Source organism: Daucus carota, chromosome 7 (assembly GCF_001625215.2).
Source record: "Daucus carota subsp. sativus chromosome 7, DH1 v3.0, whole genome shotgun sequence".
Taxonomy (NCBI): domain Eukaryota; kingdom Viridiplantae; phylum Streptophyta; class Magnoliopsida; order Apiales; family Apiaceae; genus Daucus; species Daucus carota.
Genome location: NC_030387.2, coordinates 2,173,549 through 2,230,524, shown reverse-complemented (window position 1 = coordinate 2,230,524; position 56,976 = coordinate 2,173,549). Strand labels below are relative to the sequence as shown.

Below are 56,976 nucleotides of genomic sequence, written 5' to 3'. Positions count from 1 at the left end.
CCAGTGCATCGCCATCGATGCTTCCATCCACCGACACGCGAAGGCATCCTGCTTGCATAGGCTTTCCATGTATATTGTTATTCATGTCTTCACCTTCAAAAGCCATGCCGAATGCAACTTTGTTGTCGACGCTTCCCACAGCAAGCTCACACGACCGGGCACCCTAAACTCATAATATTAAGCAAAATTACAGGTGCAGATTAAGCTCATAAGATTAAGCTGACATGAGAGACAGAGTTTGTTTTACCTTTTTCTCAGATGGTGGTGGAGGATCAATAGCAACACAATCCTCACCCTCATCGACCACCAATTCCTTCGCAGCTGCTGGTTTCATCTTCATGCCTAAACCTTCACCTTCAACCTGCGCCTGGAAACTACCTTTGTCCGACAAATTTGGTGAGTGCAGAGTGTTTGCAGTAATTAGCGCCCTTAGCTCAGCAAGTTCTTTCTTTGTTTTATCCATCTCCTCATCCCTTTTCCGATCACGAGCCATTAATTCAGCTTTGGTGACTCGATTCCTTGTCTTTGGCAAATTGAAAAATGCTTTTGGGGTGACAGAACCCCCCACCCCTCGAACCCTTCCTGTGTGCTCTGGAGTTTCCAAAGCCAGAGACAACACATCCCAGCTCCCACTCATTTCTAATTCACCCATTTTTTTCTTTTCTAGCAAATTATCCTGTCAACATATTATAATATATATATCAACAATTTGTTTATAATTTTAATTACAATGTTAATTACAATTTACAATGTTTATTATAATTTGCATTTAATTATATTTTCCTCGACCCCCAGTTATACTAAATAATGAGGATATTAATCTTACAATTTTTTTGTTTATCTCAGTCACATCTTTATCGACTTGAAGATCCTTCCGAACTCGAGCCTTTTTCCACAGAATCGCACGATCAGGAATTTCTCCGGGCTCAAAATTGCCTTTCTTTACCTGTTTAAAATATGTGGAGTATTTAATTACAGAATATTGATCAATTCTAAAAAAAATTAAGAAGGTGAAATCTTACTTCTTCTTCATGAAGGCCGATGTAGCCCTTCCTTGAAAGGCGATGCTGATATTTTCGCTTCTTGACTCTATCACTTTGCTTATTATGAATAGACTACAACCAAAAACATAAAACATAACAAATTATGATAAAATTCATTAAAAGTGAAATTAAGGTGAAATTAAAGGTGAAATTAAGGTGAAATTAAGGTGAAATTCATACCATCCATTCCTTACTAGTCCGCTGGGCAACAAACTCTCTCCAAGAATCTTTACCGACAAATGCATACTTCTTTGGAGGCTTGCTAAGTTTTTTCTTCTTGCCAACATATGGCATCACATGGTTAGCAGTTAATGTAGCCTTGAACTGTCTCCATTTTGCCCCTGCAGACTTCAGCACTAAAGATCGACTTTCTGGTGCCACTTTAAAGGCTGCCTGCAACAGATAGGCAACTACTATAAAATTCAAAAGAAATAAAAATGAGATAAAGAAGGTAATATTTAGCGGTAGATATAATTTACCTGAACATCATTCCATAACCTCTCTTTCATTTCTGCATCTACTTTTGGCCAGCTAGGGATGTCAATTGGCACCATAGTCCTACCCAACATACCTATGTAGGACTGCAAGGTGTGCCTAGTTTCTCCAACTGGATCCCCGCGCTCATTGTATCTAATTTTAATTTTTTTCCCTTGGGCCTTTTTAACAACAACTTTGTGCATAGCACATATGCTACGCTTACCTCCGGACGTCCTTAATTTTGCTGTTTCAGTACTAGTAACCGTCCCCTCTGGAACCTCTGCACTTTTAGGCTCTGTACCTTGAGAGTCTGCAGCTTTCAACACTTTATCTTGATGGTCTGAAGCTTCAAATTCTGGCACCTCATTTGCACCTAACAATTGCTTCTCCACTTCACCATTGTTTTTATCCTTTTTAGACGCTTTAACAACTTTTTGCTTCTTCATTGTCATTCTTGAATCTGTAATATACACATTAGCACATGTATACAATTATAAGTTGCAATTACAATTACAATTAGGATTACAATGAAGAAGCAAATTCAAATTACAATTAAATGAAGAAGCTACAATATTAACTAGGAATGCAGATTAAAACAAATCACAAAATGGGAAAAACAAAATTCAAATTACAATTACAATGAAGAAGCATCCAGATTAAAACAAATCACAAAATGGGAATGCAAATTAGTTCTAAATTAATATATATCATCATTTTTTAATCCAAATCCCCTCAACATTTTGCCTTTTATTGCTAACACTAGGCTCGGCAGGTTCTTCGTCATGATCACACATAGGAATATCTATGCAGAATGGAGGATTTTCAAGAGTCGTGTCTCCCAAATCATCATCATTGTACAACTCTTGATAGTCTGCCTTTGTAGAGTTCAATGCAACAGACCACCTAGCATCGACAGGGTCTTCAATATAGAAGACTTGTTTCACGTGGTCAACAGACACATACTTATCGTTCTTGTGACCAAGCCGACTGAAATCTACAAGAGTGAAGCCTAAATCATCAACTTTGATACCTCTCTCACTGTCTGCCCATTTACATAAGAAAAGTGGAGCTTTAAAAGCATAGTAATCTAATTCCCAAATCTCTTCGATCATCCCGTAGAATGTCATATCACACTCCACGGGATTCATGTCCTTAGCACTGGACACTTGTACTGTACTGGCAACTAAAGAAACCCCGCTATTCTGAACAACTCTTGCATCATCACGTTCCTTTGTGAAGTATCGTACCCCATCAATCAAATAACCATCATAGCTTAAAACCGAAAACGATGGTTTGCCTGCCAACCATCTAATCGTTTCGGAAATATTTTCAGGATTCTCTACCATTTCAGTACTAACCTGCGCGCATATTTTAAAACCAATCAATAACTAGACACGTATATCTAACGATGCAGCAAAATAAGTAAAAGGGAAACTAACCCTTTTCTGAAACCAATTAGCAAATAAACGGTTGTGCTCTCCAATTAGCCATTGAACACTCTTTTTTTTGCCTTGGTATTGCTGTTCTAGTAACTCCTTATGCTTCCTGAGATAATGCATATGTTATGTAATCGAAAAAATTGTTTATCAAGACTTGAATTGACAACAGAAAAAAGATAAGCTTACATGATATAAGGATACACTTCAGAGTTGTTCTGCAGGACATGTAAATGTGCCTCGTCTCTTTCTTTCTCATCCACAGACTTTACCATTACACCCGATAATGGCCCAGAAAGTTTGCCCTTATCCTTTGGAAGACCAGCAGTCATGAAGCTTTGCCTAACAAATTCTGAGCAAAACTCAACCGACTCTTCTCCTAGGTAGCTTTCTGCTATACACCCCTCTGGATAGTAACGGTTCCGAACATAACTCTTTAACACTTTGTTGAACCTTTCAAACGGGAACATCCATCTATAGAATACAGGTCCACATAAGCGTAATTCTCTAACCAAGTGGACCGTTAAGTGTATCATTACATCAAAAAATGAAGGCGGGAAGATTTTTTCTAACTCACACAAAGTCAACACCAAATCTGACTGTAGCTTATCGAGTTTGGATATATCAACAACTTTATTACATAAACTGTTGAAGAAGAAACAAAGTCTGATTATGCTGACCCGAACATTTTTTGGAAGAATCGAACGAATTGAAATCGGGAGAAGCTGCTGGAGAAGGGTGTGACAATCATGGGATTTCAACCCATAAATCTTTAAATCAGACATGGAAACACAATTTTTTATGTTCGATGAATGGCCATAAGGAAGTTTCATATGCGATAATGACCCTAACATCGTTCTTTTTTCTGCTCTTGACAAAGTATAAGGGGCAGGGGGGAGGTAGGTTCGCTTTTCTCCTACTTCTGGAGCCAGGTCAGGCCTCACACCCATTTCAATCATATCACGACGAGAGTCCACGCTATCTTTACTCTTGAATGGAAGATTCAACAATGTCCCGATTAAATTATCACACACATTTTTCTCAATGTGCATAACATCGAGACAATGACGTACGTGATGAAATTTCCAATACTCCAACTCGAAGAAAATTGACTTCTTCTTCCATGGACAATCCACTTTTTTTGCTTTTTTCACCTCCTTCCCAAATGTAAATTCAATCTGCTCCTGCAGCCTTAGCACTTCTTCACCAGATTGGGGTTGACGTGCGCATCCAAAGTCTTGTTCTCCATTAAAAGCTGCCTTACTCCTCCTATAGGGATGATGCGGTGCCAAATATCTTCGATGTCCTTGGTAACACAGTTTTCTGCTATATTTTAAATGTTTAGCTACTGTGTCATCTCCACAAATTGGACACGCCATATAACCTTTATTCACACAGCCCGATAAATTCCCATACGCTGGAAAGTCGTTTATGGTCCACATTAAAACAGCTCTTAATGTGAAATAAGACTTTGTATACGCATCGTATACATTCCGTTCACCTTCTTCCCAAAGCTTTTTCAGATCGTCAATCATTGGTTGCAAATACACGTCAATGTTATTACCCGGTTCATGTGGACCTGAAACTAGTATAGTTAGCATCATAAACTTCCTCTTCATGCATAACCATGGAGGAAGGTTATAAGTTACCAAAACTACTGGCCAGCAAGTGTACCTATTGGTAAGGCCATTGTTGTGCGGGTTTATTCCATCAGCAGCTAATGCTAAGCGAATGTTTCTCGACTCACTACCAAATTCAGGCCACCTATAGTCAATATTCCTCCAAGAAGGAGAGTCGGCTGGATGACGCATTTGGCCATCTTGAATTCGCTTGTTCGAATGCCAACTCATAAGTTCAGCTGTGGCAGGAGATTTAAACATCCGTTTAAATCGAGGAATTATCGGAAAATACCACATTACATTGGCTGGAACATTAATCCTAGGTTTACCGTCCTTTCCAACCTTCCAACGAGACAGATGGCACTTGGGGCACTCTGACGCATCAATATTTAAACCCCTGTACAGTATACAATCATTTGGACACGCGTGAAACTTAATATACTCAAGTCCTAAATCAGTTAGGGTTTTTTTTGCTTCATACGCATTCTCGGGTAACACATGGTCTTTAGGCAGTAAAGACCCTACAGAAGAAAGAAGATCGGTGAAGGCACTATCGCTTATGCCAAACCTAGATTTCCAATTATGTAATTTCAACATCGACTCTAATTTGCTGTTGTCGCTACCCTCGTATAACGGTTGTTCTGCATCAGCGACAAACCTACTAAACTCACCCGAATCATCAATATATTCACTCCTCTCATACGCTGCTTCACATATGTCAACATTTTCGGATGTAGGAATTTCGACTGAATTACTACCAAAAGAAGACTTTGGTGCTGACTCGCTAGTTGGACACTTTTCTCCGTGCCATATCCAATCAACATACCCCAAACTAAATCCTTTTTCATATAAATGACCTCTAATTATTTTAACAGAATGCTTCTTAAAATTCCCACAACGTGCACAGGGGCAAGGGATTTTATTACGATTCTTAGCATTTTCTTCAGCAAATATCAAGAAAGATTCAACCCCCACTTCATATTCTAAAGAATCCCTATCTTTTGAAATCCAAGACTTGTCCATATTTCGTAAATCAACCTACCTGATTGTCATATAACATATTAGAAACAGATTTATTACAAATTTCCTAATTAATACAACTGAAGCATTACTTATCATATTTATTTAGACCCACTTACAACAACCCATCAAACACAGAGCAAAAACACTTTCTAAAACAAAGATAAATCAAGCATTAGCCATTATCATACAACTAGTTCATTTTTCTAACACCCAAACTGCAAAACTAACATCATACATATCATATTTATACTGACCCACTTACAAGAATCCGTCAAACACCAACATTTTTCAAAAATTAAAATGTAAACTACATGTTAAAGCAGACAATACCTAACATTGGCAAGAACACAGAGCTATAGGAACACAAACACTAACATGCATTTATATAAAACTACTCACTTACAATAAATCCGCAAGAACACAAAGCTCCTTGATTCAATCTGTTAAAATAGCACAGAGCTATTAAAATTTGAAAGACAAAACAAGCATATAAAGTACGAATCAACTAACACTAGGTTAAATCTTACTAATCTGGGAGAGAACCGACTGATTTATGCTTCCACTGCAGCTACAACACGCATACAAAGTACGAATCGAGCAAAAAAATTTGACCTAGGGTTCGGGTAATTTGGAATCGGGTTTGGGTGGTTGAGAATTGGGTGAGATAAGTTAGGGTTCTAAGATTAGAGGTATATTTGGGGATATGGTAGCAAAGAGATTGTAGATAGTGAGAGAGAGTGAATGTCGAGAGTGAGACAGAGGGAGTGTCGAGAGAGAGGAGAGGGAGTGTCGAGAGGGAGGAGACAGTGTTAAAATTGGGGGGGAATGAAAATATGTTAAAGGCGGGGGAGATGTTTTGTTAAAAGAAGTAGAGATATTAGCAGCGCGTGTTTTTTTTGTTTTTAAAATTTAGTTTAGACAACGGTCATTTTGGTAACCGATGTCGTTAATTCTGTTTAACATCGTTTCTAATATTTATGATGTAATAAAAGTATTTAACATCGGTGGCTTTTGCAACCGATGTTAAATGAGTGATGTTAAATCCACTTTTTCTAGTAGTGGACACTAAGTAAATTTTGATCCAAATTTGGAACATAAAGAACATCATTAATTTGATATGTTCTTTTCTTTGTTTTCACGGCAACAGTACCTTTACCTTCAGACTTCACCATTTCTCCATTGCCCATTATTACCGGTATCTTAATAGATGAGTCTATTTTGGTGAAAACATGTGAATGTTTGGTCATATGGTTTGTGCAACCACTGTCAATGAGCCAAGCATCCTTCTGACTATTTCCATTCTGACAAGCATAGAATAGATGATTTTCATCATCAATTGTTTCGGATCTTCCTGCTTGTTGGTTTTTAAGTCTACACTCATTTTCATGATGATTGAATTTTTTGCAATAATTGCACTGGCGTTTTCCTTTGTGCCAGCAATTCTTTTCTGCATGGTTTGTCTTCTTGCATATAGAACATGGAGGAAATTTACTCTTTTTCTCAGCATTTTTGGTATAGATAGGACTACATTGATTTGATGTGCATCCTTTATTATTCCGTTTAAAAGGAGATATTTTATGCTTAGATTGGAAAGCTCCTTCTCCAGATACTTCATTTCTTCGAGACATTCTGTCTTCATGAATTTGTAGGGATACTATCAACTCGGAGATACTTAACTGTGTGAGATCTTTCGATTCTTCTATCACAGTTACAACTGTATCAAATTTTTCAGATAAACTAACCAACATTTTTTCTATAACCCGTTGGTCAGATATACTTTCTCCATTTGACTTCAGTTCATTAACCAGCTTAATTACTCTGGAAGAGTAATCTTTGATTGTTTCTCCTTCTTTCATTTTCAAGTTCTCAAATTCTCGTCTCAAATTCTGAAGCCTTATTTTTGTCGTTTTCTCGTTTCCTTCAAATTCAGCTTTCAAGATGTCCCGTGCTTGTTTTGCTGAAGTTGCATTCATGATTCTTGGAAATATTGTATCGGTGACTGCAAGATGAATTTTGGCTAGTGCTTCTGCATCTCTTTGTGGCCAATCAATCTGTGTTGATGTTGCTGTAGATGTGGTGGCAGTCTCCCCAGCTTTAGGTATGCCATTTTCCACGACATTCCATAAGTGTTGGGTTGCTTGGAGAACAACCTTCATTTTAATGTTCCAGAATTTATAGTTTTCTCCATTAAAAATGGGAATGATTTGTTGCTGATTTGAACCAGAATACGCCATTATTTTATTTTTCTGTGGAAATAAGATATTGGCCCTTTTGAACTTAGAGCTCTGATACCAAATGTTAGCTAGATATTTCAGATAATTGTGCTGATAGTGCAGAGAAGATAAAAGAGAATAAAATGTGTTTATAAAAGATATAACTCTTCTACTTAATTGATTACAAATTATACAATCCTATTTATATTGTTGGGTTGAATATAAATATAGTAAACTTATACCTATACCACCACTTATATTGGTGGCTGTTATTTATATTGGTTTACAGCCTTTATTGTTAAAGGTTTATATTTAATGAATATAAACCTGTATTTTATTTATTAACTAAAGAAGTTATTCACTGTTTAACAAGGTTTGTATTTTAATTTGGTTTGTAGTAGAGTAGGATCCTATATACATATATTATCTCCATGAAAAAATGGTGTGCGTGTCTACACTCACACCATTATTCCATGGAGATTCATCTTGTACATAGTGCAATGGAAAACCATTTGGTTCTACTGCAGACTCACTTTAGGAAAATATGATTGTACAGTAGAACGAATTGAGATATTATGATTAATTTTCATTGATTTTTTAGGATAAAAATGATGAAACCTTATTTTTTATTTATTAAATTATTTTTATAAAATCTTGTGATATTCAATCAAGATTTTAAATTATACTTAAAAATCCAATGATATTTAATTGGGATTATTTAAAATCCATTAAAATCTTGTGGTATACAAATTTTGATATATTATTTCGAACTTCATGAAATGATGGATTTTGTGGGATGTTTTGGTGTAATTTAAAATATTTTAAATCCCACCAAAATTATGAGAGTTTGAAACATTGTGTCTAAATCTTAAAGACTCTAATCAACTCTGCGACATTTTATCTAGAATCAGCATAAAATAATAATCTGATACAATTTATTAAAATTCTTAAATAATATAAAATCTATTAAAATTCGAGTTCAATACACATGAAAAAGTCTGGTGTTTAGATAAGTTCTCTACTTTCAACAAATGTTATAAAGAGAAATGTATATATGGTTGGAGATTAACATTTATAACTTTTTATTAATAATTTTGCATCATTTTTAAATTAAAAATTTCAATTATAGTACTTGATGCACTCATCTTTGAAATTTAATTACCGTTCATACTATTCTATCCGTGATAGGTCCGTAAACGGATCGGATTTGGATCGGATCTTGTTAAATCCATATCTTTATCCATTTAATTTAATCGGATTCAGATCAGATCATTAATTAGTCGGATATTCTACAAGTCAATCCATGTCCAGTCCACTTGGATCGTGGATAATCGGATCGGAGATCCGATCCACTAAAATTTATGAAATATATTTTTGCACCGTGAACAATGTATTAACCTTCCATAAAGAAACGAAGTCATATTTTTTAACTATATTAATTCATGAATTTTAACTTAACAAGTACAAAAATGAACTAATAAATCAGTAAAATAAAGTCTATAGTTTCTTGTTAGTAACAAAGATGCAACTGAAAAACTTTGTTGGATATTCTCATAAAACCTTCCCCATAGTATGTGTTAAGTAAATAGAAAAATAATAAATAAATTGTTTAACATTATACTTAGCTAGGGTTTTGTCTTGTATTTTTAGAATTTTTTTTGTATGTGATATATTAATATAATATATATAATATAATATAAAACAATACAATATAAAATATAGTTAAGCGTGGATCGGACCGGATCATTAACAGATCGGATTTGATCATATCAATATCCATCCTACCAGATTATTATCGGATCAAATTATTAACGGATCGGATTTTTTTAATAAGTGTTGTATCCATTTATTTAACCACGGATCAGATTGAATCAGATCGGATATCCGATCCAGGCTTTATCCGAGGTACATATATAAACAAAAAATCCCTTCATTAATTACGGTAAATCTCTCCTATATATACCGCATTCATTGTAACCACTTATCCCCTACCAAAATCCAGATTCATAGCAAGCAAACTACTTCTAATTAATACAACTAGCATGATCCTAAAAAGTGGTAACTGTATGCATTTACTTTTTAACGAAATGAACTCTATATATATCATTCATATTTGCATGCAAAGTTCATCATCCAATATCACATTTCCGATTCATCGCTCCACTTGAGTTTGGCTGTTCTTACTCATTTCGCAACTCAAGCGTAGTAATAAATTAAGTGGATACATAAAACAATGGCCCTTAATCTTAAAAATGATATACCTATTTCTATTCTAGTGATCAATTTATCAGTAATTTTTATGCAGATTTCCCTGAGCTTTGGGCAGGGGTTTACACCTGCTCTGGCTACATGGTATGGACCCCCTGATGGTCCTGGAAGTGGTAATAAACTCAATTTCAATAATTTTGTAATATAACTATATTTTTAAACATCGACATATTTGTGAGGCCCCTTGATTTTTATTTTTTTTTGCCACGATTATTTATTAATTATGATATGAATATAGGAGGAGCCTGCGGATTTGACACAGATGTCGCACAACCTCCATTCTCAAGCATGATATCTGCCGGAAATGCCAAGATCTTCCTCAAAGGACATGGCTGTGGTCAGTGTTTTCAGGTGCAATGTTCAGCTGAACAATGCTCGGGCCACCCAATCACTGTGACCATCACAGATGAATGTCCTGGAGCCTGTAACAATGTCCCATTCCATTTCGACTTGAGTGGCCATGCTTTCGGGGCAATGGCTAAACCTGGACAGGAAAATAATCTCCGCCAACTAGGGCAAGTTGATATCCAATTCAGAAGGTACTAAAAAGTACAATTTCCATCAATTTGTACCTGTTTCATCAGGTTTTCTGATCTTTTACTGTGTTTAATTTCCAGGGTGCCATGCAACTATCAAGGTGCAAACATTGCGTTCAAAATCGACCAACATATCAATCCAAACTATTTTGCTTGTGCAATTGAAAGCATCAATGGAGACGGTGACATTGGCTCTATGCAGCTCAAACCTGCAAACTCTGACTGGATTCCAATGCAACAATCCTGGGGTGCAACATGGAGTGCTAACATCAACCCTTCAACTCAAGGCCCACTTTCCTTCAGAATTACTACCTCATCCGGAAAATCTATTGAAGTTGTTAACGCAGTTCCAGCGAATTGGGCTGCTGGGGCAAAATATGTTTCAAATACCAATTTTTGAGTTTCTGATTAGCCTATAATCCCTTAATGGTGGCTTGTTTATCCAGTTAGGGGACCATATTTATTGCATGATTAAAACATTGTTACAACATTAAAATGCAGAGAAAAGAAGCTAATGGATCTTTCTTTTAAGTCCCATGAATTTTACTTTTCTCTGTATTTTTGTCATTTTCAACAACTCGCACTCATGCACAATAATTTATTTATGAGAAAATCGAAATTGTAAATACATGAAGTTAGCGATTCAAGCATGAAAGCTTATAAAATTCAAACGAATAATTTTTTCTAAATCATTCCTATTTCATTAAAGAAGATAATATTAATTTTATAATAATTATACATACATATACACACATATATTACGACTTCTCATTTACCATCGTTCCATAATTCATAATTTTTGCATTAGCACAACGTGGTATATTGTTAAATATTATTTTATCTAATATATTTTCTCTAATAAAATTTATATCATATGTTAAACTGAAATTGATAACTAATACTCCCTCCATCCCAAATTAGATGAGCCTTTTGGGAAAAAAATTTGTCCCAAAATAGTTGAGCTTCTCTCTTTTCAATGCATGTTTATCAACCATCTTCCATCTTTACCCTCTCATATTTATTATTCCAATATACCACTAGCTAATACTACAATAAGAAGTCAACACAATAAATATGGGCAAAGATGGAAAAAGAAACAACCATTTAATACTTCTTAAAATGTGTGAAATGAGCAAAAGGCTAATACTACAATAAGAAGTCAACACAATAAATATGTGTGAAATGATTATATTCATGGCAGAAAAGGCTCGTTCCACTGTAGCAGTTGCAACCGGCAGAAATAAAATGAACTCAATCAAAAGATATATCAGCGGAAAAATTCTATGATAACCCATTTCAACCATATTTTTTGCAAGATCTCCGATATTTTGCAACTTAGAAAATATGTCGTTCATCCTCATTTCAGAAATCTAGGTCTTTAATTCCTCCTTAAGCTCCATTAAATGGGATGATGAAAATTCCAATGGGTACAATTCTGCTAAGCGAAGTACTTTAGAAAGACTAAAGTTTGAGAACAAACTTTTAGGATCAAGACATGCTATACACATTAGCAATTATGTACTTGAATCTGAGAAGCGATTCACCATCTCTTGCCCAACACGATCAACTACCTGACAAAAAATTCCAACTCTAAAATGATGATAATATGTTGTAGCTTGTTTGGAACGAAAGCGACCAGACACATTTTCTTCCATATCAGGAAGAACAATATTGTCTCTTGAGCAAAAAACAGAAACTTCTTCAAGGAGTTCATCCCACATGTTATCTCTAAAATCTTGTAATTGTCTTTTAACATTTGCAACCAAATTCTTAGCTCCAATAATATTCTGATCTTTTTGTTACAAGAACTGTGATAAACCATTTGTTATGCCCAATACTACTTTCATCAAATGTGCAATAAAAACGAACTCATGTTTTTCCATTTTATCAAGCAGGCCAACTACCTTTCCGCTACTCTTCCTCTCACTCCCATCTTCATATATATTTGTAAGAACATTAGTAACTGAAGACCACATAGAGAGAAGACGGATTATGGTTTTATAGTGTGATCCCCAGCGAGTATCACCTGGCCGAGTTAAACTAGTCTCCTGATTCAACCCTCAACCAGTAGTAATTAACATGTCTGGTCTCTAGCTGCTCAACCATAACTTCATGTTGTTTTTGTCGAAGTTCATCCTTTCTTTTACAAGAATCACCAACTACATCAGTAACCAAAGACATGTAATCAAAAAAGTCACTCACAAATTGATTTCCTTCTGCTACAGCTACGACAACTAATTGGAGCTGATGGGCAAAGCAATGCACGTACCTAGCATATGGATTCTCATTTAAAATCAAAGTCTTTAGTTCATCAAGCTCTCCCCCCATGTTTGAAGCTCCGCCGTACCCTTGACCCCTGACTTTTGAGATTGACAGTTCTTGTTTAGAAAAGAAATCATCAATGGCACTTTTTAAAGAAACTGCAATAGTATCTTTGACATGAACAACTCCAACAAATCGCTCTAAAACTTCCCCACTATTATTTGCGTATCTTATGACAACAGCCATTTGCTCTTTAATCGAGTTATCACGTGCCTCGTCAAGTAATAAAGCAAACTACTTCTCTCCAATATCAGAAATGATAGCTTTCGTTGTCTCAGATGCACAAGCACTAATAATTTGTTTTTGAATATCAGGAGATGCAAGTTGATGATTAGCAGGTGTATTTTCTTTATTAACATTTCTAACATCAACATTATGCAAGCTATACCAGGTGAGTATTTCAAGAAAATTACCCCTCCGTATTGACATTGCAGATTCGTCATTTCCACGAAAAGCCAATCCTAATCCAAGAAGCAATCTGGCAACATCCAAACTTGTTGTTAAGCGCATACAGTAGGCAGCCCCCAATACCTCATTTCTCATTCTCAACTTTCTCGTCACACTTTGCCTCTGATCTTTGAAACCAAGATATAATGTCTTAGCATTGTTTTGTATACTTCCTTCATTTACTATATGATCTCTGAACTTTTCTATTGCCTTCTTCCAATTTCGAAATCCATTTTTTGTAAACGCCTGATTTCCGAAAAGATAACACCAAAAACAAAAGGCTCATAATCATTGATGGATTTGCGCAAAGCTGGATCACTAACAACATCATCAGATGCCACATTACTATCAATTCTGGCTCTCTTTTCACTTGATTCAACCGTAGTTCGAGCAAAATATCTATCCATTAGCAAATCAACGAACCAAAACTCCAACAACTCACATAAATTTTTTTCCCCAACTGCAGTAACAAGAAATTATACAGATTAGTGTCCTCCTAATTGATTAGGTAGTTTAATTTAGAATACCAAACCATACATACTCAGTATATCCCGCTTAGAGCAGGGTCTGAGGAGGGTAAGATGTACGCAGCCTTGCCCCTGCCATTAAAGCAGAGAGGCTGTTTCCGTGAAGACCCCCGGCTTAGTGCCCAATAAATAATATAGTGTGTGATATAATATTAATATACTTTAGCCCATGGTCTTTTTCACATGGGACTTACCTAAAAAGTTCCTGTTTGTCGATGATGGGTGACAATGATCTGAAACGGTGACAATGATCTGAAACGGAGATATCAAACTGGATAAGAATTACCACTATTTACACACTTTTTTTAATTAACTTGATTTCTTCTTGTGTAATCCATTTATGTCGATTCTGCTTCATCAAATCCTTCGATGAAACAACATCTGTGATAATCCATTAGTACGCACTAAACCTTATCAAATCCTTCGACGAACCAACATCCGTGATGATCCATTAGTATCAAATCCTTCGACAAACCAACAGCCGTGATGATCCATCTTACCAAATCCTTCGACGAACCAACATCCATGATGATCCATTAATACGCACCGGTGGATGTCCTCCATTGATGCCCCAGACAAATACTCACAACCCATTCACCCTCTTCCTCGGAACCTTTACCCTCATCTTCACCAAGAAATTCATCCCTGATTCGCCAAGTTATACAGCACCATTGACGCCACGAAGTTCACTGAATGTTTCTCCACCGCCCCGCACAAATATTCAAGATACTACAACACCCCTCAACTTCAATATGTTAAGAAATTGACTGTATTACTCAAATCCTAATATCCCTATTTGCTAAATCCATTCTCTGTTTTATCATTCCTATCTGTTTCACTCGTTAGGAAGATGAAAAAAAGGGCCACGAAATCATCCTGTAACCGCTATTCTCATATTGCTCCTTGAACAGGCAGTTGCTAACATTCGCATTTGATGCATAATCCAAAATTTATGCAGAGCGTACTGATTTACTTGCGGGAAGAAAGGATTAACACGATGTCAGGATCTCGTGAATAGTAGTACATAAATTTTTTATGTTCTATGGACCGATGCAAGTAATTATATCCACCAAACAAAATATAGACTGGTCTCTGTCTTGGCAATATTCGATCATCGATGAGTTAGCGGGAGAAAGTTTGTCACGCAAGCCATTAGTTTCAAAATGATGAGGTGCTTATAGTGTCCCGAGACAGTCAAAACAAACTTGCAAGAAAGCAAAAATGCAAAATAGTGTTACTCGAAAATTTTAGTTTAATTTAGAATGATATTCATAAAAATTCACAGAATCACAATTTATAAATACTCCAACACTCCAAATATACAGGGACTCCAATTAACTTTTCATATATATATATATATATATATATATATATATATATATATATATATATATCATTTAAAAAAATTTGAATGACATATATTATGTGGTAACGGATAAGATAACCTCTATAGTTTCAACAAATGTAGCAAAGAAAAATGTATATATAGTTGGAGGTGAACCTTATAATTTTTAATTAGTATTTTTGTATATGTTTTCAATTAAAATTTTCAATTTAGCTGGTGATGCACTAATCTTTGAAATTTAAATACCGTTCATACTATTTATCCGAGGCACGTAAACAAAAAGTCCTTTCATTAATTATGCTAAATCTCTAATTAATTATTACCGCATTGATTTGTAACCACTTATCCGGTTATCCCCTAACTAATCTAATCCAGATCTATAGCTATCTAATTTACATATGAGCTATAATTTACATATTCAACTGAGATTTTAATAAATTTTAATGACTTGTATCTGATTTTGATGTTACATAAATTCTTCATAAAATGTAGCAGAGTTGATGAGCGTTTAGGACTTAAACAAAATATTTTAAAATCTCATTGATTTCGGTGGGATTTCAAATATCTTAAAATACACTCTACAATCTCATAAAATCCATCATTTTAATTTTTGTGCAGTACTAAAAAATTCAATCAGCATTTGATAGATTTTTAATATCCATATTGAATATCACCGGATTTTATAAGATTTTGTAGTATAATTTAAAATCATAATTGAATATCTCAAGATCCTCATAAATTTTTTAAAATCCGAATTGAATACATTTGGATTTTATAAATAAAAATATAAAAATCTTTTAAAATTTCAATTGAATAATATACCTATTAATTAATATTACTAGCATTATCCTTCAATGCGTATGCATTTACTTTTTAACGAAATAAACTCTATATATGTATTCATATTTGCATACAAATGTCATCATCCAATATCACAATATCAACTCATCGCTCCACTTGAGTTTGGCTATTTTTACTCATTTTGCAACTCAAGCCTAGTTATAAGTGGATCGGATACATAAAACAATGGCCCTTAATCTTCATTATGATACACCTATTTCTATTCTAGTGATCAACTTATCAGTAATTTTTATGCAGATTTCCCTGAGCTTTGGACAGGGTTTTGCACCTGGTTTGGCTACATGGTATGGACCTCCTGATGGCCCTGGAAGTGGTAATAAATTCAGTTTCAATAATTTCGTAATAACACTATATTTTTAAACATCGACATATATTTGTGAGACCCTTTGCTAATTTATTAATTATGATATGAACATAGGAGGAGCCTGCGGATTTGACACAGATGTCGGACAACCCCCATATTCAGGCATGATATCTGCCGGAAATGCCAAGATCGATCTTCCTCTCAGGACATGGCTGTGGTCAGTGTTTTCAGGTAAACTAACATCAATTTCTTCTTCTTACATCGAATCCAACATGATTATATTGACATGAACAGAATAATTATATATGCAGGTGCAATGCTCAGCTGAACAATGCTCGGGCCAACCAATCACTGTGACTATCACAGATGAATGTCCTGGAGCCTGTAACAATGTGCCATTTCATTTTGACCTGAGTGGCCATGCTTTCGGGGCAATGGCTAAACCTGGACAAGAACATAATCTCCGCCAACGAGGACAAGTTGATATCCAATTTAGAAGGTATCGAAAACCACAATATCTTTTACTACCCCCGTCCCCCTCTTACTTGTCCATTTTGATTTTCGAGAAGTCAAATTGACCAATTTTTGACTAAACATTACAAATAACCTATTCATTTTTTTTAAAACCCGAAAATAACATATTAAAGTAGACAATCTAATGATATAATTTTTATTAGTTTTTTCAATTATATAATAAATGTAAATTTCAGTCGAAATATAGTCAATTTGACAAGTTAAAGTTAAAATGGACATATAAAAGGGGACAGAGAGAGTAATTTGCAAATATTTTTTCAGTTTTCTCTAATCTTTTAAGATTTTTCTAGGGTGCCATGCAACTATCAAGGTGCAAACATTGCGTTCAAAATCGACCAACATATCAATCCAAACTATTTTGCTTGTGCAATTGAAAGCATCAATGGAGACGGTGACATTGGCTCTATGCAGCTCAAACCTGCAAACTCTGACTGGATTCCAATGCAACAATCCTGGGGTGCAACATGGAGTGCTAACATCAACCCTGAAACTCAAGGCCCACTTTCCTTCAGAATTACTACCTCATCCGGAAAATCTATTGAAGTTGCTAACGCAGTTCCAGCGAAATGGGCTGCCGGGGCAAAATACATTTCAAATGCCAATTTTTGAGTTTCTGATTAGCCTATGATCCCCTAATGCCCAATTAGGATCCTATATTTATGGGATGATAAACACATTGTTACAACATTATTAATATTCAGAAAAAAGATGAAGCTGATTTTTTGAGTAAAAGGATGAAGCTGATTGATCCTTATTTTGAGTTTTTAGTCCCGTGAATTTACTTTTTTCGTGATTCTACAATTTTCAACAACTCGTACTCAATCACGATAATTAATTTATGACAAAATACATGAAGTTAGCATTCATGCATGAAGACAATTATATTAATTTTGAACAAATTAAATAAATTATAAATCACGCCAATATCATTAAATTTTCTTATAATGTATGTGTGCATGTAACTCAAAGGATTATATTAATTTTATTAATTAAATAATCGGTTAGGTATATACATAAACATATACATATACATACATGATATACATATATATATAGAGAGAGGGGGGGGGGGGAATTTAAGTTATTATATTTCATAATTTATAATTTTTACATTAGCACAAAATGAAATATTACTAAACATTATTTTGTCTAATGTATATTCTCTTATTAAATTTATATTATATGCTCAGCTGAAATTAATGATTAAAAATCATTAATTTTGTTAAATGCAATCTATAAGATTTTTATATAATCTATGAAGATATTTATTTATGATATGTGGATTATGCAATTAAATTATAGTTATTAAAGTCCTCAAAAAATAATGAATTTCGGATAGTATAGTTTATTCAGTTTAGATATTGAAATAAATCTGAATAATCTAGTTACTAAATTACTAGATTTGTGAGATAGTACTAACTAAATTGATAACAAATTACATAATGAATCAAGTATTTGGATTTCGTATAAATATTTCCATTATATACATAGATTAATTGTATGACCTGTTTATTCATTTTTAGAATTCTAGATATATATTTTATAGTATTAATAAATAATAAAATTCTAGTTGTTCTCCTTCAAATATAAATGAATAATTTTAACTTGATAAACAAATTATAATAAAAATTATATTAACATTAATACATCACTGAGTAATGGGTATTACACATTTTGGAGGATATTTGCTTGGGCTTAAAATTGTTGTGTTAAAAATGTCTTTAACAAGGTAGTTTCTACTTAAAATTAAAACCAAACCAGAAATAATCTAAAAATAAAAATTGATAGGATGTACCCTTTTTTTTATAAAAGTAATTATTTTACGTTTTGATTGCATGGTAGAACATAATCTGCCTCGAATGTTTACAAATATAGTAGGACAAAATAAATTAAATTTAGATGATTATATTAGATTTTTCCGAACTTCTACTTCAATACTCCAATGTTTTTGTTTACTCTATAGAACTTAACTCTCTCTCTATATATATTATTTTAAAATTTTCAAATAAAATATATTGTTTTAATATGATAAATTAAGTATGCCATGCAATTATCCTAAAAGGTAGTGACCTATTAGATAACCTCTCTAGTAGAGATGGAGGGAGGGAGGGCTGGAGGAGCCCTGACCCCTCCTAGATTTTTGGTTTTTTTTGTTTATATATTATTAGAAATATATTTGATTCACAAAATTAGGTATAAAATCAGTTAAAAGGGTTGAGTTTTGATTATAATGAATGTATATACATTAAATAGCATCAATTAAAATATTCAGTTTAATTATCATATCATTTTGTATCCTATTTTGTAAATGAGCATTACATATAATACTATATTATTTAAATTTATTTTATTTATAAAATAAAATTATATCATTTGTTATAAATTTTAATAATATAGACTTTGATGTTGGATAATATCTTTTTACTTTCTCTGTCGTATCTACGAGTCTCCCTGTTTGCAATTCGTTCTTTCAAATCTCTGTCATCGACGATTTGGTAGTTAAATAATTAAAATTTTTAATGAAATGATTAAGCTTTTTATTAATAATCTAAAATAAATAGATTTTTATCACTAATCCTACTATAAAATATGATATATAATATTTTTTAATTTAAATAACATTAATATTCCGGTCCCCTAAAAAATCTTCCTGGCTCCATTAGTGCTCTCTAGTTTCAACAAATGTATAGCAAAGAAAAATGTATATATACAATAGTTGGAGATGAACCTTTATAATATTTAATTAGTATTCTTGTATCCGTTTTTAAAAAAAAAAAATTCAATTAGTTGACTCGTCTTTGAAATTTAAATACCGTTCATACTATTTTTCCGAGGCACGTAAACAAAAAGTCCTTTCATTAATTATGCTAAATCTTTAGTTAATTAATATCGCATTCATTTGTAACCACTTATCCCCTACCTAATCCAGATCCATACCAATCATCGATCATCAATATATCAATATAAAGCAGAAGCGAGGGGCGTGTAGGTGGCGCCTCCCACATCGTTCCATTCTATTTTTCTAATTTTCTGGAATTTTTGGATGAAAAATATCAAAAATTAAAACTACCTTTTTTAGTTTCGGGTATATTAGAAAAAAGTTTTTAGAATCTGATTTTGTTTCACATTATTTATGGAATATAGTAGCTTGAAAGTTTTAATTTGATTTTGTTTCAGATTGTTTAATTATGGGAAAGAGTAGTAGACAAGTCTCTCTCCACCTATAAATACCCCTAAGATTGTAGGGTTCTGGACCATCTAAACACAAATTCCTCTCTCTTAATACCAGAAACGTACCTCTCTCTGGTGATAGTTCTCTTGCTTGATTTCTAACTCGGTGGTGTCATTCTTCTGCAACGATAAGTGAAGGCTGTTTATACAGTATTAAAAAAAATAAAGGTTGTCGAAAGCAAAGGTAGTTATAGATAACTATGTTGGAGTCGACAAATCCAAACACGGGAAAAGAATATAGTCTTGACATGATATTGATGGATGATATCAATAAATTAACTGTTAGTGATGTATGTTTGTTGGTTATTATTTTATAATATTTGAATTTGTTCTTCGGACATGTTTTTAGTTGTTAATTTTTATATGATTTACATTGTATGCAGGAAAAAAAATTATTCATGCATCATCTGTTTGTTCCGTTCAAGCAACTTTTAAGTAAAGACTGTTTATACATTATTAAAATATAAAGGTTGTTACAAGCAAGGGTAGTTATAGACCGCTATCTCACTGATTTAAGTTAGATGTTTTTGTGCACAATCAATCCAAAAAAATTTAGAGTAAGGGGACAATGTAAGAACATGATTACTTATAAAAAAAACACAAATAAAATTAAGATTCGTCGTGTTTTAAATTGTTAATTACGTGTATAAATTTATTTTCATTTTCTCACCATGAATTATAGTCCAATTTTGCAATTTTATATATTACATCAAGATTTTGATAATATAAAATTTATCTTATCCTACAAATATTAATTTTGAAACATTAATATACTTTTTATGGACAACCACAAATTATTTTATTCTAGAAATATTAATATTGAATCATTAATATAATTTTTAAAAGCCGCCGCAACGCGCGGCTTTTCAACTAGTATACTTATATAAAGGAGAAGCGAGGGGCGTGTAGGTGGCGCCTTTCACATCGTTCCGTTATATTTTTCTAATTTTCTGGAATTTTTGGATGAAATGTATCAAAAATTAGAACTACCTTTTTTAGTTTCAGGTATATGAGAAGCAAGTTTCAGAATCTGATTTTGTTTCAGATTATTTATGGAATATAGTAGCTTGAAAGTTTTAATTTGATTTTGTTTCATTTTATTTAATTATGGGAAAGAGTAGCATACAAGTCTCTATGCACATATTTCAATTACAATCTGATTTTATTTCAGATTATTTAATTATCTGGAATTTTTGGATGAAAAAAAATATCAAATTTAAAAATTACCTTTTTAGTTTCAGATATATTGGAAGAAAGTTTCAAAACTACCTTTTTTAATATATGAAAATCAAATCAAAATTTGAACATATCATCATATTTTAGGAAAAGGTGTATATCAAAAACCAAAAAAAATTTGGTAAGCCGGTCTTTTTCTCAAATCAACCGCTATAAATTGAGGTTAAACATCATAAAATTTAACACACACAATTTTTTTGAGCTTATTTGTCTTCTCCATCTAATATAATAATGAGTTACACTATGCGATAGAGATGATTGGCCAACAAAAGTAAGAGTTTGTCGGATGTTGGAGTCGACAAATCGACAAATCGAAAAACTGGAGAACAATATAGTCTGTATATGATATTGATGGATAAAAAAATCAATAAATTAACGGTTATTGATATATGTTTGTTGGTTATTTTTTATAATATTTGCTTTCTTTATCAAACATGTTTGTTGTTATTAATTTTTATATAGTTCACTTTGTATACATGAAAATATTATTCATACAACACATGATTGGTGTTCGAATTAATCACAGATATAGTCTCAGGTATATTCTTTTTCATTATACAAATATTAATTTAAGTTACCAATATAATTTCTATAGACCGCCGCAACGCGCGGTTTCTCAAATAGTTTAATTCTATGAGAGTTCAATTGAGATTTTAATAGATTTTATATAATTTAAGGATTTCGATGAATTGTATCTAGTTTTGATTTTATGTCATAAAATGTCTCAGGTTGATGATAGTCAACTTAAACACAATGTCTTAAGATCTCATAGATTTTGGTGGAATTTCAAATATTTTAAAATACACTCAACAATCTCACGAAATCATCATTTTATGAAGTCTAAAAAAAATCATTGAGCACGGTTGCATAACTCAGTGGTTAAGAACTTATCCCCTGTCGTCCCAGGTCCTGGGTTCGACCCTCGCTCACCCTGAACTGAATATCATCCAATTTTAAAATATAATTTAAAATCATGTTTAAATAGTACCAAATTTTGCAACATAATTTAAAATCATAATTGAATATCTCAAGATTGTCATAAATTTTTTCAAATCTGAATTGAATACACTTGCATTTCATAAATAATCCTAAAATTCCTAAATTGTGGTAACTGCATAAAATCCCAATTAATTAATACTACTAGCACAATCCTAAAATTTCAAAAATGTGGTGACTACATAATCCTAAAATTCCAATTACCCAATATAAAAATCCTAAAATATCCAATTTTAAAATATAATTTAAAATCATGTTTAAATAGTACCAAATTTTGCAACATACTTTAAAATCATAATTGAATATCTCAAGATTGTCATAATTTTTTTCAAATCTGAATTGAACACACTTGCATTTCATAAATAAAATATAAAATCCTAAAATTCCTAAAATGTGGTAACTGCATAATCCGAAAATTCCAATTACCCAATATAAAACCCTAAAATTCTTAAAATGTGGTAACTGCATAAAATCCCAATTAATTAATACTACTAGCACAATCCTAAAATTCCTAAAATGTGGTGACTGCAAAATCCTAAAATTCCAATTACCTAATATAAAAATCCTAAAATTCTTAAAATGTGATCACCGCATAAATTCCCAATTAATTAATACTACTAGCATAATCCTAAAATTCCTAAAATATGGTAACTGTATGCATTTACTTGTTAACCAAATAAACTCTATATATATCATTCATATTTGCATGCAAATTGCTTCATCATCCAATACCACATTATCAATTCATCGCTCCACTTGAGTTTGGCTGTTTTTACTCATTTTGCAACTCAAGCTTAGTTATAAGCGGATCAGATACATAAAACAATGGCCCTTAATCTCAAATATGATATACCCATTTCTATTCTAGTGATCAACTTATCAGTAATTTTTATGCAGATTTCCCTGAGCTTTGGACAGGGTTTTGCACCTGGTTTGGCTACATGGTATGGACCTGCTAATGGCCCTGGAAGTGGTAATAAACTGAATTTTAATAATTTCGTAATAACACTATGTTTTTAAACATCGACATATTTGTGTGAAACCCTTTGTTTTTTTATTAATTATGATATGAATATAGGAGGAGCTTGCGGATTTGACACAGATGTGGGACAACCTCCATACTCAGGCATGATATCTGCCGGCAATGCCAAGATCTTCCTCAAAGGACATGGCTGTGGTCAGTGTTTTCAGGTAAACTAACATCAATTTCTTCTTCTTATATCGAATCCAGCATTATTATTAATTATTTATATTAATTGACAAGGACATATTAATTATATATGCAGATGCAATGCTCAGCTGACCTATGCTCGGGCAAACCAATCACTGTAACCATCACAGATGAATGTCCTGGACATTGTGACGATGTACCATTTCATTTCGACTTGAGTGGACATGCTTTCGGGGCAATGGCTAAACCTGGACAAGAAAATAATCTCCGCCAACGAGCACTACAAGAAAAATGACTAAAAGCGACCAACGAAATTTGGTAGCTTTTATTTAAAAGCGACCATATATGGTCGTTTTTAAGCAAAAGCGACCGGAAATGGTTGGTAGCTTTGAAGAGGGTCGCTTTTATTGATTTCGGTCGCTTTTATATAAAAGCTACCACTTTGCTGGTCGTTTTTGTTAAAAAATAAATTACTTTAAACCAGTTCAAATTTTTGGCCTTATTTTGAATTTCCCGCCCTTTCAAAATAAATTCTACCAATATTGGTGGAATTTGAAAAGCGACCACAATTCTTTTCGGTCGCTTTTATATGGCTATTTTTGAAAAAAAAACCAGAATTTTCTCGTTGTTCCTACCCCTGTTTAGTTTAGTGCACAACTCATACAAATCATCCAACCATTCAAATAAGCCATATATCCATATACTGGGGAGGGGAAGTTGTCATAATCCGTAAATAATTCACAGTAATAACACAGTTTCCTCCTTTGCTTTATTATTAGCTTTAGACAACTTAGTCACTTGGGAAACCCACTAAGGAAAGCACACCCCCTGTCTTGAGAAGAGATAAGCACTGATCGAAAGGAATATCTCCGGATGCAGTGTTAATTATAAAGTCAAGTGAATTAAGCAGCCCCTGCAATAAGATTAATCCCAAATTAAATTCTAATACAAACAACAATACTTGTATAAAAAGTAAAAATTATCACAATTTGACCTCAAGAACTCAACATTAAACATAGACCTTCTTGTAAGGTGTAATTTTGAAATTCAAACCTTAAAAAATGAAGAAAAAAAACAGGGGATTACATACACACATACACATTCTGACACACAATCTACAAATACGAAATCCACACAAATAACAATTTGACAAACACGAAAATAAGAAATCAACAAATCGAAACATGAACATGAAACCCGTATAAAACATACGAAACCCTAATTGTAAAAACATCATAATCGAAGCCACATAACTTATAAAATCATGTAAATCGACCAATCAAAGCCTAAAATCGAAGTCATACCAGATAAAAGCGGAATAAAACCCTAATTCTGAAAACGCCCCAATTTAAACCCCTGATTCTCTGAGACAAAACATCGAACAGGTTGCAGCCTATAAATTGCTTACTGAAAACAATCTACGGCTATACCCATCTCAAACCCTACTTCTAGAAACTAAAATCGCAGCCGTGGAGGATTCATTAAAAACGGGACGGTCGATTTTGGGGATGACGATTTCGTTTTGGTGAGTTTTAAGGGCATAGGAGGAGCATAGGGAGAGAGAAGAGTTCAGATTGGAAGAGGAGGCGGAGGACGATGGGGGGTGACGTCTGCGGGTGCCATAGGCGGGATGGAGAATGTGTTTTTGTCTGAGAGGTTCTGAGACAGAGAGCGAGAGAGATATTGTAAGAGAAATTCTGAGAAATATAAGGGATATAAAAGTTGTTGTGTTTTTGAGTTGAAGATTTTTATGAATCTTAAAGTTTTCTTGAGTACTTTTAGAACCCCACTAATATAATATTTTAAAAAATGGCAAACTTTTTATATTAATATTTTAATAACTCCAACACAATGTTTATAAATAAGTTATCTTTAATAAAAAAAAGTTTAACTTCTTTTGAATACCCAAAATATTCATATATTTCATGAAATTTTAATCAATTATCACAAGATTTGATATATAATTTTTGATTTAACAATTGATTCTAACTACTGTTTAGTCCCCGGATCTAAAGATGGATGACTAGATTAATATATTTTACTTAAATTTTCAAATTTATTAAAAATGTCAACTACTGATAATTTGACTATTACATCTAAATTGTGTATACTTATATTTCTAGTTTGCTAGTTTGAATTTTAAAAAAAAATAAATTATCGATCTTCCAACATTATAAATGTTAAGATCTATATATTTTAGTCATACTCTTAATATTTCAATAAATAGCAAATTTATATGATTTGAAATATTAACTATCAACTGATAATTTGACTATTACATCTAAAATGTGTATACTCCTTCTCTAATAGTTTGAATTTTTTTAACAATAATTATTGATGATCGAGCCTTATAGATGTGAAGGTCCATATATTTTAGTCATCCAAAAATTTCAATAAATATTAAATTTATATGATATTAAATTTTAACAGTTAACTGATAATTTGACTATTGTACATCTAGATGGTGTATACTCGTGATTTGGTAGTTTATGTTTTATTAAAAATAATTATCAATCATCCAACCTTATAGATGTGAATATGTATATATTTTAGTCATATTTCTAAAATTTCAATAAATCTTAAATTTATAAGATTTGAGATTTTAACAATAAGCTGATAATTTGATTATTGCATCTGAATGGTGTATACTCCTGATTTGATAGTTTTAATTTTTAAAAAATAATTATCGACGATCCAACCTTATAGATGTCAAGATTCGACATATTTTAATTAGTCATATTCTTAAAATTTCAACAAATATTAAATTTATATGATTTGAGATTTTAACAGTCAAATGATAATTTGACTATTACGTAGAAATGGTGTATACTCTTGATTTGGCAGTTTGAATTTTTTGAAATAATTATCAGTGATCTTAACATATAGATGTCAAGATCGATATATTTTAGTCATATTTCTAAAATTTCAATAAATTTTAAATGTATCTTGAATTTTTTTTCTTACAAAGAATAAAAAAATAGTTTTTGATATTTATTTTAAAAAACATATGCACAATTTTCACAATTTAAATCACAATTTTATCTCAATTTTTAAAAATAATTTATATTTCATTAATTATTATTTTAGTTGTAACTGAAATCAATCTGAAAATCATCGTAAATGACTAAAGTAGAATTATCATATTTATATTATAATTACTATTCAGAAAATTAAAAGTCACCACATACAATTGTTGGTCGCTTTTGTATTTAAAAGCGACCAAACAAAAGCTACCACATACAGAAATTAGTGTTATTGGTTGGCGGGAATCTTCCCGCTTTTACTAAAAAAAATTAAAAGCGACCGCAGAACATTATTGGTCGCTTTTGTATTTAAAAGCGACCAAACAAAAGCTACCACACACAAAAGCTACCATTAACGGTCGCTTTTACTACTCAGTCAATTAAAATTTGTATTCTTACTAAAAGCGACCTATAATGGTGGCTTTTATTGTTGGTGGCTTTTAGTTGGTCGCTTTTAGTCAATTTTGGTGTAGTGGAGGACGAGTCGATATCCAATTCAGAAGGTATCGAAAACCACAATATCTTTTAATTTGTAAATATTTTTTCAGTTTTGTCTAATTTTTTTAATGTTTTTTCAGGGTGCCATGCAATTATCAGGGTGCAAAAATCGCATTCAAAATCGACAAAGGTATCAACCCAAACTATTTTGCGTGTGCAGTTGAAAGCATCAATGGAGACGGTGACATTGGCTCTATGCAGCTCAAACCCGCAAATTCTGGCTGGATTCCAATGAAACAATCCTGGGGTGCAACATGGAGTGCTAACATTAACCGTGCAACTCAAGGCCCACTCTCCTTCAGAATTACTACCTCGTCCGGGAAATCTATTGAAGTTGATAACGCAGTTCCAGCGAAATGGGTTAAGGGGGCACGATATATTTCAAATGCCAATTTTTGAGTTTCTGATTAGCTTATGATCCCCTAATGCCCAGTTAGGAATAGGATCCCATATTTATGGCACGATTAAAACATTGTTACGACATTATTAAATTCATTAAAAAAAAAAGATGAAGCTGATTGATCTTTCTTTTAAGTTTTAAGTCCGATGAATTTACTTTTCTCTGTGTTTTTGCGATTTTCCCCAACTCGTACTCAAAGTGCACAAAATTATGTACAGAGAAAATTTGTACATAATGAATTGATGTGGTGAGTAGGGCTGTTATTCGGTCCGGGCGAGCCGAGTTTCGAGCCGAGTGTTATTTAGTCGAGCCGAGCCGACTCCTTTAAGAAACGAGCCTAAATCTTTGCCCGAACTCGACTCGTTTATTTTCACGAGTCGAGTCGAGCTGGCTCGTTTAGCTAAACGAGCCGAGTTTAACGAGTCGGGCGAGCCGGCTCGTTTAATTTAACACTAAATCGAGCCTAAAACGCTACCCGAATCCGACTCGTTAATTTTCACGAATCGAGCCGAGCCAGCTCATTTAACGAAACGAGCCAAAACGTCTGCCCGGACTCGAGCTCGTTTAACTAAATGAGCCGAGCCGAACCCATCAAAACGAGTTCGAGCCGGGCGAGCTCGCGAGCTGCCCGGATCGGATTACAGCACTAGTGGTGAGTTTTAATTAGAGTTGTTGGTGTAAATAAGGGGGCCTTTCCAATATTCAAAACCCACTACATGTGTACAAAATTTTGTACACATTTACGTGCACCAAGCATTTTTCCAATCACAATAATTAATTTATGACACATGAAACTTCTAAATACATGAAGTTAGCTATTCATGCATCAAGGAAATATTCCAACAATTGAATAAATTTGAAATCACACCAATTTCATTAAATTTTCTTATATGTGTGTGTATGTAATGTAAAGGATTATATTAATTTTATTAAGCAAATAATCGGTTGCGCGACACACAAACAAACACACACACATATATATATTCATAATTTATATCTTTTGCATTAGCACAACATGTATATTACAAAATACTATTTTGTCTAATATATATTCTCTTAAATTGATATTATGTGCTCAGCTGAAATTAATAATTAATATCATTCTTGTTAAATGTATATCATGAAGATTTTTAATATAATCATGAAGATATTTAATATAATCTATGGATAGTGCATATTATAGTTATTAAACTCCTCAAGGAATAATGGATTTTGAATAGTATAGTTTTATTCAACTCCTGAGATATAGGAATTAATCTGAATAGTCTAGTTACTAAATTTGTGAGATAGTAATAGCTAAATTTATAAGAGATTATTGTTCTAATTCTAGTTAAGTGGTAGGTTTTACAAAATCTAACAAGTTGGTTGATGAAAAAAAATTTATTTTCTTTTATTAATTATAACAATAGTGTAATCCATTTGGAGGACCGTATATCTTATAACTGTAATGATATATCACTAACTATCGTGTAATTCTCTCTAATAAATTTTTGTTGGAAACTGAATATATATATTATATACTTACAAGTGTGAATAATATTTAGAATAAAACGGATGAAGATATTTTCGGAGTTCTGGAAAGATATTGAACAAGCAACCATTTATCTTACCTAGTGCTCCTTTCTTATGGAGATTATCTCCACCCCCAAACATAACTGCCCAAAATAATTCTGCTTAAATGAAAATCAATGTTATTAACTCATTTGATATGTAACTCACAAGATAAATAAATATATAAAATATAACTATTTGTAACTTATAAATACATTATAGTGTATTTGATTCTAATATTATATTTGATAAAAATAAGTCAAATACAACATCTCCCATTTGACTTTTTTCATTATCAAATATCTATTTTACAACTCCCACCTTTCACATGGTCTATTTAATTTCTCCAATTTAAATCTACTACTTGTTACCCGAGTAGTGTTCGAATTTTCATCAGTTGATATTTTAAGTCACAGTAATTAGTTGTACGAATCTATTTTTCGTCAAAAACATTTAAGCATAACACTAGTGAAAAATCATTTTTCACATTTTCCTCTTACTTTCAATTTCAACAAAATTAAACTGATTTCCCCAAATTAAATTATTAGTAGCATCTTTGATACCTAAACCATATTAATCAATAAATTAAGGCATGTCTGCCTACTAACTAATTTATATAATGTACTCTTCAAGCTCATCATAATAATTTTTTACCTTATCTCGTTACAAGCCTCACTAAATATGTTAAGTCACGTCAATCGATTACACACAAAAATTATCGAAATTCCGACCACTTGCACATATAATATGTCAACAAATTTCTATTCATAATTTCTTTACAAAATTTACTAGCATCGACTTTTGAATTTTCTATCTTTAAGAAAAAATATTGCTCCCACATTTCATATATTCAATTTTACTTTCCAGATTCTTTGAATCAGATTCTCACAAACTTATCAATAAAAATTCTTACAATTTCATCACAAAGACACTTTAATAGTCGTGTCTAAATAGCCGTGTTTTTTTTTTTGGCTAGCTCATGCATCCGTCTTTCGTGCCTTGTCTTTTTTAACTCTTATAAGAGTTACTAGGTTATTTTTTAGTTGGATCCTGAAAGAGAAGCTATATATATATATATCATTTAAAAAAATTTGAATGACATATATTATGTGGTAAGAGATAAGATAACCTCTCTAGTTTTGACAAATGTAGTAGCAAAGAAAAATGTATATATAGTTGGAGGTGAACCTTATAATTTTTAATTAGTATTTTTGTATATGTTTTCAATTAAAATTTTAATTTAGCTGGTGATGCACTAATCTTTGAAATTTAAATACCATTCATTATATTTATCCGAGGCACGTAAACAAAAAGTCCTTTCATTAATTATGCTCAATCTCTAGTTAATTATTACCGCATTGATTTGTAACCACTTATCCGGTTATCCCCTAACTAATCCAGATCTATAGCTATCTAATTTAAATATGAGTTATAATTTATATATTCAACTGATATTTTAATAAATTTTATATAGTATATAAATTTTAATGACTTGTATCTGATTTTGATATTACATAAATTCTTGATAAAATGTAGCAGAGTTGATGAGCGTTTAGGACTTAAACAAAATATTTTAAAATCTCATTGATTTCGGTGGGATTTCAAATATCTTAAAATACACTCTACAATCTCATAAAATCCTTCATTTTAATTTTTGTAAAGTACTAAAAATTTCAGTCAACATTTGATAGATTTTTAATATCCATATTGAATATCAACGGATTTTACCAGATTTTGTAGTATAATTTAAAATCGTAATTGAATATCTCAAGATCCTCATAAATTTTTTAAAATCCGAATTGAATACATTTAGATTTCATAAATAAAAATCTTTTAAAATTTCAATTGAATAATATACCTATTAATTAATATTACTAGCATTATCCTAAAATGCTGTAACCGTATGCATTTACTTTTTAACGAAATAAACTCTATATATATGTATTCATATTTGCATACAAATGTCATCATCCAATATCACAATATCAACTCATCGCTCCACTTGAGTTTGGCTATTTTTACTCATTTTGCAACTCAAGCCTAGTTATAAGTGGATCGGATACATAAAACAATGGCCCTTAATCTTTATTATGATACACCTATTTCTATTCTAGTGATCAACTTATCAGTAATTTGTATGCAGATTTCCCTGAGCTTTGGACAGGGTTTTGCACCTGGTTTGGCTACATGGTACGGACCTCCTGATGGCCCTGGAAGTGGTAATAAATTCAATTTCAATAATTTCGTAATAACACTATATTTTTAAACATCAACATATATTTGTGAGACCCTTTGCTTATTTATTAATTATGATATGAACATAGGAGGAGCCTGCGGATTTGACACAGATGTCGGACAACCCCCATATTCAGGCATGATATCTGCCGGAAATGCCAAGATCTTCCTCTCAGGACATGGCTGTGGTCAGTGTTTTCAGGTAAACTAACATCAATTTCTTCTTCTTACATCGAATCCAACATGATTATATTGACATGAACAGAATAATTATATATGCAGGTGCAATGCTCAGCTGAACAATGCTCGGGCCAACCAATCACTGTGACTATCACAGATGAATGTCCTGGAGCCTGTAACAATGTGCCATTTCATTTTGACCTGAGTGGCCATGCTTTCGGGGCAATGGCTAAACCTGGACAAGAACATAATCTCCGCCAACGAGGACAAGTTGATATCCAATTTAAAAGGTATTGAAAACCACAATATCTTTTACTACCTCCGTCCCCCTCTTACCTATCCATTTTGATTTTCGAGAAGTCAAATTGACCAATTTTTGACTAAACATTACAATTAAATTACCTATTCATTATTTTTAAAACCCGAAAATAACATATTAAAGTAGACAATCTAATGATATAATTTTTATTAGTTTTTTCAATTATATAATAAATATAAATTTCAGTCGAACTATAGTCAATTTGACAAGTTAAACTTAAAATGGACATATAAAACGGGACAGAGACTCAGAGAGAGTAATTTGTAAATATTTTTTCAGTTTTCTCTAATCTTTTAAGATTTTTCTAGGGTGCAATGCAATTATCAGGGTGCAAAAATCGCGTTTAAAATCGACCAACATATCAATCCAAACTATTTCGCATGTGCAATTGAAAGCATCAATGGAGACGGTGGCATTCGCTCTATGCAACTCAAACCCGCAAACTCTGACTGGATTCCAATGCAACAATCCTGGGGTGCAACATGGAGTGCTAACATCAACCCTTCAACTCAAGGCCCACTTTCCTTCAGAATTACTACCTCATCCGGAAAATCTATTGAAGTTGCTAACGCAGTTCCAGCGAAATGGGCTGCCGGGGCAAAATACATTTCAAATGCCAATTTTTGAGTTTCTGATTAGCCTATGATCCCCTAATGCCCAATTAGGATCCCATATTTATGGCATGATTAACACATTGTTACAACATTATTAATATTCAGAAAAAAGATGAAGCTGGTTTTTTGAGTAAAAGGATGAAGCTGATTGATCCTTTTTTTGAGTTTTTAGTCCCGTGAATTTACTTTTTTCGTGATTCTACAATTTTCAACAACTCGTACTCAATCACAATAACTAATTTATGACAAAATACATGAAGTTAGCATTCATGCATGAAGGCAATTATATTAATTTTGAACAAATTAAATAAATTTTAAATCACGCAGATATCATTAAATTTTCTTATGTATGTGTGTATGTAACTCAAAGGATTATATTAATTTTATTAATTAAATAATTGGTTAGATATATACATATACATATACATACATGATATACATATATATCTATATATATAGAGAGAGGGGGGGGAGGGGAATTTAAGTTGTTATATTTCATAATTTATAACTTTTACATTAGCACAAAATGAAATATTACTAAACATTATTTTGTCTAATGTATATTCTCTTATTAAATTTATATTATATGCTCAGCTGAAATTAATGATTAAAAATCATTAATTTTGTTAAATGCAATCTATAAGATTTTTATATAATCTATGAAGATATTTAATTATGATATGTGGATTATGCAATTAAATTATAGTTATTAAACTCTTCAAAAAATAATGAATTTCGGATAGAATAGTTTATTCAATTGAGATATTGGAATAAATCTGAATAATCTAGTTACTAAATTACTAAATTTGTGAGATAGTATTAATAAATAATAAAATTCTAGTTGTTCTCCTTCTTCAAATATAAATGAATAATTTTAACTTGATAAACAAATTATAATAAAAATTATATCAACATTAATACATCACTAGAGTAATGGGTATTACACATTTTGGAGGATATTTGCTTCGGCTTAAAATTATTGTGTTAAAAATGTCTTTAACAAGGTAGTTTGTACTTAAAATTAAAACCTAACCAGAAATAATCTAAAGATAAAAATTGATAGGATGTACCTTTTTTTTATGAAAGTAATTTTTTTACGTTTTGATTGCATGGTAAAACATAATATGCATCGAATGTTTACAAATATAGTAGTACAAAATAAATTAAATTTAGATGATTATATTAGATTTTTCCGAACTTCTACTTCAATACTCCAATATTTTTGTACTCTATAGAACTTAACTCTCTCTATATATATTATTTTAAATTTTTGAAATAAAATATATTATTTTAATATAATAAATTAAGTGTGAGATACAATTATCCTAAAAATAGTGACCTATTAGATAACCTCTCTAGTAGAGATGGAGGGAGGGAGGGCTGGAGGAGCCCTGACCCCTCCTAGATTTTTGGTTTATTTTGTTTATATATTATTAGAAATATATTTGATTCACAAAATTAGTATAAAATCAGTTAAAAGGGTTGAGTTTGATTATAATGAATGTATATACATTAAATAGCATCAATTAAAATATTCAGTTCAATTATCATATCATTTTGTATCCTATTTTGTAAATGAGCATTACATATAATACTATATTATTTAAATTTATTTTATTTATAAAATAAAATTATATCATTTGTTATAAATTTTAATAATATAGACTTTGATGTTGGATAATATCTTTTTACTTTCTCTGTCGTATCTACGAGTCTCCCTGTTTGCAATTTGTTCTTTCAAATCTTTGTCATCGGCGATTTGGTAGTTAAATAATTAAATTTTTTAATGAAATGATTAAGCTTTTTATTAATAATCTAAAATAAATAGACTTTTAACACTAATCCTACTATAAAATCTGATATATAATATTTTTGAATTTAAATAACATTAATATTCTGGCCCTTAAAAAATCTTCATGGCTCCATTAGTGCTCTCTAGTTTCAACAAATGTAGCAAAGAAAAATGTATATATGATTGGAGATGAACCTTTATAATTTTTAATTAGTATTCTTGTATCCGTTTTTAAATAAAATTTTCAATTAGTTGACTCATCTTTGAAATTTAAATACCATTCATACTATTTTCCGAGGCACGTAAACAAAAAGTCCTTTCATTAATTATGATAAATCTCTAGTTAATTAATATCGCATTCATTTGTAACCACTTATCCCCTACCTAATCCAGATCCATACCAATCCTCAGTCATCAATATATCAATATATCAATATATAAGGGAGAAGCGAGGGGCATTTCCATTTTTCTAATTTTATGGAATTTTTGGATAAAAAATATCAAAAATTAAAACTACCTTTTTTAGTTTCGGATATATTAGAAGCAAGTTTTAGAATCTGATTTTGTTTCACATTATTTATGGAATATAGTAGCTTGAAAGTTTTAATCTGATTTTTTTATTGTTTAATTATGGAAAAGAGTAGCAGACAAGTCTCTCTCCACCTCTAAATACCCCTAAGATTGTAGGGTTCTGGACCATCTAAACACAAATTCCTGTCTCTCAATACCAGGAACATACCTCTCTCTGGTGATAGTTCTTTTGCTTGATTTCTAACTCGGTGGTGTCATCCTTCTGCAACGATAAGTGAAGGCTGTTTATACAGTATTAAAAAAATAAAAGTTGTTGCAAGCAAAGGTAGTTATAAACAACTATGTTGAAGTCGATGAATGCAAACACGAGAAAAGAATATAGTCTTGACATGATATTGATGGATGATATCAATAAATTAACTGTTAGTGATGTATGTTTGTTGGTTATTATTTTATAATATTTTTTTTGTTCTTCGTACATATTTTTAGTTGTTAATTTTTATATGATTTACATTGTATGCGGGAAAAAAAATTATTCATGCATTATCTGTTTGTTCCGTTCAAGCAACTTTTAAGTAAAGGCTGTTTATACATTATTAAAATATAAAGGTTGTTACAAGTAAGGGTAGTTATAGACTGCTATCTCACCGATTTAAGTTAGATGTTTTTGTGCACAATCAATCCAAAAAAATTAGAGTAAGGTGACAATGTAAGAACATGATTACTTTTCAAAAAAAAAACACAAATAAAATTAAGATTCGTCGTGTTTTAAATTGTTAATTACGTGTATAAATTTATTTTCATTTTTTCACCATGAATTATAGTCCAGTTTTGCAATTTTATATATTACATCAAGATTTTGATAATATAAAATTTATTTTATCTTACAAATATTAATTTTGAAACATTAATATACTTTTTATAGACAACCACAAATTATTTTTATTTTACAAATATTAATATTGAATCATTAATATAATTTTTATAGGTCGCCGCAACGCGCGGCTTTTCAACTAGTATACTTATATAAAGGAGAAGCGAGGGGCGTGTAGGTGGCGCCTCTCACATCGCTCCGTTCTATTTTTCTAATTTTCTGGAATTTTTGGATGAAAAATATCAAAAATTAGAACTACCTTTTTTAGTTTCAGGTATATTAGAATCAAGTTTCAGAATCTGATTTTGTTTCAGATTATTTATGGAATATAGTAGCTTGAAAGTTTTAATTTGATTTTGTTTCAGTTTATTTAATTATGAGAAAGAGTAGCACACAAATCTCTATGCACATATTTCAATTACAATCTGATTTTATTTCAGATTATTTAATTATCTGGAATTTTTGGATGAAAATAATATCAAATTTAAAAATTACCTTTTTAGTTTTGGATATATTGGAAGAAAGTTTTAAAACTACCTTTTTCAATATATCAAAATCAAATCAAAATTTGAACATATCATCATATTTTAGGAAAAGTTGTATATCAAAAACCAAAACAATTTTGGTAAGCCGGTCTTTTTCTCAAATCAACCGCTATAAATTCAGGTGAAACATCATAAAATTTAACACACACAATTTAACCGCTATAAATTCAGGTGTAATATAATAACGAGTTACACTATGCGATAGAGATGATTGGCAACAGAAGTAAGAGTTTGTCGGATGTGGGAGTCGACAAATCGACAAATCGAAACACAGAGATGATTGGCTAACAGAAGTAAGAGTTTGTCGGATGTGGGAGTCGACAAATCGACAGATCGAAACACTGGAGAACAATATAGTCTGTATATGATATTGATGGATAAAAAAATCAATAAATTAACGGTTATTGATATATGTTTGTTGGTTATTTTTTATAATATTAGTTTTCTTTATTAAACATGTTTGTTGTTATTAATTTTTATATAGTTCACTTTGTATACATGAAAATATTATTCATGCAACACATGATTGGTGTTCGGATTAATCACAGATATAGTCTTAGGTATATTCTTTTTCATTATACAAATATTAATTTAAGTTATCAATATAATCTTTATAGGCCGCCGCAACGCGTGGTTTCTCAACTAGTTTAATTCTATAAGAGTTCAATTGAGGTTTTAATAGATATTATATAATTTAAGGATTTCGATGAATTGTATCTAGTTTTGATTTGACGATAGTCAACTTAAACACAATGTCTTAAGATCTCATAGATTTTGGTGGAATTTCAAATATTTTAAAATACACTCAACAATCTCACAAAATCATCATTTTATGAAGTCTAAAAAAAATCAGTCAACATTTGATAGATTTTAAATATGCCAACTGAATATCATCCAATTTTAAAATATAATTTAAAATCATGTTTAAATAGTACCAAATTTTGCAACATAATTTAAAATCATAATTGAATATCTGAAGATTGTCATAATTTTTTTCAAATCTGAATTAAATACACTTGGATTTCATAAATAGAATATAAAATCCTAAAATTCCTAAAATGTGGTAACTGCATAATCCGAAAATTCCAATTACCCAATATAAAATCCTAAAATTCCTAAAATGTGGTAACGGCATAAAATCCCAATTAATTAATACTACTAGCACAATCCTAAAATTCCTAAAATGTGGTGACTGCATAATCCTAAAATTCCAATTACCCAATATAAAAATCCTAAAATTCTTAAAATGTGATCACCGCATAAATTCCCAATTAATTAATACTACTAGCATAATCCTAAAATTCCTAAAATATGGTAAATGTATGCATTTACTTGTTAACCAAATAAACTCTATATATATTATTCATATTTGCATGCAAATTTCTTCATCATCCAATACCACATTATCAATTCATCGCTCCACTTGAGTTTGGCTGTTTTTACGTACTCATTTTGCAACTCAAGCTTAGTTATAAGCGGATCAGATACATAAAATTAAACAATGGCCCTTAATCTCAAATATGATATACCCATTTCTATTCTAGTGATCAACTTATCAGTAATTTTTATGCAGATTTCCCTGAGCTTTGGACAGGGTTTTGCACCTGGTTTGGCTACATGGTATGGACCTGCTAATGGCCCTGGAAGTGGTAATAAACTGAATTTTAATAATTTCGTAATAACACTATGTTTCTAAACATCGACATATTTGTGTGAAACCCTTTGTTTTTTTATTAATTATGATATGAATATAGGAGGAGCTTGCGGATTTGACACCGATGTCGGACAACCTCCATACTCAGGCATGATATCTGCCGGAAATGCCAAGATCTTCCTCAAAGGACATGGCTGTGGTCAGTGTTTTCAGGTAAACTAACATCGATTTCTTCTTCTTATATCGAATGCAGCATTATTATTAATTATTTATATTGACATGGACAAATTAATTATATATGCAGATGCAATGCTCAGCTGACCTATGCTCGGGCAAACCAATAACTGTAACCATCACAGATGAATGTCCTGGACATTGTGACGATGTACCATTTCATTTCGACTTGAGTGGACATGCTTTCGGGGCAATGGCTAAACCTGGACAAGAAAATAATCTCCGCCAACGAGGACGAGTCGATATCCAATTCAGAAGGTATCGAAAACCACAGTATCTTTTAGGCTTAATCACCTTTTAGCTCTCGAAATATGGGTGAAAGTTCCGATGCGGCCTCGAAGTTTAAAAACGTACCTTTCGACCCTCAAAGTATCTTTGTTGTACATTTTTAAAAATACCGGTATAAATCGAGGGACAAATTTGACAATTCATATTCGGGGCAAAGTTTGGGCGTACCTTTTAACCCTTAAAGTATACATCTCGTTACTTTTAACCCCTAAAGAATACATTAAAATACATTAGATGTTCCTTTTAACCCTTAATGTTTAATGCCCCTTTTAACCCTCACGTGTGAAATGTCAACTTTGTCCACCCCGTTATATACCTGTATACGCCATACGGGCTAAAAGGTACGACAAAGATACTTTGAGAGTCGAAAGTTACATTTTTAAACTTCGAGGCCGAATCGGAACTTCCACCCAAACTTCAAGAGCTAAAAGGTCATTAAGCCTATCTTTTAATTTGTAATTATTTTTTCAGTTTTGTCTAATCTTTTTAATGTTTTTACAGGGTGCCTTGTAATTATCAGGGTGCAAAAATCGCGTTCAAAATCGACAAAGGTATCAATCCCAACTATTTTGCGTGCGCAGTTGAAAGCATCAATGGAGACGGTGACATTGGCTCTATGCAGCTCAAACCCGCAAATTCTGGCTGGATTCCAATGAAACAATCCTGGGGTGCAACATGGAGTGCTAACATTAACCGTGCAACTCAAGGACCACTCTCCTTCAGAATTACTACCTCGTCCGGGAAATCTATTGAAGTTGATAACGCAGTTCCAGCGAAATGGGTTAAGGGGGCAAGATATATTTCAAATGCCAATTTTTGAGTTTCTGATTAGCTTATGATCCCCTAATGCCCAGTTAGGAATAGGATCCCATATTTATGGCACGATTAAAACATTGTTACGACATTATTAAATTCAGTAAAAAAAAGATGAAGCTGATTGATCTTTCTTTTAAGTTTTAAGTCCGATGAATTTACTTTTCTCTGTGTTTTTGCGATTTTCCTAAGGTGCACAAAATTATGTACAGAGAAAATTTGTACATAATGAATTGATGTGGTGAGTTTTAATTGGAGTTGTTGGTGTAAATAAGGGGACCATTCCAATATTTAAAACCCACCACATGTGTACAAAATTTTGTACACATTTATGTGCACCAAGCATTTTTCCAATCACAATAATTAATTTATGACACATGGAACTTCTAAATACATGAAGTTAGTTATTCATGCATCAAGGAAATATTCCAACAATTGAATAAATTTTAAATCATACCAATTTCATTAAATTTTCTTATATATGTGTGTATGTAATGTAAAGGATTATATAAATTTTATTAAGCAAATAATTGGTTGCGCGACACATGCACAAACAAACACACACACACACATATATTCATAATTTATATCTTTTGCATTAGCACAACATGTATATTACAAAATATTATTTTGTCTAATATATATTCTCTTAAATTGATATTATGTGCTCAGCTGAAATTAATAATTAATATCATTCTTGTTAAATGTATATCAATAAGATTTTTAATATAATCATGAAGATATTTAATATAATCTATGGATAATGCATATTATAGTTATTAAACTCCTCAAGGAATAATGGATTTTGAATAGTATAGTTTTATTCAGCTCCTGAGATATAGGAATTAATCTGAATAGTCTAGTTATTAAATTTGTGAGATAGTAATAGCTAAATTTATAACAGATTATTGTTATAATTCTAGTTAAGTGGTAGGTTTTTCAAAATCTAACAAGTTGGTTGATGAAAAAAAATTTATTTTCTTTTATTAACTATAACAATAGTGTACGTAATCCATTTGCAGGACCGTATATCTTACAGCTGTAATGATATACACTAACTATCGTGTAATTCTCTCTAATAAATCTTTGTTGGAAACTGAACATATATTATACACTTACAAGTGTGAATAATATTTAGAATAAAAAGGATGAAGATATTTTCGGAGTTCTGGAAAGATATTGGACAAGCAGCCATTTATCTTACCTAGTGCTCCTTTCTTATGGAGATTATCTCCACCCCAAAATATAACTGCCCAAAATAATTCTGCTTAAATGAAAATCAATGTTATTAACTGATTTGATATGTAACTCACAAGATAAATAAATATATAATTAATATAACTATTTGTAACTTATAAATACATTAGTATTTGATTCTAATATTATATTTTATAGAAATAAGTCAAATACAACATCTCCCATTTGACTTTTTTTTATTATCAAATATCTATTTTACAACTCCCACCTTTCACATGGTCTATTTAATTTCTCCAATTTAAATCTACTACTTGTTACCCGAGTAGTGTTCGAATTTTCATCACTTGATATTTTAAGTCACAGTAATTAGTTGTACGAATCTATCTTTCGTCAAAAACATTTAAGCATAACACTAGTGAAAAATCATTTTTCACATTTTCCTCTTACTTTCAATTTCAACAAAATTAAACTGATTTCTCGAAATTAAATTATTAGTATCATCTTTGATACCTAAACCATTTTAATCAATAAATTATGGCATGTTGCCTACTAACTAATTTATATAATGTACTCTTCAAGCTCATCATAATAATTTTTACCTTATCTCGCTGGTCTTACAATTTTACTTACAAGCCTCACTAAATATGTTAAGTCACGTCAATCAATTACACACAAAAATTATCGAAATTTCGACCACTTGCACATATAATATGTCAAAAAATTTCTATTCATAATTTCTTTACAAAATTTACTAGCAACGACTTTTGAATTTTCTATCTTTAAGAAAAACATATTGCTCCCACATTTCATATATTCAATTTTACTTTCCAGATTCTTTGAATCAGATTCTCACAAACTTATCAATAAAAATTCTTACAATTTCATCACAAAGACACTTCAATAGTCGTGTCTAAATATGTAAAAATATCTTCAAACATAATACCCTTCCATTTCACTTTGATAAAATTCTCAATCTCTTAATTATTTCTATCCACATACAGTGGTACATTCTCAATATTCAGATATGATTCATTATTTTGATCAGATTCAATCAAATACATAACTCAAATAATCATCCATATCTCAAACAATAATTCATTTCTAGGCATTACTTACATTTCAATTTATCCACTCTATTTTGATCGTGTCACAAAATTTCTGATATACAATTGTCTTTTCAACAAATTTTCGACAATAATTTTATAGTATCGTGAAATAATTAATTTTTCGACTCCATATAAAAATGGACCAACTCAATTTCGTAACATCAATATAATCACCATTTTAAATCTATCAACAATATTTAAAATTAAAATCAAAATACGCAAATAGTTTCCGAATTGTTTTGATACAATTCATTTCACTTTCCAATATGTAGGATAACACCCGAGTCAAACCACCATCCATCTATATCATTGATTAAAATATCAATATTGCATTCAACCACACAAATAAATTGACCTTTCACTTGCTCTCTATACTGAGCATTACTAGAGAACAACATCGTCTTTTTCAGCGATAAATTTTGATTCACGCACATAAATAAATTATTTCAATTGCCCTCATTTTCAAGATTAAATTTCTAGTACACAGTAATCTCTTACGATGATTATTTAACAGATAATCAACTTCAACTAAAATATTTAAGATTCCGAAGTGATTCATCACATGCCCTCTATTCCGAGCGTAATTAAAAATTTTCTTTTTTATAATACCATACTTTTTAACGGTAGTATCCAACTTTATCAAATCCATTTTACGTAATGACAATTTCTTAGATTATTTTAAAATAACCTATACTCTCTTTTTAGACTCCCACATACCATTTATTATTTGAATTTTTTCAATTCATACACAAACAACTCATCCTCTACTATAATAGCATTAATTTCAGCGATGATTCTAGGATTGTAGCACCAACAATCTCTACATTCCAATTTTAACAAAATCAAGTTTCACAAATGGACAAACAAAAATTAAGTCGAGAGCATAATGAACATATAAAAAGAGGCTATATTTCAAGAGTAACTTTAATATCCGATTGACCAAGAAGCTTTCAATGAACACAAATATCAACCACCAACCAAAACTTTTGAAATGTTATGCAAGTGATCACAACGTAGGCAAAAATTACAAAGCCAAATTCAATTCAAACACGCAGCTTCACTGAAGATGAGGAGGAACAAGAAACAACCTAACTCTTGATACCAATGTTAGAAACTGAAAATATATTATATACTTACAAGTGTGAATAATATTTAGAATAAAAAGGATGGAGATATTTTCGGGGTTGGGCAAAGATATTGAACAAGCAACCATTTCTCTTATTTCTCGCGCTCCTTTCTTATGAAACATAATTGCCCAAAATAATTCTGCTTAAATGACAATCAATGCTATTAACTCATTTAATATGTAATTCACAAAATGAATAAATATATAATTAATATAACCATTTGTAACTTATAAATAATTATAATTTATATAATTTAAATATTATATTTGATAAAAATAAGTCAAATACAACAATCTTCAACTGTAATAGATTTTTTCGTCACCTAACTTATTGTGTTTTTGGAAACCTATCACTTAACTATAATTATAACAATAATCTCTTATAAATTTAGCTATTACTCTCTCACAAATTTAATAACTACACTATCGAGATTCATTCCTATATCTCAAGACTTGAATAAAACCATACTATCATAGTTTCAAAAAAACCATACTATCCAAAATCCATTATTTCTTGAGGAGTTTAATAACTATAATATGCATAATCGATATAGATTATAGTTCTTCATGATTATATTAAAAATCTTATAGATATACATTTAAAAAAAATTATATTAATTATTAATTTCAGTTGAGCACATAATATAAATTTAAGAGAATATATATTAGACAAAATAATATTTTTGTAATATACATGTTGTGCTAATGCAAATGTTATAAATTATGAAAATATAATAACTTAAATTTTCTTTTATATATATATATATATATATATATATATATATATTGAGAGAGAGAGTACTATTCCAATTAATACAAACCCTCTTATTCTAAAAACTGAAAACCCAGTTACAATATCACTAAATTCTAAACACAATATCACTAAATCTTTTAACAACACCTCCACCTCCATCTTCTCCGGCGACGCCTCCACTCCCGGCAACTCCATGTCCGTCGCTCCCTCCAGATTTGTCGCTTCCCACCGCTCCGTTCATGTCCACCATCCTTCTCTTCCTCTTCCACCGTCTCTACCACCAACGTCCACCACACCTCCACCTCTTCCACCACCGTCATCTCGACCTTTGCCATCATCACCTCCACCTCGACACTATTACCCCCACCACCTTCATCCGCGCGCTATCACAGCCCCTACCTCCGCCATAACTCCACCACGACCTCCACCTCTACCATCTCAACCCTCACCCCCCACATCCTCCATGCCCCTACCCCCTTCATGTCCACCACCTCCATCTCCATCACCACCAACATCACCAGAATCAACAAATAAAAATAGATCTGGAAGTTTGCATTAAGTTCTAGAGATTTTTACGAATATCACTAATTTCTACAGCGAATATCACTAAAATGTATAGCGAATATCACTAAATAGTATATCAGAATATTAACGGATTTTGTAAACAAATCTGCAGCAGGTGGTGATGATGATGGTGAAATCGGAATCAATGACATGTGTGGCAGTGTTGGTAAAAGTGTGTGGGCAGAGATGTGGTAATAGAGATGGAAGGAGAGGAGAGAGATGGTGAAACGAATTTGTTTTCAGTTTTTATTTTAAGGGTGGTTTCTATTTGAGCATGAGCCTATATATATATATATATATATATATATATATATATATATATATATATATATATATATATATATATATATATATATAGAGAGAGAGAGAGAGAGAGAGAGAGAGATAGTTGAGTTCCATGGAGAACAAAATAAATTGGAGTACTGGAGTACACCCTTAGAGCTGTCCAATGGGAAAAGATGTGTGGTCATTACTTATTACACGGGACTTTTTTTTTTCCTTTTCATTTTAAAAATTAGAATACACACGTGGGTGACATAAGGCGTATACAGTATCAATATCGTATATCTTTGAAGATGGATAAACAATATCCCGCACTCAACTACCCCGAGAAACCGGCGTTACCAAAATAGTGCAAGATATTCGTCATTATCTTCTTTAAAATTTCATTGACTAGAAATTGAGGAAATCGCGAGGAACAAAATGGCGATTCAATTGAAGATGAGTCCGGATTTGTAATTGAAAATTTTGACTAATTATCTCCCTTTTTTGATTTGCATATCCTCTTATAGCTCTCATCTGGGGATATTAATTGGAGTTTTGTCTTTCTTTTAGGATTGTTTTCAATCTAAATCGGTCTAAGTAGGCTAGAATGTACATGTTCTTAATTGGGGTGAAAGGAGTTGCATGATTGTTGTGCCGCTTATTCCCTAAATTATTTCTATGCTTGTAATGATAACTTAGTAAAAACGAATCTACTAATTATTTGTTGAACAGATTGGTTCTTCATTTATATGTCATTAACATAGAGCGTTACCCGACTGTTTTGACATTTTTTTTAACTATATAGCGATAATCATTCTGCAGTTTATGTGTTGCCAATTAAGGGAATATATTATGATCTGGGAAATTTTTTATCAATGTTTGCTAGACGCAAAACATTTTAACACCACCGTGTGATTGTCCAACTAGTTCCCTACTATTCCCAAATATTTATATTTGTTGTGTTTTTTAGTGTGGAAAAGAATTGTTACGGGAACAATGTTGTGTTAAAATCATTTGTCTTGACGAGCTTACGAAGCATATATTATATCTCATAAAAGTTAGTTGATGTGTTTATGTTCTGCATTCAAAAATGGTTATTGTTTTTTGTGCTTAAATAAAAATGTTATTGATTTCTGAAAATAATTTAACAATTCTGTTAAAGTAAATTGAGTTAGAAGATAACCAGTGTTGGGTCTGATATGAACTTTTTATGTTTTTAAGTGCTATTAGTGTGGAATAAATTGTGTAGTTTGTTATTAGTCTGAAATGTTGTACATTACTGTAAGTGTTTTGTTAAAAAGAATAAAGTATGTATCTGGTGTTCTGCGTTGTAAGTGTTAAAATTATAAGCTTTGTTTTTGTTGTAATGCACGCTTATAATGCAGAACATATTGCCTATAAGGCCTGAAAGGATGGAAGCTGACAGGATGAGGAAATTAGATACAAGTGAGGAAGATGATGAATTATTCACTCCTCGCGGGAAATTTCAAAGTTGTGGGAAGAAAAAGCCTGCACAATTTACGAACACGTGAGGATTGTCCTCTATTGGTACTACACGTGAGGGAGTAAGGGCAAAGCTGAACATTAGCGATTGACAATCAAGATGGAGGTAAAGTTGGTTAATATGGTCATAGTCATTTGTGTACTGCTATTATATGTTAATTTGTTTTGTTTTTTGATTCATGAAACTCCAGAAGACTAATAGCCAGGGGATAACAAAGTTGATCCCAATGTAGACAGGACTGGGAAGGTTGTTTTTAAAAATAATATGTCAAAGGTAACGACTTTAAGCATTTTTGGAATATCTTTTATCCCGTGTTCAACAATTATAGAATTTGACGTGGTCTAATTATGAACTACAGGCAACAGCGGCTTCTATAGGTAAACTAAGAGTTCGATCAGCAAACACCAAGCAGAACAAAATTAGAAAGATCAGGACGTACGATGGATATATTCAAAAGAAGTTCTCTCCATCAATTATGATAATGCAGAACATTGAGAATTAAAAGCATTTATAATGTAGAATATTGAGAATGCAGAACTTTTTTTTTGTTTTACTGTTGGAAGCCTTATAGTATATATAATGCATAACATTGAGAATTAAAACGCCCACTCTCCTTACCCTTGGCTCATACTGCTGCTCCAACTCTTGAAACTCTTGTTACACTGAAGAATGAATGATCCTACTAACTTGAATACAGATCTTTGCATCTTACATGCAACATGTCCACCCACAATTTTAGACAAGATAATATTACTGGCAGACATGAGAAGTTACTGAGTATAAAGTACTTCTGATTGAGCTAAAAACTAAGCACGTATAAAGTACTTCTGATTGAGCTAAAAACTAAGCACCCTTTTCATTTTAGACAAACTAGTATGACAAGTCATCGTAACACAAACAATGACAAGAGAAAAAACAATACAACAAACAAAATGCCTGTTATTTGTTTTCGATCAGTAGATTACAAGTAAATTGATATCATATATATGTGAATCCCTTAGTCACACTAAATCGAAAATTGTTCCACTGAGCAGGTATCGCATTCTTGACTATCCAAGGGTGTTCCATAATTTCCTGAAGAGATAGCCTTTTTGAAGAGTCCCTCACTACAAGCTGCAGAACATTTTAAGTAGTATAATTTGCAAGGGAACGATAACCTCTGACACAAAAAATTTCAACAAAAGAACATAAGCAACTTAAATCAAATTGACCACACTAAGAGTATTCAGCCACACATTCATTCAAGTGCTTAGCATGCACTTTAAAAAATTATGCAGAATATGAAAAAAATTTAACGTGTTATCATACTCAAGCAAAAAACTTAATAAATCGTGCAATAAATAACATATGCTTTCAGTGTCTATATAATATACACAAATCACCGGTACTTGTACGATCATCGGTAATGCTCATACGCATTGGTCAAGGAATAAAAAGATAAAAAGAAGAAAAGATTTCTGAACATGAGTTCTGTTTATTCTCCGGTGATAAATTAAAGGACACGATAAACTCATGGATAAACATGGGAAGATACTCAATAAAAAATTTAGTAACCGCAATGCTAAAATCTTGCATAGTGTATAACTGTTAATAAATGATGATTTTAAACGTATAAACAACTGCAACATATACGGTCTCTGATACGTGAGTTTAGTTAAATAAAAAAAATTAGAAACTAACAAAACATTACTGGTCATCGGATGAAAACTGAATGCTACAAACTACTAAATACAAACATAAATGCGAACCAATGGTTTTAAGAGTACGAGAAGGTTTTGAGCCCCGAGAATAGACACCCAGGTGAGCCTTGGCAAGCCCTAGGTGGGGCCTAGTGGATGGGTGGGCCCTGGTGTGACGGGGTTGGGTAAAGTAGGGGCTCTTGCTTGTCTAGAGTCCTCTAGGTCATGTGCGGAGCCTTAGTGAGGTTTTAGTGAGTCCAAGGTGGATTGAGTGGGGTCGGGAGTGGGCCCGGATGGGTGATAACTTTTAAAAGATGAGTAATGACATCTAAGGGTGGGTCATGTCATATAGCCTGGTATCTCTTAGTTCGTATTTAAGATTCGCATTTAGTGAATTGTATTTGAACATTAGCTCATATATAAATATATATATATATATATATATATATATATATATATATATATATATATATATATATATATATATATATATATATATATATATATATATATATATAATATCATCGGTTATATATTGACAATTATATATAATAATATTATCTTTTTATATGTATGTCGCATGTGTATTTTTAGAAAATTGGTTTTTCAGTTAGCTTTTTAATTAAAAAGGGTAGCTGTTATTTCTCATTAGTAATTCGAAGTTTAATAAACTTCACTTCGTTAATAATTCTTAGTTCCAGTAATTCAATTCTATTAGTTAAGCTAGATAACAACCATCAATTTGATACTTGCCTTAGCAGTGAATAATAATCATATATTGTTGCATAAGTGCATATTCTGAATACACCAGTCTATGTGGGAACGAACTTAATTAAATTCTATATTATGACCACGTAAGCTTGCGTAATTTTGTGCGAACAAATCCACATAAAATAATAGTTTGATACAATTTATTAAAATTCTTAAATAATATATAATCTAATAAAATTCGAGTTCAATACACATGAAAAATTCTGGTGTTTAGATAAGTTCAATACACATGGTTGGAGATGAACCTTTATAACTTTTGATTAATAATTTTGCATCATTTTTAAATTAAAAATTTCAATTATAATACGTGATGCACTCATCATTGAAATGTAATTACCGTTCATACTATTCTATCCGTGGTAGGTCCGTAAACGGATCGGAATTGGATCGGATCTAGTTAAATCCATATCTTTATCCATTTAATTTAATTGGATTTGATTGGGGATCATCAATCGGATATATTTTACAAGTCAATCCATATCCGGTCCACTTGGATCGCGGATAATCGGATCCGATCTACTAAATTTTATGAAATATATTTTTGCACCGTGAACAATGTATTAACCTTCCATAAAGAAACAAAGTGATATTTTCAAACTATATTAATTCATAAATTTTAACTTAACAAGTATAAAAAGGAACTAATAAACCATTAAAATAAAGTTTACAGTTTCTTGTTATTAACCAAAATGCAACTGAAAAACTTTGTTCGATGTTCCCATAAAACCTTCCACATCGTATGTGTCAAGTAAATAGAAAAATAATAAATAAATTGTTTAACATCATACGTAGGGTTTTGTCTTGTATTTTTAGAAAAAAAAAATTTTATGTGATATATTAATATAATATAATATAAAACAATACAATATAAAATATATATTATAGCTAAGCGATCGGACCGAATCGTTAACAGATCGGAATTGATCATATCAATATCTATCCTTATCGAACCGGATTATTATCGGATCAGATTTTTTTAATAAATGTCATATTCATTTATTAACTACGGATCGGATTGGATTAGATCGGATATCCCATCCGGGCCTAATCCAAGGTACATATCTAAACAAAAAATCCCTTCATTAATTACGGTAAATCTCTCCTATACCGCATTCATTGTAACCACTTATCCGCTACCAAATCCAGATCCATAGCAAACCACTTCTAATTAATACAACTAGCATGGTCCTAAAAAGTGGTAACTGTATGCATTTACTTTTTAACGAAATAACCTCTATATATACCATTCATATTTGCATGCAAAGTTCATCATCCAATATCACATAATCAATTCATCGCTCCACTTGAGTTTAGCTGTTCTTACTCATTTTGCAACTCAAGCGTAGTTATTAATTAAGTGGATACATAAAACAATGGCTCTTAATCTTAAAAATGATATACCTATTTCCATTCTAGTGATCAATTTATCAGTAATTTTTATGCAGATTTCCCTGAGTTTTGGACAGGGTTTTGCACCTGCTTTGGCTACATGGTATGGACCCCCTGATGGTCCTGGAAGTGGTAATTAATAAACTCAATTTCAATAATTTTGTAATATAACTAAATATTTAAACATCAACATATTTGTGAGGCCCCTTGATTATTTATTAATTATGATATGAATATAGGAGGAGCCTGCGGATTTGACACAGATGTCGCACAACCTCCATTCTCAAGCATGATATCTGCTGGAAATGCCAAGATCTTCCTCAAAGGACATGGCTGTGGTCAGTGTTTTCAGGTGCAATGTTCAGCTGAACAATGCTCAGGCCAGCCAATCACCGTGACCATCACAGATGAATGTCCTGGAGCCTGTAACAACGTACCATTCCATTTCGACTTGAGTGGCCATGCTTTCGGGGCAATGGCTAAACCCGGACAAGAAAATAATCTCCGCCAACTAGGACAAGTTGATATCCAATTCAGAAGGTACTGAAAACCACAATATCTTTTAATTTGTAATTTTTTTTTCAGTTTTGTCTAATCTTTTTAATGTTTTTCCAGGGTGCCATGCAATTATCAGGGTGCAAAAATTGCGTTCAAAATCGACCCATATATCAATCCAAACTACTTTGCATGTGCAGTTGAAAGCATCAATGGAGATGGAGATATTGGAGCCATGCAGCTCAAACCCTCAAACTCTGACTGGATTCCAATGCAACAAAGCTGGGGGGCGACATGGTATGCTAACATCAGTGATTCAGCTCAGGGCCCACTTTCCTTCAGAATTACTACCTCATCTGGAAAGTCTATTGAAGCTGATAACGCGGTTCCACCGAACTGGGCTGCTAGGGCTAGATATGTTTCAAATGTCAATTTTTGAGTTTCTGATTAGCCTATGATCCCTTAATGTTTTTATTGGATGATTAAAACATTGTTACAACATTATTAAAATGCAGAAAATTTAAAGAAGCTGATGGATCTTTGTTTTAAGTCCCAATCATAGTAATTAATTTATGACAACTAATGGAACTTGTAAACACGTGAAGTCAGCAATTCATGCATGAAGACAATTATAAATTTTAAACAAATAAATTTCAATCACGCCAATTTCATTAATTTTTATTAATAAAAAAAATTCAAATATAAAATAATAAATAGTTAATATGACATAATTATTTTAGTCTAAAAAAGTTAAAATACAATCAAATTTGGTAGAAAGAAATTATTTCTTGATTATCATATATTGGAAAAGACTTTGCTTGGCTAAGCTTGAAAAATATAGAAGGATAAAGGCGGAATTTCGGCTTAACGTAGCACCGTTTAATCCAAAATAAAAATCTGCCTTCTGCTTGCTTATTTATGATTTATTTTCTTAATGCAAAACAAATTATGATTACCAATTTTAATTTTAAAACCATATATTTTTTAAAAAAAATAAATTACATTAGATATCATTAATCTAATATAAAATACATTCGTAAATATAGATTTTATAACCTTATCGTACAAAATTGCGAACTTGTTTAGTAAATATATACAGATTTTATAAATATTTTTATGCGGTTTTATTAATTTAAAAACTAAAAGAAAAATGATTATAATTTGACTTTTAAGATTGAATTCATAAAATTTTGAACGAACATTAATTTTGCCATATTTCATAATATAATCATATAAATATGTATTTTTGAGGGGGTAAAGTTCAAATATTTAATTAAATTTATTCTGACATTACAAAATTTTTAACACGAAATATAGATTTTATAACCTCTTCTGTATAGAGCTGCAAACTGCTGCTTCAACCATGGGGCAAACAGCATTTAAGAAAGCATATTATATACTTATATATAATAAGCGTAAGGGAGATAATTTGGTCGCATGGTCCTCTGGTCCAAAAGCTTACCATCCGTTGGATCTTATATTGAACAAATAAGCACCGTTAGATTGGAACAAAATTAAATTTTGTTCTAGAAGGCAACTGATACTTGCATGTTTATTACTTATATATAATAAGCGTAAGGGAGATAATTTGGTCGCATGGTCCTCTGGTCCAAAAGCTTACCATCCGTTGGATCTTATATTGAACAAATAAGCACCGTTAGATTGGAACAAAATTAAATTCTGTTCTAGAAGGCAACTGATACTTGCATGTTTATAATTCCTTTTCTGAATCCAAAACAAATTCTGTCTTTCACATGTATATGATTTTTTTTAATCCTAAATAAATATTTCCTACCAGTTTTATTCGTAGAATCATATAAATCTCACCGTCACAATTTTTTTATAATATATTTTAAAATTAATAAGCCGGATTTATGTGAGGAACAAATACAAAAACTTTTTCTTAATCCAAAATAGATTCTACCTTCTTATTGCATATTTATGATTCCTTTTCTTAATTCAAAACAAATTATGTTTATCAATTTTAATTTAGAACCATATAATTTTTTTGAAAAATATTTAAATCACATTATAATAATTTTAATATAAAATACATTTATTAATATAATCTAATAGGAGTTGGTATAACGTATTCCACTCAAAGTATATTAAAATTTGATAGATAGAATTTAATACTTTGGCATGATACATACGAGAAAAGTAATTGCTTGATTAAAATAATTTATTTGAAACCATTAATGGCTTTGATGATGTATTTACCAAAGTTCTAACTCACAAACAAATCATAATTTCGAATTTTATTTTATTGAAAATTTTAATTTATTATTTATAAATTAAATTTTTTCACACCATTTAAAATATATTTAAAAAGTTTATAAATAATTAAAAAACTCCCGTGCCTTGCACGGGCTCTAAGCTAGTATGTATAATAGAAATAAATAATCACTATAAAAGCTACCGTGGCAAGTGTCCCCACTCCCTCTAGTCTCACTCCGTCCCTACAGACATATATCGATAAAAATAAAAACATGAAAATATGATAACATGACATGATATTATATATAAAATCCTCTGATGCAAATACAAATCAACCCCGAAAAGTATTATACTGAGAAGAATTTTTAACATGTGCTATAACTAGGGATGAGCAAAACTGAACCGGCACCAAAAAAAAGGAACCAAATTAGAACCAAAAAAATAAATCTAACGTGTAGGTTCGTTCTATAATAAAATTTCGGTCTAGTTCGGTCATCAAAAGAGATGAATTTCGATTTTCGATTTATTCCGTTTGGTCCATTTTTGGATCGAACTGACTGACCACTCCACGTGAGGCTCAAAAATTTTTCCTTACGAAAATATGAATGTTTTATAGATATCAAAAATAAGCATATAATATTTTATGAAAAATATGTCAAATATACACAAGATGATCAATAAAGAAGTTATCGTAATAGATGATGTCGCGAGGAATAGAACAATGCTACTAAATTACAAGCACGAAATAAAGGTCAAAAATAAGTCGTGACCAAAGTACCAGACAAGAGTTTAGTACTGCACAAGTAGTTTTGACATAAAAATAATGTTATTTCGTATTCTATTTTTATTTAATTAAATGGTTTATTATTAAAAAATTGCTTTTTATCATTTTAAATATTTTAAATATATTAAAAATAGAAATTATAAAATAAATAAAAATGTCTTGTGCATTGTACCGGGTATGAACTAGTTTACTAAACTCTGAGATATAAGAACTTTTTATTGATTTTGGAAAGGAACCAATGAGTTTGATAATATTGTTATTAAACGACTGAAATATAGGACCTTGTACAATTTTTGATAGTATTATCTTATATAATTAATATTATATATCTAGCAGAATATAGTTAATATCAGTATTATTAAATGCATATCTATAAAAAATTTAATATAGTATATAGATCTTGGTAAACATATTTACTAACTCTAAGATATAAGAACTTTGTGGATTTTAGATATGAGCTAAAGAAGTTTGGATGTGTTGTTATTAAATTCCCGAGATATAGGACCTCTTTGGATAGGAACTACTCCTTCCGTCCCATCCATTTCTTTATAGGACCTCTTTGGATAGGAACTACTTCTTCCGTCCCATCCATTTCTTTACACTTTCCTTTTTAAGGTGTACCACCCAATTCTTTACATTTCAAAACTTACCAAAAATAGTCAATGGGTCCCACCACTTCTCCACTTTTCTTTCCTTTTCACACTACTTTTACTCCACTATCTTCTTTTTATACATTAAAAATCAATGGGTCCCACCACTTTACCCACTTTTCTTCCTCTTTTCCACTATTTTATACATATTCCTTAACCTCCGTGCCCAACCCATTTGATAAGAAATAGGTGGGACGGAGGGAGTAATAAATTTTGGATAGTATGGGTATTAAATTCTACAAATAAAAGACCTCGTACAATTTTGAATAATATAGTTATCAAACTCATGAGATATAGTCATGACAAAGAAAAAAAACTCGAGATATAGTAATCTAAGTACAAGATCACATTTAATTATTAATGGTAGTTATGAAGCGGTGGAACATTTTCTCAACTACATATTAATATTAATTCGGTTTTTTCCTGATGTACTTACATTCTTTAATGATGGATCCCTTCATTCATAATAACTATACCAATCAAAGTATACCAAATTTAGAGTGGTGTATTGGATTGAGATTTTAAAGCATTTTTTTGCATTCATTAAATCCGAGGGTATTCGATTGGGATTGTTTGAAATCCATTAAAATCTTGAGGTATTCAATTGGGATTTTAAACTATGCTACAAAATCTAGTGGTATTCAATTGGGATTTTAAATTATGCTTTAAAATCCGATGGTATTCAATTGGGATTGTTTAAAATCCATTAAAATCTGATGGTATTCAAATGCTGATGGATTTTTTTTCATTTCATAAAATGATGGATTTTGTGGCATTCTTCAGTGTATTTTAAGTTTTTTGAAATCCCACCAAATTCAATGGGATTTTGAAGCATTGTGCTTAAATCCTATAAACTCTGCGACATTTTATCAAGAATCCGCAAAAAATCAAAATCCCATACAATCCATGAAAATCCATAGACTAAAAACAATGCATTAAAATCCCAATCGAATACACCCCCGTTAGAGATTAATTTGAGTGTTTAGCATGTGTTCATGGGCACACACTACAAAGATTCATAATAATTTCAACCAATGAGCTACTACCTCCATCCCAAATTAGATGATCTCGCTTACTTTGGACACACATTTAAGGTTCATCGATCGCATAATTATATTATTTATTTTTAAAATTTTATTTTAACATATAAAAATTAAAATATGAAATTTTCATCTACAAAATTAAATGATTGGTTTCTGAATATTGGGCGCGTTGGTGTAGTGGTTCAAACTCTTGGCTTCTCCGACAAAGATCATGAGTTCCAACCACCCGATGTGCACGTGTTGTAACTTGAAAAAAAATGTTATGGGGAAATTTTCCGTTGAATTTTTACATATTCTTTATTTTTTTTTGATTATAATATATTTTATCCATTTTTAATTAATATTTTAAATTAATCGGAGATGACCCATATTCCCATCTTTGAAATTTGAATATCGTTGATGCTCTTTTATCCGAAGTACTCATAAACAGAAAATCCCTTCATTAATTACTCTATAGGTAAGTCCCTGATTAATACTGCATTCATTAATGTACTGTAACTACTTATCCCCTACCAAATTCATAATCTACTCCTACTATTACTAGCACAATAATAAAAAGTAATAACTGTATGCATTTATTAATGAACGAAATACAATCTATAAATACCACTCATATTTGCATGCAAAGTTCAACACCAATATCACCATATCAAGTCATCGCTACACTTGAGTTCTGCAGATTTCTCTCATTTTGCAACTCAAGAAAACCCTTAAAACGTAGTTATTAATCAAGTGGATATTTACATAGAAAAAATGGCCCTTAATCTTGAAAATAATATACCTTTTTCCATTCTGGTGATCAACTTAACCCTAATTTTTATGCAGATATCCCTGAGTTTTGGACAGGGTTTTGCACCTGCCTTAGTGTCACAGGGGTAAGTTCTCACCCTTAACTTTTTGCCCCTGCGCGGCCTGCCCTTAACACAGCGCTCACAGAATGCCCACGAGCGTCCACGAAATGCCCCTGTTGCGTCCACGTAGCGCCTCCGAGTCTAAGAACAGTCAGCCTTTCCCCAACACAACCCCGTGTGTGCAAGTGTGTTTAATTACCAAGCAAATGTAAACACATAACAACAATATACAGGCAAACTAGCCCAACCTTTTATTGCCCCAACAATTCAAGGATACAACCCAAATATATGCTTACAGACTTGCCTACTGCCTAGCATACAAAATATTACAAGTGCAGGTCCGTTTGAACTTGTAAAATAGCCTAGTACACCAAGTACTATCATCCACAATATTTAGAATGCCTATCTAAATATTTTAAATACACTCCAGGCGCCCCCAAGGCGTTTCCCGCGCGCCCAAGGGCTCCAGCGCCTATGCAGAGCAGTTGTGGCAGTTACCAGCGGTTATGAGCAGTTCCAAGCAGTTTCTTTGCCCCACTCAGCCTTCTTTTTAGCCATCCAACTCAGCCCACATTAACCCACCAATTTGGGCCTTCAAGTCCATCTGATTTAGCCCACAAACACTTAGCAATAGTGTCCAGACGCCCATAGGACGCAGCCCGAGCGCCTATGCACGCAACTCCAACTTTGGCCCAAGTGCATCCCTCACTTGGCCTGAGCATCCTGCCCAATTTACTAAGCCCAAGACTCCAACTCTTTAGCACTTAAATTCCCACAATTTACCCCAAGCATCCATCAGCCCGGGTTAATTCCACCCTTCAGGCGCCGTCGCCCACCAGCGCCCTACCTGCGCTCTACCTGCGCCTGGTCGCTGCCCAGCTCAGCGACCGCCCTTGGAGTCGCCCCAACACTCCAAGTCCAAAATTCGATAAAACCACACAAGGGTCTTACAAACCCTCCCACCACTGAGAGTTTGATGTCCTCATCAAAACCAAAACCATCTTGAGAAATCCGTCTCCCAAATGTAGCAAACCAACACCCCAAACCCGAGGCTACAAGTCCATCTGCTGCCTTGCTACTCAATAAACTCAGCTACCATAAGCTCAGCTAACCTTACAAAGTTCCCAACTTTTCTTTTTACATCCAAGTCACCAATGCCTCACTGATGACTAAGTGCAGGCGCCCCGCCACCTACACTACCCCTCAAAATAGTCTAAGTCCCAGCTGTGTCCCCAACCCTTGGAGACATTGACTCGGGTCCAACCAGAAAACCATCAAGCACACTATCAAGCTCAAGTGACTCGCCCACCCTAGGCTCAATCCCACAGATTATGTCGCCCACAAGAACCTGAACAGCCCCACACTTGCTTATCTTCTGTTTACCCTTATCAACCTTATTCGGAACAGCCTTCACAAAACATGGACACCCCGTGTCCCAAATC

At 31.9% G+C, this 56,976-nt stretch overlaps 6 protein-coding genes, 1 long non-coding RNA gene and 1 pseudogene across 7 annotated transcripts; 6 read left to right on the top strand and 2 right to left on the bottom strand.

The window, feature by feature from the left end:
- Positions 1–2,230: 2,230 nt before the first annotated feature.
- Positions 2,231–5,598, bottom strand: LOC108194415 (uncharacterized). The gene is made up of 3 exons (XM_017361360.2): positions 3,146–5,598; positions 2,960–3,065; positions 2,231–2,878 (listed from the first exon to the last, which is right to left on the bottom strand). The coding sequence occupies exons 1-3, from the start codon at positions 5,596–5,598 to the stop codon at positions 2,231–2,233; spliced, it is 3,207 nt and encodes a 1,068-aa protein (XP_017216849.2).
- A 4,446-nt stretch (positions 5,599–10,044) lies between these two features.
- On the top strand, positions 10,045–11,015 carry LOC108194413 (expansin-B18-like). The gene is made up of 3 exons (XM_017361358.2): positions 10,045–10,192; positions 10,318–10,618; positions 10,697–11,015. Exons 1-3 carry the CDS (start codon positions 10,045–10,047, stop codon positions 11,013–11,015), a joined length of 768 nt encoding a protein of 255 aa, XP_017216847.2.
- A 5,267-nt stretch (positions 11,016–16,282) lies between these two features.
- Positions 16,283–17,564, top strand: LOC108194411 (expansin-B18-like; annotated as a pseudogene).
- A 5,679-nt stretch (positions 17,565–23,243) lies between these two features.
- On the top strand, positions 23,244–23,884 carry LOC108194410 (putative expansin-B14). The gene is made up of 3 exons (XM_017361357.2): positions 23,244–23,391; positions 23,497–23,609; positions 23,705–23,884. The coding sequence occupies exons 1-3, from the start codon at positions 23,244–23,246 to the stop codon at positions 23,882–23,884; spliced, it is 441 nt and encodes a 146-aa protein (XP_017216846.2).
- Positions 23,885–24,267: 383 nt separating this feature from the next.
- On the bottom strand, positions 24,268–25,339 carry LOC108195291 (uncharacterized). The gene is made up of 2 exons (XR_001801481.2): positions 24,894–25,339; positions 24,268–24,502 (listed from the first exon to the last, which is right to left on the bottom strand). It is a non-coding gene; the product is annotated as an uncharacterized LOC108195291 (long non-coding RNA).
- Positions 25,340–26,408: 1,069 nt separating this feature from the next.
- Positions 26,409–32,422, top strand: LOC108194409 (expansin-B18-like). Its single transcript, XM_017361356.2, has 6 exons — positions 26,409–26,413; positions 27,191–27,470; positions 31,205–31,280; positions 31,386–31,498; positions 31,579–31,766; positions 32,104–32,422. Exons 1-6 carry the CDS (start codon positions 26,409–26,411, stop codon positions 32,420–32,422), a joined length of 981 nt encoding a protein of 326 aa, XP_017216845.2.
- Positions 32,423–37,652: 5,230 nt separating this feature from the next.
- Positions 37,653–39,147, top strand: LOC108194408 (expansin-B18-like). The gene is made up of 4 exons (XM_017361355.2): positions 37,653–37,800; positions 37,906–38,018; positions 38,110–38,297; positions 38,829–39,147. Exons 1-4 carry the CDS (start codon positions 37,653–37,655, stop codon positions 39,145–39,147), a joined length of 768 nt encoding a protein of 255 aa, XP_017216844.1.
- Positions 39,148–49,478: 10,331 nt separating this feature from the next.
- On the top strand, positions 49,479–50,428 carry LOC108194407 (expansin-B18-like). The gene is made up of 3 exons (XM_017361354.1): positions 49,479–49,626; positions 49,734–50,034; positions 50,110–50,428. Exons 1-3 carry the CDS (start codon positions 49,479–49,481, stop codon positions 50,426–50,428), a joined length of 768 nt encoding a protein of 255 aa, XP_017216843.1.
- Positions 50,429–56,976: the final 6,548 nt, after the last annotated feature.

Bases quoted from the DNA above. Each gene is read 5' to 3' on its own strand.
- LOC108194415 (XM_017361360.2), bottom strand. From the start codon at position 5,598: ATGGACAAGTCTTGGATTTCAAAAGATAGGGATTCTTTAGAATATGAA. The intron at 3,066-3,145 runs GTAAGCTTATCT...GCATTATCTCAG, and splicing joins GAAGTGTATCCTTATATCAT to GAAGCATAAGGAGTTACTAG. The intron at 2,879-2,959 runs GTTAGTTTCCCT...ATATGCGCGCAG, and splicing joins CTAATTGGTTTCAGAAAAGG to GTTAGTACTGAAATGGTAGA.
- LOC108194413 (XM_017361358.2), top strand. From the start codon at position 10,045: ATGGCCCTTAATCTTAAAAATGATATACCTATTTCTATTCTAGTGATC. The intron at 10,193-10,317 runs GTAATAAACTCA...ATATGAATATAG, and splicing joins CCCTGATGGTCCTGGAAGTG to GAGGAGCCTGCGGATTTGAC. The intron at 10,619-10,696 runs GTACTAAAAAGT...TTTAATTTCCAG, and splicing joins GTTGATATCCAATTCAGAAG to GGTGCCATGCAACTATCAAG.
- LOC108194410 (XM_017361357.2), top strand. From the start codon at position 23,244: ATGGCCCTTAATCTCAAATATGATATACCCATTTCTATTCTAGTGATC. The intron at 23,392-23,496 runs GTAATAAACTGA...ATATGAATATAG, and splicing joins TGCTAATGGCCCTGGAAGTG to GAGGAGCTTGCGGATTTGAC. The intron at 23,610-23,704 runs GTAAACTAACAT...TTATATATGCAG, and splicing joins GCTGTGGTCAGTGTTTTCAG to ATGCAATGCTCAGCTGACCT.
- LOC108194409 (XM_017361356.2), top strand. The intron at 27,471-31,204 runs GTTAAGGGGGCA...ATTTGTATGCAG, and splicing joins ACGCAGTTCCAGCGAAATGG to ATTTCCCTGAGCTTTGGACA. The intron at 31,499-31,578 runs GTAAACTAACAT...TTATATATGCAG, and splicing joins GCTGTGGTCAGTGTTTTCAG to GTGCAATGCTCAGCTGAACA.
- LOC108194408 (XM_017361355.2), top strand. From the start codon at position 37,653: ATGGCCCTTAATCTCAAATATGATATACCCATTTCTATTCTAGTGATC. The intron at 38,019-38,109 runs GTAAACTAACAT...TTATATATGCAG, and splicing joins GCTGTGGTCAGTGTTTTCAG to ATGCAATGCTCAGCTGACCT. The intron at 38,298-38,828 runs GTATCGAAAACC...ATGTTTTTACAG, and splicing joins GTCGATATCCAATTCAGAAG to GGTGCCTTGTAATTATCAGG.
- LOC108194407 (XM_017361354.1), top strand. From the start codon at position 49,479: ATGGCTCTTAATCTTAAAAATGATATACCTATTTCCATTCTAGTGATC. The intron at 49,627-49,733 runs GTAATTAATAAA...ATATGAATATAG, and splicing joins CCCTGATGGTCCTGGAAGTG to GAGGAGCCTGCGGATTTGAC. The intron at 50,035-50,109 runs GTACTGAAAACC...ATGTTTTTCCAG, and splicing joins GTTGATATCCAATTCAGAAG to GGTGCCATGCAATTATCAGG.